The following is a 72,089-nucleotide window of genomic DNA, read 5'->3' as shown; positions in this document are numbered from 1 at the left end:
GCAACCAAAGAGCCAGCCCTGTGGCCGAGTGGTTAAGTTTGCACGCTCCGCTGCAGCAGCCCAGGGTTTCACTGGTTGGGATCCTGGGCGCCTACATGGCACCACTCATGGTGTCATGCTGAGGCGGCCTCCCACATGCCACAACTAGAAGGAGCGACAACTAAGAATATATACAACTATGTACCGGGGGCTTTGGGGAGAAAAAGGAAAAAATAAAATCTTTAAAAAAAAAGTACAATCAAAATTCTTGATATTGTTCATGTTGACTACAAAATGAACCTAATATTTAAATTTAAAATGACGAGTGATAGAAGACAGTGATTGATTTGTGCTGTTTCTTCTTGGCCATTGGTTTCTTCATCTTCCTTTGATGAGATTTGCGGTAGCATTCTTTGTCCCATTGGGTCTTGTGCTCTTATTTTCATTTAAAGAGCATCACTCCCCACAGTGGGTGAAGTGCTGGGACAGGCTCCTGTGCCAGGAGGAAGCAAATGAAAAATTCCTGAATTAAACACGACAGTGCATCAATTCGAGCCTTTTCCATTCCGAGTAATAAGAATGTGTTACCCTGTCCACCTGGTTCTGCTGCCTTCTGGACCCATGGTTTCTTGAACTTAAGTTTGGATTTGTCCTTCACAATTTTTTATTTTTGGTTCCCAATCTGGTATTTTACTTCTTGCCTGTCCTGACCTGCAAATTCTATATGTGCATTAAACTGTTTGCTTTCTTAATTACTTCTTTGACTTGATAAAAATCATAAGTACAGTAAAGGCCAACCTTACGGGGTACTTGCTGTCTGTCAGCTGCTATACACACATTATTGCATTCTTGAAATAATCCTTCAATGTGTGTATCATTATTCCTATTTTATAGATAAGGAAATGGAATCTCTAAAATGATAAATAACTTGTCAAGGTCACACAACTGGTAGATGGCAGAGATAGAGTTTATACTAGGTCTGTCTGATTCAACATCCATTTTCTTTCGCACGCTAACACTCAAAATCCTGCTATTTAACTCCTACACAACTAAGCCCTTCATTTCCTACCAGTTTGCTGACTCACAGCCTGGGCTACACCTATATTCTGCCTTTCTCCAACTGTCACTGATTTATGGAACTGGGAAAATAAAACAAGGGTGCATCTTTCACCTAGTTTGTTAGAAAACACTGACTATGGCATCAGATAATTGATTAGAATCTGAAGTCTCGCATTTCATATACACTGCAAGCCTTTGGGGAAACTATTTATCTATTCTGAACCCAGATGCCTCACCCATCAAATTAGAGGACTTCACTAGATGATATGTACCAAAACTCTCAGGCTTTCTCTCGGGGGCACGGCCTCAGCCCATCTGTGCCAGCACAGTGACAGGCTCTATCTATCCACTTCTGCCGCCATATTTGGAACAATGCCTCACATTTCCCTTGTGCTTTCTTGACCAGGCACTGTTTGTCACTCTTCTTTATAAGGATACACACTGTCTCGTTTATGAGAACCCACTGAAAAATCCTTTCAAAAGGAAGCTAAAGGTTTAGCTTCTCCTGAGTAATTTTTTGTATTTTACCCCATAGACACTATGAACTTAGAAATCATCAGATTCCTTTTTTGTTTTGCTTGCTAGAAAACTCAGAACTAACTACTGGCCTACCTCCAGGAACTGTTAAGAATCTTATGGCATGCTTTTTGTATACTAAATTTATATCCCATTTCCCCCTACTATTCATTATTACTTCTGTTCTAATTTTAACAACTATTCGTTTGTTCTCATTTCCTATGTATGATCCCGTATATGATTGAAGAATGGACGAGAAATGTTTACTACTGAATGTATACTAATGAATGGATAGGTGGATATATAGATTCATAAGTAAACCAATAAATAAATATAGAATGCTCTTCTACAGCTACTGACAAAACAGTGAATTTTAGTTTTAATATATTTGGGTCTTGATTATTCCACAAAAGCTTACACAAGTGTCCAAAAACAGCATCATCTTTAGCAAACTGAAAACATCATCTACAGTAGAATCATTAAAAATGATGCCACCAACAGAATAAAATCTGTCTGCTATTAAAACATTGTTTAGGACAAAAAGTGATATGTCAATTTTGTCTGCAAAGTGAGAAGTGCCCTGTGGTTTTTTTGATGCCAGCCAAACTAAAAGGAATCACGGCATTGTTAAATCAAGCAAATAATTGGCCTTATTAGGATTATGTTTCAAAAGTACATACACAGCCATATATAAAAGACCACTTTGTTAAGAATGGGGACACCATAGCTTTATAGGAATAATCCATTTGGATTTATAAAAGTCTTGATCCAGCTTAGAACTCTGAATCTCATAGAATCAGACTTCTTAAATGCTTTTTCTCACTCTTCTCTAAATTAAATTAAAACACCCCTATTTCCATTTGAATTAGAAAAAAAATAATGGTCTTTTTAATTTTTCAATTAGTATAAGAACAATGTGTGTGCCATTCCTGGAACTGTATTTGAAACCTGCAGAAATTCAACAAGACTTTTATTTTATTCAGAAAGTGTTTATTGAACAACTACCTTGTGCCAGGCACTGTGCTAGATGCTGAGAAAACAGCGATAAATAAGACAAAGTGTGTGTCTCTGTCCTCTTGGACCTTACATTGTACTAAAGTAAGACAGTAACAACACAGCGCAGTACAGACAGCACAGATAGGAACGAAAACAACTGCAGGTACTGACAAGCATTTTAAAAGAAAATAAAGCAAAGTAACAAGACTGTATTAGTCAGTATACAATCAAGGAAATACACTAAAACAAAAGTAATAAATTAGTGAAAGAACTGAAGAGTCAAATAGGTTAGTGAGACTTTCCAGAGATTAGCAAGAGCAGAACATCATTAGCACTCCTAGGTCATAGGGACAAAGGAGAGAGGTCATGTTCACCAGATTCTAAGGGCTAGGGTCATCTGGAAGAAGCTGGAACCACAGTGCACCTGAAGGAGGGAGCAGGAGCCACAGAGAAAAACAATAGGCACTGCTGGAGACATCGCTCCAGACAGAGAGGGGAGTATTCCTTTCATCTGCATCAGTGCCTCTCATTGGTCAAATGCAAGATGAATCCAGCTGACACGCCAGGCTGGAAAATACAGCCTGCAGTAGTTAGCTCCCACTGTCCAACAGTCCAGTGGGAGATGGGCAAGGATGGGATCTGAGGTCAAACAAGCCCAGGTTTGCACAAGAATAGATAGTGACCAGGGAGCAGAAGAGCTATTTTAAATAGTCAGGGATGGTTATGCTAGGAGGTGACGTTTGAGCAGGGACCTGAAGATAAGGAGAAAGCCCTGGGGAGATCTGAGGAGAGCATTCCAGGCAAAGAAACAGCAAGACCTGAGGGCGGAAAAGACTTTGTCAAGCTTGAGCAATGGCATGAAGGCTACCTGTAAAGGAGAGAGTGATAGAAGATGTGATCAGACAGTTGGCTGGAAACAAGCTCACTGTTGGCGCTTGAGGGTCATGATTAGGAATTTAGATTTTATTATTGTATCAAGTGATGAAATTTTGACTTGTCCTCTCTATTTGCAAAATAGGTACTGTGGAAATGAGCATGATACTGCTTAAAACTCGCCTGCCAATCTTAGGGAAAAATGGCTCAACTCTGGTCTTGTAAGGTCGGTAATACAGAGCTAGAGCAGACTTCTCCGAGTACGTCCCTTGGCTACACCTCCACATCCTTGCCTACGTGTCCCCAACCTCAGCAGTGTGCATACGCTCGCACCAACTTGGAGGAGGATTTGTGAGCAAGCACCCAAACAAACAGAACTCGTGCTTCCCTGTCACCTTTCCCCCAGTCTAAAGTTAGTGCAGAAAGTTCCACTAATTTCGAGTCACCAGCACAGCTGCTGATCCAAGCCCTGGCATCTCATTTTCTCCTGATACTTACTAAGCACCACAGATAAGAAATCTCTGTCCTTGGTTCCGTTACTTTATTGTTCTTTATAAGAAAATGGCTAGCAGTAAAAGAAATGGCAAGAAAAAAGTAAGTTATTAATGAGAAATTTGAACTGTCTGGAAAATGATCTTTTATGACTTATAATATTGCCATTAGGTTGTTAATGACTTTAGGAACTATAAATTTTATATGATATAGACTCATTTTCTTCTACTTATTTTCCAAAATTTATTTAAATCAATTAATAATTATGGAAAACATTTTTATAAAAAATTTATGGAGAGCACAATATAAGTGACAAGGAGCAGCAACAAAAGTTTTTTAAATAAAAACTTATGCGGAGCATTAAGTGACAAATCGGATTAAGTTATGTGAGGTACTTATTTGTTCAGGAAGTAGTTCATAAGTATCTACCACACACCAAGCATCATGATGAGCACTGAGGACACAACTGGGATGTGGTCCTAGACATGGTCCTTGGCCTTCTAGAGATTTATGATTAATGACTACATCTTGTATTTCCTGTGGCAGCTACCACAATGCCTTTGCACATAGTAGGTGCTAAATAATTACAGGTCAAGTGAATGAACAAGTGATTCCACTTCACCGACTAATTTCATGAAAATGAATCAATTTTTGTAACAGTTAACTTCCAATGGCCAGAAGAGTACATGTTAGAATATCAAGCAAGCAGGTCTAAACAGAACACTAACTTTATGCAGTTAAAATACAATTGTTAAAGTCAAGAGCTGAAATGGTACGTGAAAAATGGTATATCACTGAGAAAAAGATATAGAAACATTTAAAGAGTAAACCTTTGAGTAAAGTTTTGGAAAAGAAGAAAAAAATGAAAAGAAAAGCCTAAACTGACTTTCCCAGTAAGAGGAAAGTGTTACCAATGACTGGGGGTAAATAATGTAACTGCTCATCCAATAATCCAGTAGTTGCTAAAACCCCATATAAAATAGCACCCTTTTAAATTGTGTGATTTAATGTGGAAGCAAATTAGCATAGCATATAGAACAAAAAAGATAACGTCAGTTATTTCTAACATTTCTCTGGAAAATTATACCCAAATTTCACTTAATGGAAACATATAAGGTGTGCGAATATATCAAAGATCAAGTGTTTGCTATATAATACTATTTTTCCTCATTTACCCCAATCTTAATAGCCTTTCATACCTGTAAAAATTGTCTAGCATCATATATGGTCAGAGATAAAGTGAAAATCTCTTATTACTATCTACTGCATGATCAGTAAGCGAATTAACCTAACAGTAATGCTTACTATAAAAATCCCTGACTGTCTTTAAACCTGAAATTCTCTGTGTTTGGTGATATAAATATTAAAAAATTACATTTTTAAAGAACCAAACCAGGATCAATGAAAGAATAGTGAAATCAATGGGACTATACGTCAACCTTGTGTTAGACTCTAGAGAACATTATACAGAAATAATACCAAAAGAAAAAGTGATGAAGAATTCAATTTCCATCATTTCACATAATTAAAAGATAGGCTGAAATAATTTTGTTAACTCAAGAGGGAAACATTCCACCAAATCTGGCCAAAGATCTGCCTTTCTAAGGAAATAAAAGAAGTTCATTGTATCCAGATTTAGGATAAATCTGTTCCTGTGAGCAGAGGCATCTGTTGTTACTAGCATTTTTTGGGTGTGTGAATATGAATTTTACTTTCATAAGCTTCTTTTTTCATCTAATTTCCAAAGTCAAAAGTTCTGGAGAGATTTTAAAGGAAAGTAGTCCTCCCAAACTCTAAAGAATATGGGATATTTTTAACTAGAAGGAAGAATAAGTGTGAATGCTGAGAAACAATGTGCTTCCATGCTTGTGTAGCCCTGGAACTCAGAGTTTTAATAAGGTAATATCTTAGGCTTGTATTTGTGATAAACCAAAGACCACTACAGCTCTCTGACAGCAGGAGTGTACCAAGTACATCTGCAGGCCTAGCAGGATGGAATGGGGCCAGGAATCAGAAGAGCAGGGGATGTATTTCTTCTCTTAAAATTAAATGAATATATAGCCAAGGAAAATGGCTGCTGTGACGGTTGATTAACACAGCTGAAGTTTAAGCTTCTAACCCGGGAGTAGCTTCCCTTGTGTCAGTATGAGAATTTGCACACACACCACTAGGTTCCATCTCTACAGCTAAAGCTTTGGCAGAGTAGTTAGGAATGCTTATTCTGGAAGCCATAAGAACTGGGCTCCAGGCCCAGCTCCGCCCCTTTCCAGCTGTGTGACCCTGGGTAAGCGGTTTACCTTCGCAAATCTCATCAACTTCATGGGATGGCGAGGACTGTGCGAGATAAGGCTTATCTCCCCACTACTGAGTTTTTCCAGGTCCGGAGACCTGCACTGGTCTCTCTCCATGTTCTATTTGCTCTACTCTGCCTCTGGGGAAAGGCTTCTCTGGTTAGTAAATTTGGAATGAATAACTGTTCATACTCAGCTCCAAGGAGCAAGCGTGACCACCAAAATCATAGAGAACAAAGATATATTCTGCTTCTCCATGCCTTTCACTTACCTAGGAGGCCTGTCTCAGTTCAGCATAGTCATGATTGGTCAGTAAGGCCTTAGTGCCACGTCTCCCAACATGGTCTCTGTTACCAGTCAAGGTGATACTTACCCCTCCATTTCTCTCATTTGTCTTATTTCTCAAGGAGTTTAGGAGCCTGATGGGGAACAGGAATGCTATTTACTAGGTGTCCCCTTGGAGATCCCAATATTTACTGTTATTATTACTATTAATTATCATTGGTCATTGACTGATTTGTGAAAGGGGACAGGGTTGAAAATATTAAGTACTCTCCACTACAATTCCTCAGAAATTCATTAACATCTATTGAATAAATTATAAAATAGTGGAACTATAGGGACCCTTTAGGACCATCTAAACTAATGCCGTCTTTATACAAATAGGAACCTTAGTTCTTAAATTTCTCCCTTCCTATAGATAACCAGGAGCAGAATCAAGACACAGCCCAAGTTTCCAGACTCCTGTCTCTCCAGACTCCCAATCTAATATTCGTCTTACCACGCCCTCCTGCACCCTTGCAGCTACTCCACATCAGCAATTCATTCTCAGTTTTTCTCTCACACTTTTTTTTTAACTAATAAATTTCTCTTTCATTCTCAATTCAGAGTTGGGGTTTTGGAGAGCCCTTCAGAAATAAGGAGGGCAGCAGGGCGAACTAAGAAGTAGCTTAGATCACTCAATTTGACTCAGGACAGGAAGAGCCATATTCTTATTAAACAGTTTATTATAGTTTTTCAAGACAAGCCACAGATTTGCCAGCCCAGTGGTTCACAACGTGGTCTCCAGTTCAACAGCATCCAGAAACTTGTTAGAAAGGCAACTTCTTGAGCCCACCACCAATATCCTGTCTTAGTTTGCTCGGGCTGCCATAACAAAATACCCCAGACTGGGTGGCTTGAACGACGGGAATTTGTTGTCTCACAGTTCTGGAGGCCAGAAGTCTAAGATCAGGGTGTCTACAGATTTCATTTCTCCTGGGGTGTCTCTCCCTCTGCCTTGCAAATGGCTGCCTTCCTGCCATGTCTTCACATGGCCTTTCCTCTGTGTCTGAGCATCCTTGGAGCCTCTCCCTCTTCTTATAAGGAAAATCAGTCCTGTTGGATTGGGGTCCCACACTATGACCTCATGTAACCTTAATTACCTGTTTAAAGGTCCTATCTTCAAATACAACCACATTTTAAGGTACTAAGGTTATGGCTTCAACATACAAATTTTGGGAAGATACAGTTCAGTCCATAACACCCATTGAGTAAGAAACTCGGAGGTTGGAGTCCAGCGGTCTGTGCTTTAATAAATTCTCCAGGTGATTTTCATGCAAGTTAAAGTTTGAGAGCTACTGTGTTAACCGGTGAGGACACCCACTCACCATATGGAAAGGGTAGTTTGGGCTGAAGCAATAAGCTTATCATGAGGATCTTCGGATTTCTGAGAGAGGACTGATTCCGGCACACATGCCCACTCACGAAGATTAATCTAGTAGACGTCAGGACCAGTGGTGTTGTGGCAAAAAATGCGGGTGTGAAACAAAGGGAGCTCTAAGCAGGGAGCCTAACTGTGGAGCCCGGGCTCAGGCAAGGACCTAGGCAGCAAGGGCGTTAGGGCAGCCTCCATCAAACACCGTGTGTGCTGGAAGCACACGCAGTGGCGGCCACAACAGACTCTCCACTACGCTCCCCAGCTGGCCTTGGGAAGTGGACTGAACCAGGTGGACTGAGTTAAGCACCCCACTTGGATTCTTAGGTAATTCCTGAGGTGGTGGGATCTCAAACAAGAACTGAGGCTCTATTTTAACACATGGAAGCCTACCTCAAAATGCAAATATAAGGCAGAAGGGGCAATACATTAATTACGTCACTACTGAGATTAATTAATCTCAAAGGAAAGAATACTCTGCTTCCTGCATGAGGCAGGAAGGAGTGAAAGAGATGGAGACGTTTTAGGATTTTAAATCCTGGCTGGCTGTCAGAATCACTGGAGGAGATTGTCAGAAAATGGGTTTCACAGACTTGCCCCGTCTGACTGAAGGAGACTCTCCAAGATAGGGCTCAAGCCTTACCGCTATCTGGTCTTCCAGGGAGGTGGGAAGTAGGAATAACAAACAAGACTAACTGAAGTAGTGGTTCATCGTTATTAAGCAGCACAGGTATAAAAATAGGACTCATACTTTTTATCACATATTTTATAAGCAGTGGAAAAAGAAAAGAAGAGAGAAAAGCATTTCACAAAATAACTCCAGGTTGGAATTTAGATATTGCGAAATGACAACACTGATATGGGAAATGGAATCCAAATTTCTTCCCCTCTCTCTCTTCTCCCTTACCCTACCGCGGCTCTCTGCACGAAGTTATCTGACACTTTGACCCATTCGCCACATGTGGTGTGCCGCTCACCGATGTTGCATTAAGATTCCACCACTTCAGCACTGGTGGTATGACACCACGCCCATTTTTAAAACATGCTCATTCTCCCTTGCCATTTAATGTTAGAATAGCTGCTCAAGAATATAGATATCACTTTTGTCAAAATTCAGATTGAACTTTAAAAATACATCTCTTCATGGAGTAATGATCTAAACAATCAGCTATGATAGTTATAAAAGAGATTCTAAAAATTAACACAAGCCCTCACCCCCTAAAAAATCTGAAACAAATTTGGCTAGTTTCAAAACAAATTAGGTAAAATAATTTCCTTTGGAAATCTTGGGATGGTTATGCTGTCTTCTTGTGATGCATCTGTGTTTCTAAAAATTCCCTTTCCTCTCAGACCAAATTTAGTTTACTTTTATATAAATGTCATACGTCTGTTATTCATTTGGTAGAAGCTGCCCCCTTGTTTTTTAAAAATTAGCCTCTGAATGTATGCAAAATGGGATCGTGTGTATCATCTTCCTAACATCAACAGAGACAAATAGAAACTCTGTTACATGGCTCCTAATGCTACCTCTAATACACACCCGAAAAATCAATTTCCCACGAATCAGGACAGGTTTATACGATATAAGGAATAAGTCAACAAGATCTTTGCTGGGGTTTTCATTAAATCACGGAACTAAAAATTACATTGCTTTAATTTCAAGCAGCCTCTTCTATATCATCAAAGTTTTTTGTTTGTTTTTATTTTTTCTTTTTGCAGCCTTTTCTGCAATTTCTCACCATCTTTGACTATTGGAACTATAAATTATAAAAGGTCACCAGTAACAAGACATTGGTATAATTTTCACATTCATCTGTGGACTCAACTGTGTGGCGGTTGGCAATCTCAACCCACTTGATATAGTTCCCATAATATCACAAAAAGATGGCCTGTAAATAACTCTCTTCCATCTGCCTTGGATACCAATGGTGAAGAGGCTCAAATTAACTTTGATAGTTGTAGCTAAGAATGTTAATGAACTTGTTTGTATCATATTTGTCTCCCCAAAATGAATGTGAAAACAATCTAGAGACTAATTACTCTTTAGAATCTACCCCTGTGTCTCCATAGAAATTTTGCAGCTGTCCCAGATCTTGCTTTGGAGCTTTATGATCTGTGAGCAACATTATACAGCTACCTCTGTTGGAATTAGAGAACCAGTGGGACCATTGCATGTGATTCCTGTGGTTTGTCTGAACACAGTTCCTCTCTTCTTGAAAGCACTGAGACAAAACAGGTATATAAGACAAAATGTAGCATCTGCACACCACTCCCAGGGGGTTATGGAACAAGCATTTATTGAGCTCTTCTGCAGACTAAAGAACATATTGGCTTCTGGGGATTATGAATGAGATATTCTCTTCGGACCTCACAGGGCTTACAGCACAAAGTGAAAAAGTAGAGAGTTACGTCACGATTTGTTCCCTTGAGCACCAATTTTAAGCGAGACGTTATACAGGAAATGGGCGGAATGATCATGGAAACTGTCTTCTAGAAATTCACAGTCAAACAGGAGAGAGGAAGCAAAAAGGTGAAGAAAGCTGAAAATGACAAGTAGCATCAGTGAAGCGTGGACAAAGTGCACGAGGAATGGAGGGGAGGATAGCAACGGGACCAGGCATGCTCGGAGCGGGGCCTCTGCTATTTTAATAAGCTATAATTATAAAAGGTTATCAGTGAAACCTTTTTGTGAGAATGATTCATGTAGAAAAAAATCATGAAATGGATATTAAAATTATTTTCCAACATGTATCAAAATAACAGGATACAGTGTACTTGATGGCGTATGCTCAATAGAAACACATTTGCATAGCATCTGATCTGCAGTTTTTCACAGTGCTTTTGTTGGAAGTTGACAGAAGCCTTCCAGGTGTCAGTATTTTCCCCGGAAAGACATTTTCCATTCCCACATCTCCACACACAGTGAGCGTGACATTATATGCTAAAAGGACATTGTCAAATTTGGGTCTAAAAAGGATCCGTATGAATCTGCCAAACATTTTTTGACTCCAGATATAACTTCCGTCAGCAAATGTAACATGAAAAATAAATATGCAACTGGCTTTTAAGACCCATGTGTTGAACATTTGGGAAAATTAATCTTCTACAGGGTGCCATATTAATGCTCTTCTGTGGCCAAACCAGGGGCAGTGTATATTCAGTGTGTTACCTTTCTGAAGGACAGAGTTTAGCTAATAAGTAAATCACAATATTAAAAAGGGAGAGGTATTACCTGGTAAGACCAAATACTCTAATGCAATTCATGTTTCATACCTTGCATTTTTTGTCTTATACATTTATAGATTTTTTCCTCAGCGTTTTACTTTATCTAACAAGGCTTCAAATCCCTTAAAGTTTAGTGTAGGATTGTCTTTGCCTTCTCTCCTCAAAGAAGGTCTTCTTCCCGCTCTGTTCACCCATCCATCATTTGTGTTCATTGAACACAAATGAAACCCAAAGCAATACAGGCCCAATGCTAAATATTTTACAAGCAAAAGAAGGATGCAGACTATGGTCCAAAGAACAGGCTTGTATATGAAAAGCTGCCAATCATTCTCAAGATCCCAAAAGCCTGTCAAACAAGGAAGTTCAAAGGCTGTCATCCTGGGAGGTATCCAAAATTGGAAGCAGGAAATACACACAGGTATCCAGAGACAAGGACAAGGGTTCAGACCCAGGGCAGCTCAACACGATCTGCCAAACGCTTGCACCTCACCCAGCACCGTTTCCTGAGGGCCACCAGAAGGTTCAGCTGCTTGCACGCCACAGCGTCACAAACATGTCATTTCACTGTGGACGCACCTCATCCACTAAGGCCTTGCTCAGTACTCACCTCCACCCTGATTCCTTACCTTAAATTCCCAGTAATTTTTCTCTTGCAACTTCCTGTACCATCTTCAAGTCTATTCTGCACAATCGAAATGAGTGTCTGACCGCTTGTATTGTTAAATAAACTTGAAACAAAACAGTTTATGAAAAGAAGAGGAAAAACAGGCTCAGAAAACCTGAGGCAAGGCTGGGGCAGAAAATATAGTTTAGGCACATGAGTGGGTCAGCCCTGGTGGAAATTCAGATGCAGGTGATGACAAGGTGGAGGCTGGAACTAACGAAGAAGCATTCTACAAAGGAAACATTTTCTGAATACCTGTGCCAAAAGCTAGGGTCAAAGTGCCAGCTCAGAACCACATATTGGACAAGTCAGGAGGGAGGGAAAGTACTGAATATTAGAGCAGGCAACAGGCCTTGGAATCCAGAGAGATTCTAAGCTAATTTTTAGGTGTGTTGTGAAGGATAAATGACACAGTGTATTTAAAGAAGATCCCCATTCTTTTCCCAGCAGCCCTACTCCTTCCAATCTCTCCTGAGAATCTTGGTCATATGACCTCTCATGGAATCTTTCTTATCTGAATTCTGTTTAGAGCAAGACATATCTGATTCGAGGACATATATAGAAGGTCCCACAACCTTGCCATACCCGTAATGGGGAAGTATGCCCCCAAAAGCAAGGATCATAGGAGAGGACTTTGATTTTTTTGCTCTTTATTCCCAAACCCAATCCAGAAAAAATAAATAAATATGGAAAAACATATAATTTTGCACATATTCAAAGTCAGGTTATTTTTAACGTACTATTAAGGTATTATTTGACACCCTGTTTATAAAAGAATGAATAGCTCCAGTTTTTTTCAACTCTGGGTTCTTGTGTCCTTCCTATGCTTTGCCATGTCTATTGCCTTTACTGTGCTCGATGAGTGCCTGCCCTACCATGACCCCCTGCAGAGTTATCACACAACTATTTTTGCAGAATTAAATAAATTATAAAAGTATGTTCCCATATTCCACACTTATCCCCCACCTGCAGCCACTAGCTGGCATTTCTTTCTGCTTTGAAATAGCAATTTCTGATCCCCGGAGGCTTATCAGAGTGAAACACACTTTCCTTGCTGGTGTATCCAGAGGGCTCAATCAGAAATAACTGGCCTTTTTTTTTTCTTAGAAAGTTGTTGACACCCCTCCAATACCTAATAGAACTATTAATAGTCGTATACAAGTAAAATGACATTTAATTTTAATTTTTTATTGCTTTGTAAGGAATTAGAAATACAAAATGCTCAACCATAAAAACAACAAATAATGCACATAGCAAAATTAGTGAGTGAATTAAAATTGTAAACAAATAAATGAATAAAACCCAGAACTAAGTCGATACTGGGGGAGAGGAGACCCAAACCATGTTAACCCTTCAGGAGGTGGTGCTCACTACAAATTCTTCTAATGGGACCCTGAAACCACAAGGTAATTGCTCCTCCTCCGTTCTTTTCAGGATAGAATGCCAAAAGTTATTTAACTGGGGATGTGCTCTCAAAGCTAGAGAGTATATTAACCAGCCTCCCTTGCAGCTACATAGGGTCAAATAACTGCAATTTGGCCAATGGGATATGACTGTCAGTAGCATGTGACAAATTCAGCTTTTGGCCTTAAACCTTTGTTGCCCTTTTTCTGTTCCGACAGGTTGGAACATGGCCATAGTACTGGTCACCATGTAAACGAAGACAACTGAAACAACAGACCTTGGGTAGAACTCATCTATTACTGTGACTGTAAAAAAACAGATAAACTTTAATCTTATTTAAGTTATTGTATTTGAAACATCCCTTCAACAGTACAGCCTTTGCCCTAAACATCACATCCATAAATCTATATCCAGGCCTCACTAAAAACTGTATCCTTCTGCCTTACCTTAGCTCCAATCCAACTATATGAAGAGGGCCCAAAACTACCCCCTACTGAAAATGCAAAACTACTTCCATCTGTATTAACTGGGGTGAAGAAACAGATCTAGTTCTTGCTGTATCTATGACTAAGAGCTTATGTTCCTGGGACAACAAGAGAACATCAATTTTCAACAACAGATCAGATATTGTTCTAATCAGAACACTTTTCATTGCAAAAAAGCAGTGACTCGCTTGTAGGACATAAAGCAAGGGAGCTTTGAATCAGGCTGTAGAGTCACAGAATCCGTGGCAAAGTACCCACAGGATTTGTGGGAACCAAAGTTAAGGAACTGAGACAACTCACTTCATCTCTCAAGATTCACATGGCTTCTCATTTCTGCTTTTCTTTGCACAATTTCTCTGTCCTCTTCCTTCTCTTTGCAGACCAGCTTTCTGGGAGAGTGGTCACCAGTTACTTGGGGCTGTCTATTACCAGTACTACATAGGGAATAGGGTCTCAAAGAAAGAGATTATGGACAGACGTGCTCAAAAAAATGTCCACCAAAGATATTAAGTTCTTAAACCTCTTCTCTTTGTCCTTACCAGGACTCTCCCTTCATACCCTCCCTCCACCACTATGAAAATCCATTCTCCTATGGGGAGGCCTTCTTTCTAGGTCTTCTGATTCTTTGCGTCCGTGATTCTGTGAAATCCCAAAGCAGTCAAGCTCTGTGTACAAGCACCATTTCCCAAAACTATCTCAGCCTTCCCCAGAATTCTTCCCCTGTATCTTTTCATCCTCCTGTGATGTCCCTCATTTTTCATCCAACCAATGTTTTGGTTACTGATTTTATCTGCACCTGACACCACTGCACACACACAGGATGCATCGGGGGGGCCAAAGAGTCACTCATCTTGGGTCTCACTCAATAAGGCCTCAAAATAAACTTCTAATAATCTCTCTGAATTGTTTTATACGTGTAGTCTCCGGTATATCAAAAAACTTTAGTAGCCCATTAGTAGATACCTATAGAATACAGAATTAACTTTAAAATAAAATCCTTAATAATTTTTATAAATAGTATAATTAGTACCTTGTAATACATGTATTAAAACTATTATTTCTTACATGATAATATTAAAACCTTGTTTTAGCTTTGTAAAAATTCTTTTTTAAGGAGAGGAAGGAAGGGCCCTTCTTGACCTCTGAAAGGCCCTGACCTGGCTTCAACTCTCAGCTGCTCACTCAGATTTTGTCCCCCACATATTGACACATGTCCTAATGAAGTCTGTGGATGCAGAGAAGGGAGGAAGAAATAACAAGTAAGTGGAGAAGACTGGGAGGAAAGCTACAGAGGAGGGAGATTTCTTTCAACCGGGAAGGTCAGAGGAGGATATGGCATTTAAGTTGGCTTCTGGATATATTATACTTTGTGTAAAGTGAATGATATGAACATGAGAGAAAGGAGCTAAAGTGGAAAGGCAGGGGGAAGGCAGGGAAGACAAGAAGAAAGTCATTTTACAGCTTAGGTTCAGTAAACAAAACATGGCACTTTGTAAACAGAAACAATGGCTTCTCCACGGCCCTCCGTTGTCTCATACATTCCACAAATTACAACATTCGACTTGTAGAGACTCCTTTTGGGGAACTAAGCAAGCCTCAATAGGGTAATATCTTAGGTCTGTGTCAGTTGTGAGAAACTTTTTATCAGTTGCCTGTGTGACTGAGAAGGGAGGGAATAAGATGCAGAATGAGCAGGTGAAGGGCAGTGGGGCAAGGTGGGGAGCAGTGCACGGAAGGCCCATAGTAGGGGTTCTGCCCAGGAGGACTGCCTTGGTAGTGCAAGGATGGGCTTGAGATGGGACACACAGACACTGGCTGTGACACACACAAGGGAAAGAATATGAAGAAACGCTAATTTTTTGACTATATTATTATTGCCCAGAGCCATCCTGGAAAGAAAGAAAATGATTAGAAAGGAAATTGAGGTTATGGAGTACCAGAATAGAAGATCTATAAAGGCACGAACTTTGGCTAATAGGTCTCTGCTTTACCCCAGAGCCTAGAACAGTGACTGGCGCTCAAATATTTTGAGGGTGTATGAACAAATGCCTAACCTGTGACAGGCCCTGTGCTTGGTACTCTACCTACATGAGCTCATTTAAGTCTCACATATAAACAGAGAGGAGGAAATTGAGGTACAGAGACAATAAACATCTTGCCTAAGGTCTTCTAGCCAATGAATGGCAGTGCCAGAATTCAAATCCTGGTCTAATTGACTAAAGCCAATGCTATTAACCACCCTGAAACGCTTCTTCACCAGACAGGAAACCAGACTATGACTACAGCACACAGTAATCTCGGTTTGGCACAACTCACTCTGATGATAGCATCATTCAGATAGAAACTGGAGGAACCAGTTTTAAGGAAGAGTGAGGGGGCGCAGAATATTAAGTGAGGCTGAGCCATCAGGCTGACTGTACTTTACGGTCTCAAATGTGGATCGCCTGAAGTTTAATTAGGACCAGGATTAGCTTAAAGTACAAATGAAAAGTTATTTTTACCTCTGATTCTCTCTTTGGTTTAGAATTCTATAGAAGACGAACAGAAGCTATTTCTTCATTAAGCAGTGACATCAAAATCTATCACATCAGTATTGAAAAGCACCAGGTAATTTCTTAGTTCCAGAAACCTCAATTTGCTGCTAATGAAATTCCAAGAAGGCTGCAATGACCAATTACTCAGAAATATTTTGGTGATTCTTTGGCAGACTTGAACGGAATTATTTCTATATCTAACCATTTCTATTAATCATCACAAGCTCAAAGACATTTATTTTATTCTGGTACTCTGCAAAATAATAAATGATAGAAGAAGGAAAAGATAGAATGCATAAGTGGGAGGAAATATAGATTAAATAGTACCATTCATTTTGTCTTCATTACTAATGGACTTTGGCAGGTGACATTGTGCATTCAGGCTCCTAAGGCTGCTTCTGAATGTGTCTACTGAATACCAGAGAACTGTGATGCAGCAGAGACCAAGCTGACCGCCAGCCTTGTACCAGCTCGTAAAGACGGAAATGAGTCATCCATTTTTCACCCACACTCTTGAAACTAAACCTGAAAGGGAAAAAGTTTAATGCAACAGACAACTCCATCTTGTTTATTGCCCTGTCCACATCTGCTAGAGCAGTGCCTGGTATGAATGTTTAGGGCATAGATGCTTAATAAATATTTGCTGAATGAGTGAATAAGGGAATTTTTTCTATTGTTGCCTCAATCTAGGAACGTGCAGGACAGCAGGAACAAGAGAACAATGCTGATCACCCACAGAGTTCTTGAGTTTGCTAAGACTGCAGGTAGACTCATAGTCAAGATCCGCTTGGACACCTAATAGGCCTCTTAAATTTAACATATCTGAAATAGAATTTACCACTTCCTCCCTTGCAAGTTGGTCTCCCCCAATCTTCCCTCAGTAAATGTGCTTCCATCCAGCCAGCTGCTCAGGGAAAAACCCTAGAAGTGATATTTGATTCCTCTCTTCCCCTCACTCCCTATATCCAAACCCTCAGCAAGTAGACCCTGCTCCCAAAATCTATCCTGAATCTAATCACTTTACCATCTCCACAACTACCACCCCAATCCCATCACCACTGGCAAACCTCGGGACTACTACAACCACCTCTAACAGGTCTCCCCACTTCCAAGCTTACCTGTCTGCAACTTCATCTTCATCCAGTTCTGCACTAGGTAGTTTCCTAGTTTCAGAAAGTGTGATCATTTTAATCGTAAATATTATTTTATTCCTCTGCTTCTAACTCTCCAAAGGCTTCCTGTGATACTTAGAACAAAGTCTAATCTGCATGACTTCCAGGCCATGTGTAGTCGGGTCTCCTTGCTGTCTCTCTGACCTCATCTTCCCCTCCACTGCCCCTTCTGCCCTCGCCATGCTGGCCTGCTTTCTTCTGTTTGAACATTCCCATTGCAGGGATTTTGCAACTGCTGTTTCTCTGCATAGACTGCCCTTCCTCCAAATCTTCATTTGACCAGTTCCTTCTCATCATTCAAGCTTTAGCACAAATGTCTCCTTTCCTAGAATGCCTTCCCTGAGTAACGGTGACCCTCCCCACAACACCCACACACCAGGTGTATTCGATCACATCACTCTGTTTTAGATTCTCTGTAGAACTTGATACTATCTGAAATTACATTATGAACATATATGCTTACTTCATTATTGTATATCTCCCAACTAGGATATAATTTTGATAAAAGTAGGGATCTTATTAGTCTTCTTCTTCATCTTTTCTCCTAGACCTTAGAATACGTTTACTGAGTGCATGAATGTTTTCTGGAAGTCTTTGAGCAGTGCTTGTGCTCGTTTTTGGTACTTTGGTTGAGTGTTAATTGATCATTATTTTATGGGGTCTCTGCAAGCAGGACAGAAAATGTGATTGAGACCGAGTCCTTTTATATTGGCTTTAGAGCAGAATCTGATAGCCCTCTCTTCAGGAAACACTCTTAAATTGTCAGTGTATCACAGAGCCAATTCTGACACATCTGTAACAAAAATGAATTTCCTCAATTCTGTGTGTATAGCATTCAAGTTTTTTTCTACATATTACCCACATCTGGCATGGCCATTACAGCTAAATGATTCTTTTAACCACACATTTCCCACTGCTTCTCTGCCTCCCCCTCCCCCATTTTTACTTATATTGATAATTTCCTAAATTATCAAGTAAATTTCCCGAAGGTTTTAAATGCTGGCAGAAGAAAGCAATTACTCTGCAGCGGCAGAGAGAGTGCTTCTCAGGAGCTTCTTCAGTAGCTAAGTTCTCATTAGAAAGCTCACTTTGCAGAGGGGTTCAGAGAGAATGATTTCACTTTACTGTACCCGAGTGTCATATCATGACACCCTGAGGCTACTTGCCCTGGAGAGTCACAAAATGGTCTTCTGTCCCAATCACCACTAAATAACATGAACCCCTAAGTCTGATCTTCAAAGTGAAATACAGCCTGCATCTCCACAAGGCGAGGTCTGATTTTCTTTAAAGTCATTTTAAATGGTTTTTAGCTTATTGCCATAACCGAAACTTCATATTTAAATTAGTTACATTAGTTGTCATTGCAAATAAAGCTGCATTTATATTTTTAGGTTCATTTCACAATACCCATTGTTTGCCCATCTGTCCATCTACTTGTACTCAAATTACAACACAATTCGATTAGGAGATGTTTTTAAAATTTTTGTGTTGGAGAGAAGGATAGCAACACAACCTGAAAAGGCAAATAAATAAATAAATCCTAAGGAAAAAAATTAATCTATATCTGTAAGCAGTATAGATAACCAAAAATTAATAAAGTAAAAAGAACAAAAGCTATTCAAATAAGTCTTTTTTTACAGAAACTTTTTATTGAAAACTGCACTGAATGCTAAATTTCAACATTCACATTAAAAAAATACAATAATGGTAACTCACTCTAAAACAGAACACTAAAACCAAATATGTTTCTTTTTCTTTTTTTTTTTTTTTGGTGAGGAAGATTGGCCATGAGCTAACATCTGTTGCCTGTCTTCCACTTTTTTTTTTTTTTGCTTGAGGAAGATTGTCCCTGAGCTAACATCTGTGCCATTCTTCCTTATTTTGTATGGGGGACACCGCCACAGCATGGCTTGATAAGCAATGTGTAGGTCCCCACCTGGGTTCCGAACCAGTGAACCCAAGGCTGCCAAAGTGGAGTACACTAACTTAACCACCACACCACCGGGCCGGCCCCCAAACATATTTCTGACAGTCATTAAGTTTGTTTGTTTTTGGTCACAAAAATAGGAATGTACCTATACAAAGTTTCAAAATAGGCCATCTTTTTAAACAAAAAGGCAATGATTCACAAAAGACTGTGAATACACATCTAACTAGTTGATACAAATCTAATAGGATTTGTTAAACTGTCACATCTATAACACATCTGAAGTGTTCTTGTATAAAATGTCAGATGAAGAAAAGAAGACTTTATCAATGTCTGAAAAAGTGAGTCTGTTCATACACAATCTAAATTACCATAAGAAATGTTTCCGGAGACATAAGGAAATGCAACGTTATTCTTCTTGACCCTTTCAATTCAAGAATTTCCACTCAATAAAATAGCTGAGGATCTGAAACTGAGAAAATATATTTGAGTAGAAACAACTTGTAAAACTTAATACTTTTCTTTTTCTCTTCCTTTTTGCATCATCCAGTGGTATTACTGAACGTGCAACCAACTTGCCCGCTCAGTGTACAGTTCAGATGGGAGAGACACTTCTCTCTGCAGGAGCCTGTACTGTCCTCAGGGCTGTGCTTGCAGTTGTCGAACACAGGCAGACAGGTCTGTTGTAGTAATTTAATCTTCCTATCAGCAAAAGAGGCAACCAGCCCCCACGGACCACAGGATGGGGATTTCCTCTTAATATTTTTATTCTGAAGTTTGGAAATCCTAATGCAACATTCTAGAGCAAGGTGCTCAGGACCTGCTGTGCTCAAGAGATTAAAAAAGGAAAAATATCTATTTATTCTTTTTGATTTGATTCACAGATACAGTCTTCAAAAACAGAATTAATAAAGTAATACTAAAAAGCAACATTGAATGTAATATCATGTAAAACATGACTATTTGCACTATTTATTCATTTTCCAATTCTGTTTGAATACAGAGTTTTGCAATAACTTACTAATATGAGGAGTAAATGGACATTAAAACAACACTGAGGGGGCTGGACCTGTGGCTGAGTGGTTAAGTTCACACGGTCCACTTTGGCAGCAAAGGGTTTCCCCAGTTCAGATCCTGGGCACGGACATGGCACCACTCATCAAGCCATGCTGAGGCGGAGTCCAACATAGCACACCCAGAAGGACCCACAACAAGAATATACAACTATGTCCTGGGGGACTTTGGGAAGAAGGAAAAAAAAAAAAGAGTGGCAACAGATGTTAGCTCAGGTGCCGATCTTAAAAAAAAAAACAAACAGAGATTATACATTTAATTTGATAAATAAGTATCAAAGTCAAATATTTCAAGTTACTAGTTAGAGGATTTTTAAATGAGACTTGCTCCAAGGTATGCCTTATACCAAAACATGGAGGATGTTAGAGAAGCCTTCAAGGACTTTTAAGTCTATTTTGGAAAAACAAAATAAATAACTGTAAAGTCACCTAGGATAAGTGAAAAGTGACTAGCGTAGACACTAAGTTTTGAGAGAGCCAACATAATAAACTATAAATTACTTTTCCAATTTAAAATTTACTTGATTAAAAACTCTACACAAAGGGAATTTGATTGAAAACTATCAAACTTAATTAATATTTACAAAAATTAAAAACAGCCATACTGCATTTAGGAATTTATTCTATTGAAATACATCCACTGGATACAAAGATGTATGCAAAAAATATTGATTGCAGCCAATGTTTATTGCTGAAAAGCATGGAAACAAATGTCTTACAATAGGGTACTCAATACACAAAATAAATTATATCCAATAATGTAATACTATATAGTTATTCTAAAAAGTGAGTTAGAATTGTAATTTATTGTTATGAAATAATGTCTGAGTAATATTAAGTGAATAAGTAAGTCGCCAAACTGTGTGCTTAAGAAGCTAATCCAAGGATATATAAAGATAAATAGTTGTTTATACATAACAGATTATGAAATTTTGCTTATATTATTGTGAATGCATAGATATGTCTGGAAGACACATATGAAATCAATATCAGTTCCCTCTGGGGAGGAAGCTATGAAATGAAGAGACAGTTAATTTCATTGTATATATTTTTTTAATAATTTAAATTTTTGATCAGGTACATTCATTTGTTTATCAAAAAATACTTGTAAAATATAAAGAATAGAAAAACGTTAAATATTATCTACATTTTCCTCATTCAATTAGAACTCCAACTTCAAAATGACCCAAACTGGGTAATGTGACAACTTTGCATTAAAGAATGGAAATGTTTTTAATGGCTCCTTAAAATTTACTGAGCTTTAAAAAAGGTAATTATCATAAAACATCTCCCTAACCAATATCTCTATCTAAGCACGCTCAGTTTGTTTTATTGATTGTATACAAAGATATTATGATCTCATGGGTTTTCTTTTTTTTTTCTAAACAGTTAAGTTCTTTTATTATTTTTTTTTGCAGGGGAAGATTCACCCTGAGCTAACATCTGTTGCCAATCTTCCTCTTTTTTTTTTTCTCTCCCCAAAGCCCAGTGCATGGTTGTATATTCTAGTTGTAACTCGTTCTAGTTCTTCTATGTGAGCTGCCACCACAGCATGGCAACTGACAGACGGGCGGTATGGTTCCTTGACCATGAAGCAAACCCGGGCCACCGAAGCAGTGAGCAAATGAACTTTAACCACTAGACCGTCAGGGCTGGCTTTCACAGGATTTCTTTCACTTAGAAAGAAACAAATTTTGAGACAAGGTAATGGTTGACAATGTCTTAGCATTAATTGGGTTTTTTTCTTATAGTTTCTAACCACATCCTCTACCAAAGCATTTTACTGTACTTTCTATATCTTGTAAGTTTCTTTGTAAGTAGCAATGATTTTGAAACACTCAAATATTATTTTTAGCGATCTAATAGTTATAAGTTAAGTACAAGTATTAGAACGAAGTACAAGTACAAGAAGTACTAGTAATTATTATTACACATTGAAGAATATTCATGTTTCTATGGCTGAGTTCTGATTTTAAGAGCACAGACACAACTGCTTTTCTCAGATGCTCTGTATAAACACACTCCACAAATAATATCTATTGTTAATGAGTGTACTATCTCCTTTTGACATTAATATCACAAAGGTTTATGTGCTAATAAGAAATAGTCATTATAATAAACCTATAAAAAGATTGAAAACAATAATTTTTCATCAATTTAAGATTCAAGTTTTTAAAAATATGAGAAATTTAAATTTAAATATTTAAATATAAAATATTTAATGGAATTAAATCGAAAAATATTTTAAAAAAAGGTATCTACTAAAAATGTAGTGATTATATATTAGATTCAGAATTCAGTGAATGAAGTGGTTAAAAGGAAAAATAATTGAGAAATATTCTATTTTATTGACACTGACAAATAGTAAATACTATATTTATTTCCAAGGATAAAATAAAAGCTAAAGTGAAATAATATAAAATTTGAACTGCCCTAGGCAACTGATTTCCAGAAGAATATGTAAGAATATTTTTAATAACTTTTCCCAAGGCTATACCTAATTAAAATACATTCAAAAAATTAACCACGTGATTCAAGTATTTTTAAAATCTCATTTTTTTGAATAGTCAGTGAATAAAATGGTAGGTGTTTGAGCTTGATAACAAGATCTATTCCATATTTTACATGTCTAAACGGAGACAAAGAAAAAGCAGGCAGCAGTAAAATGCTCAGTTCCTATCTGTTAATTCTTTAAACTGCCTAATAACCCAAATTGGCACTTCTTGTGAGGGTACAGTCCTGTTTAAATATGACTACTCTTGAATTTTGGTGGAAAAGAGTGAGTGTGCATACTTAAAATTCACAATGTAGTAAATGAAATATACTTGATGATTAATCCCTCTGGATGAGTATATTGGGCCAAACCGACTTCTGTGCTTGCCTTGGGCTCCTATTGAGGTCAGACAAGTATAGCATTCAGTTGAATGTTCAAAATCTTAGAAACTTTTCTAAGTACTATAATTAGAGAGGGAGAAACTAAATTTTCTCTAAATTGGAATATTCTATTTTGTACCACTATCACTTAAAAAATCCTACAGGAAGAGGAGGGAAACGGTTTAATACTTTATATCTGTTGTGGAAGGGAGGGAGAGAATGAAGGAAGGGAGGGAGGGTGGAAAGAACGGAGGAAGAGTAAGGAAGGAGAGAAGGAAGGGAGGAAGGAGGGAGGGAGGGAAGGCAGGATGGAAGGAGGAAGTTTACAAGTTTCACAGTTTCTCCAGGATATAATTATATTTATCCTACCACATAAAATAATTATTAGCAGACTTTTCATATAAAGGCATTGTCCTAGGCAACATTACTGTCACAAATTTATCTTCAAGGACTCTTTACCTCCCATTCTGTGTATACTTCATCAAACACTTTCCCCTACCAGTGTCTCTTTTCCTGTAAAATATGTTTCTTAATAGAAGCTAACTAAGATGATAACTAAAGTGTTCATTAATATGGCTTGATGGTTACTCAGGCATTGGCATTTCACTGTTGGCCATTTGAAGACTGAAATGACCTACAGATCCAAAGGAAGGAAGTTGTAATTCACTCACTCACTCCCTGTAGCAGACACTATCAGTGCCCTGCTCGTAGTCCCTCAGTAATCGCCATTTTTACACAGTCTGTGGTTCCCTACTACAAACACCTTGGAGTCTCTGCCTGAGGGCTTTCTCTTCCAAAGGAGCATGCTCAGGAGGAAGGTAATATGGAGCCGATGCCCTCAGCCCTCAGCTACTAAAGAATGCGAGTTCTCCATCGTCTCTCGCAGGTCCTCAGTAGAAGTGAGCACAGTGGCCCACAGTGGCAACCTGCTCATACCCTTTTTTGGATTCTTTTCCCCTTTTTTGTCTCACTTCCCCCACTCTTCTGAAGGGGCTTTCTGGGATTACCTTCCAAATAAACTACTTGCACTTGAACCCTTATTTTAAAGTCAGCATGGGAGGCTGGGGCGGGGACCAACCTAAGACATTTATTCATTCTTTACCCAAGAACACTTATTTAGTATATTCTAGGGGCTAAGAAACATGACAGGCAGTGAGAGTCAAATATGAATCCTGAGGACAAGTGAATATTTGCAAGCAGAGAGCTGTGTCATGCACTCCCTCAAATTCACATCATAAAAGAGATCACATGCTCCATCTATTTCCATACTTTAGCCCTGCTTACTATTCTTTATCCTTTTCTTTAATCAAGATCAGATGGTGATTACTTGGTGTTTCAGGCAATTTTCTTCTTTATCAAGTCAAGGCTAGTTTTCTCATCTCTCTCAGCACTTTTAACACTTCAACCAACTCATTCATTTTGAGAGTCTTAATTCTTATTTTCTCTCCTACCTCTGCAACACTCTTGGCTGTTTTTCACGACAAAGCCGTATATCACATCTCAGTAGCAAATTTGGCTGTGACCCTGTTCTCATTTCCAAAACCTCCTTAATTGTTCATTTGGGTTCCTTCCGCAATGGGGTGAAAGCAATTTTCCAATGTTCAGCCATCTTTAAATGCCTCATTATAGTTTCAGCGTATCATTCCCCTGAGAAAGTACTTGTAAATATAATATTACATTTAATCCACAAATGGTCCCAAGATAGGGATTATTATCTCTGCTTCATAGATTAGAAAACTGTGGCTTTCTGCTTCTGCTTCCACATATTCTACTGCAGTCATCCCATCATCATATAGGAAAAAATGTAAATGCATTTTTTCCTGTTCTTCTTACATTTATGAAAACCTGTAAAATGGTCAACACCCAAATAATTCTCCTGGTTTTTCAAGAATCATATGCTTATATTCGATTCTCAACTGACCAGTTGTTAAGAATATCTTCAAATAATATCACTAGTGATGAGCCAAATTCCTTGTGAGTCAGACTTGTTGGACATGTGTCTTCCCTAAATTCAGGAAATATTTCTTGCAAACAAAACTTTTCTCTGGATAAAATACTTCCAGTCTCTATACCAGTTAACATCTCTGTTTCTGCCACTAGAATTTCTTCTAAAATGTTTGTACTCTTGGCATCCTGGCAAAATCCCTCACTCCATCCGTCAGTGCACGTGTCACACTGCTACCTGGGAAAACGCTTATGCAGTACTTTTTCTTGGAGAAAAACACTATGCTTTTAGATTGCACTTTTGCAGTTTGTTTATTTTTGGAGAGCCCAAAAATAGTACATATTTTAATCTTTCTACTTGGATGGGTGGTACCCACCAGCAGGCCAGTGACACCAAAAGAAAAAGACATGAGGGGAATGTGCTGAGCCTGTCAGGTGAGGGACATCCAACACATTCCGAGCAGGGCATGTTAATTGATGTCTTGTTTCAGTTCCAAATCTTCTCTCTCTAAGTGGTAGACATGATGCCAAAATGACGATTTGAAAATATTCCAATTGAAATCACAGTAAAAAAAAATGCCAGTAGTGCCACAGTCTTCACACTGAAGTACCTCTTTTGTTTCATCAGTAGGAGGACATGGCAACAGGTTTAAAAAAGCAAAAGACCAAAGTTAAAACAAAGGCAGAGAATGGATGGAACCAATGTTAGAGTATTTCTCTTCATCATTTTGTTTCTTTGTATCCAAAAGGTCCTCAGATAATAAAGTGTTTGAGTAATTTGCTCCCCAGGTTTGGTGACAAAATGACTGGAAACAGGGAAGCGCGTGATTGTGAGTCAGTGGTTCCGGACTAAAGGAAGATGATCATTCAAAATGATTCAGAGAAGAATGGGATATTTTTAGTCATTTACTCGAAACGCTTCAGTGAGACTGCTGGAAGAACAAATATCAATTTATTCTCAGGGAATACAGATATGCATTCTGAACTGAAATAAGGACTATGCCATTTGAAACTAAGTATGAAAACAAGAGCAAGGAGTTAAAATAAGAGTACATGTTTGTGCCTTACAAATAAACAGCACCCAGCGGAAGAGCAGGAATGAAGAGTAGAGTAAATATAAGAAATAGGGAAGAGCAGACAGCTGGCATATACTGTCACTGACCTACTCAAGGAAGCCTCACCACCATTGCTTTCCAGGGTGGAAACATGACCTTTAAATTTTCATTGCCAAACTCGGAAGAGAGCCTAATGTAGGAAATACACACTACAGCTCACCTCCAATTTTCCTATCTTCAAGTACCATTCCAGCAAGTTGCTAAGATGTTTTGAAGGTGCACTTTAAAGGTTTTCCTTGACGGCTTAGTGTTATTTAGGATAATGACCAGTGTCGTTTTCATGAAGTGGAGTACCCTCCGCAACCCAAGAGCTATCATCACAAGTAAATGCTATTATGACTTCAAATAAGCTGAGGAAACGGGAAAATAGTGGGAGCTTACTTCTGAAAAGCATTTTGCAGTGGGAGAAACATATCTATCAGCAACAATAACTCTCATGATGCCTCGAGACCAATGGAGTAACTTTGAAAGTTAATAAATTTGCATTTATAAAAATAGTGTGTATAAACTGGAAAAGATAAAAAAAAAGTTTAAAAAAATTCACATTTCAGCAATGGTCACTGTTTATATTTTGAAGAATTTTCTCCCTGTATTCTTCAACATATTTTTTTGGAATTTTTTAAAATTGAGATATAATTGACATGTAACATTGTATTAGTTTCAGGTGAACAACATAATGATTTTGATACTTGTATATATTGCAAAATGATCACCACCTTAAGTCTACTTAACATGCATCACCATACATAGTTACAAAAATTTTTTTTCTTGTGATGAGATCTTTTAAGATCTACTCTCTTAGCAACTTTCAAATATACAATACAGTACTAACTATAGTCACCATGCTGTATATTACATCTCCAGGACTTATTGACTTGACTTTATTTTTTTACAGGTTTATGTGTGTGTGTGTGTGTGTGTGTGAGGAAGATTGTCCCTGAACTAACATTTGTGCCAATCTTCCCCTATTTTGTATGTGGAACGTGGCCACAGCATGGCTTGATGAGCGCTGTGTAGGTCCGTACCTGGGATTTGAAACTACAAACCCTGGGCCACCAAAGTGGAGTGCGCAAACTTAACCACTTTGCCACTGGGCCGGCCCCTTACTTATTTTATAACTAAAAGTTTGTACCTCTTGACTACTTTCACCCATTTTTCCCAGCCCCCCTCCTCCCTTGGGGAACCACCAGTCTGTTCTCTGTATCTATGAGTTTGGTTTTTTTTTGTTGTTTTTAGATTCCATATATAAGGGCGATGATATCTGTCTTTCTCTGTGTAACTTATTTCACGTAGCATAATACCCTCGAGGTTGATCCATGTTGTCATAAATGGCAAATTTTCCTTTTTTTTTTTGCTGAGAAAGATTCACCATGAGCCAACATCTGTTTCAATCTTCCTCTATTTTTTAGCAGCACAGCACGGCCGTTAACAGAGTGGTGTAAGTCTGAGCCTGGGAGCCAAACCCAGGCTGCCAAAGTGGAATGTGTTGAACTTAACCACTACGCCACTGGGGCTGGCCCAAATTTTCCTTCTTTTTATGGCTGAATAATATTCCATTGTATATGTATATACACCATATTTTCTTTATCCATTCCCCCATCAATGAACACTTAGGTTGCTTCCATATCTTGGCTATTGTAAATAATGCCGCAATGAACATGGAGGTGCATATATCATTTTCTTTGGATAAATACCCAGAAGTGGACTAGCTGAATCATATAGTAGCTCTATTTTTAATTTTTTGAGAAACTTTCCTACTGATTTCTGTAGTAGCTGCACCAGTTTACATTCCCACCAACAGTGCACAAGGGTTCTCTTTTCTCCACATCCTCACCAACACTTCTCTCTTGTCTTTTTGATAATAGCCATTCTAACAGGTGTGAGGTGATATCTCATTGTGGTTTTGATTTGCATTCCTCTGATGATGAGCAATGTTGAGCACGTTTTCATGTACCTGTTGGCCCTCTGCATCTCTTCTTTGAAAAAATGTCTATTCAAATCCTTTGCCCATTTTTTAATGGATTGTGTTTTGTTTTGTTTTTGCTACTGAGTTGTAGGAGTTCTTTGTATATTTTGGATATTAACCCCTTATCAGATATATGATTTGCCAATATTTTCTCCCATTTCATAGGTTGCCTTTCCATTTTACTAACGGTTTCTTTTCCTGTGCAGGAACTTTTTAGTTTCATGTAGTCCTCTTTGTTTATGTTTGCTTTCGTTGCCTTTGCTTTTGGTGTCAAACTCAAAAAATCATCACCAAGATCAATGTCAAGAAAAGTTTCACCTATGTTTTATTCTAAGAATTTTATGGTTTCAGGTCTTACATTCAAGTCTTTAATCCACTTTTGAGTTATTTTTTGTGTATGGTATATGATAGTGGTCCAGTTTCATTCTTTTGCGTCTGGCTGTCCAGTTTTCCCAACACCATTGTTGAAGAGACTGCCCTTTCCCCATTGTATATTTTTGGTTCCTTTGTCACAAATTGATTGACAATATATGCTTGGGTTTATTTCTGGGCTCTTTATTCTGTTTTATTGATCTATATGTCTGTTTTTATGCCAATACTATACTGTTTTGATTATTTATAACTTTGTATAGTTTGAAATCGAGAAGTGTGATGCCTCCAGCTTTGTTCTTCTTTCTCCATATTGCTTTAACTATTTGGGGTTTGTTGTGGTTACATTCAAATTTTAGGATTATTTGTTGCAGTTCTGTGAAAAATGCCATTGGAATTTTGATAGGGATTGCATTGAATCTGTAGATTGCTTTGGGTGGTATGAACATTTTAACAATATTAATTCTTCCAATCCATAAGCATGGACTATCTTTCCATTTATTTGTGTCTTCTTCAATTTCTTTCATCAGTGCCTTACAGTTTTCAGTGTACAGATCTTTCATCTAACTTTATTCCTAGGTGTTTTATTCTTTTTGATGGAATTGTAAATGGGAATGTTTTCTTAATTTCTCTTTTTGATAGTTTGTTATTAGTGTATAGAAAGACAAAAGGTTTTTTTATATTGATTTTTGTATCTGCAACTTTACAGAATTTGTTTAATTAGTTCTAACAGGTTTTTGGTGGCATTTTTAGGGTTTTCTATATATAATATCACATCATCTGCAAATAGTGACAATTTTATCCCTTTCTTTCCAATTTGGATGCATTTTATTTCTTTTTCCTGCCCAGTTGCTCTAGCTGGGACTTCCAATACTATGTTGAATAAAAGTGGCAAGCGTGGGCATTTTTGCTTAGAGGAAAAACTGTCAGCTTTTCACCATTGAGTATGATGTTAGCTATGGACTTGTCATATAAGTGGTCTTTGTTATGTTGAAGTACATTCCCTCTATACCCACCTTGTTGAGAGTTTTTATCATAAATAGGTACTGAACTTTGTCAAAGGCTTTTTCTTCATCTATTGAGATAACAATATGATTTTTATCCTTCCTTTTGTTATGTGGTGTATCACATTGATTGATTTGTGAATGTTGAACCATCCTTACAACCCTGCAATAAATCTCACTTGATCATGATGTATGATCCTTTTAATGTATTATTGACTTTAGCTTGCTAATATTTTGTTGAGGATTTTTGCATCTATATTCATAAGGGATATTGGCCTGTAATTTTCTTTTATCGTTGTGTCCTTTTCTGGTTTTGATATCAGAGTAGTGCTCACCTCATAAAATGAGTTTAGAAGTAGTCCGTCCTCCCTTTCTATTTTTTGGAAGAGTTTGAGAAGGATTAGTGTTCATTCTTCTCTAAGTGTTTGGTAGAATTCACCAGTGAAGCCGTCTGGTCCTGAACTTTTGTTTCTTGGGAGGCTTTTGATTACTGATTCAGTCACCTTACAAGTTCTGTTCAAAACTGATCCACTTCTTCTATGTTGTCCAACTGGTTGGGGTGTAATTGTTCATAGCAGTCTCTTAGGGTTCTTTGTATCTCTGTGACATCAGTTGTAACAACTCCTCTTTTAATTCTAATTTTATTTATTTGAGTCCTCTGTCTTTTTTCCTTGGTGAGTCTAGCTAAAGGTTTGTCAGTTTTATCTGTTCAAAAACCCAGCTCTTAGTCTTATTGATCTTTTCTATTATTTTCTTGGTCTCTATTTCGCTTATTTCCACTCCTATCTTTGTAATTTCCTTCCTTCTCCTATCTTTGGGCTTCTTCTGTTCTTCAGCATATTTTAATACCATCGTTGTGATCTTGTTGTAAGCACAGTTTTGCAACCTGCTTTTCACTACTATAACAATAATGTTTCACCATGTTATTGGAAATTTTTAACAGCAGTCGAATATTACATTGAACAGACATACCATGTTTTCGTAACCAACCCTTTATTGATTTTCTGAATTTCAGATAGTGCTGCAATAAATATATTTGCTCATGAATATTTTTAAATGTCTGATTTGTTTCTTAAGATCAGCTTCCAGAATCACAAATACTCGGTCAAACACTATGAGAATTTGGAGAATTTAAATACATAAAGCTAAACGTCATGTTTTCTAATTTACGTCCCCACCAGCTGTGTGTGTGAATTCAGATACTTTTCAAAGAGATATAGGCCCACTCCACACTAATTCCAAAATAAATTATTTTAAAGAAGTAAAAATGACATTTAACATTAAATATTTTGTTAATGCTTGATATTGCTTTCAAACTTACTTCAAGTAGGTAATTGTAGAATTTTTATTTTAATGACACTGCTGTTATACCTGTTTTCAAAGAAGCCTTAAATCTATTTTAGAAGATTCAGAAAAATTAATTAATGTCAAATTTATTATTCAATAGTTATATTTACATTATATTACATTAAATACAACTATATCTAGAACGTTTATAGCCATCTTATAAAATTTAGCGCTTAATGTTTATTAATTATATCAGTTTATAATTGTCATATCTTTGCCTTGTCCATGTGGTCAAAACTGTGATTTACCTGGGACTATGTCCTTCTTCTGTAATACAACCCCAGTTACATTATTCCCAGGAAGGAAATTGACCCTGTCGGAGTGATACTCCTTTAAGGTCATTTTCATAGAGACTTTGTGGTGAGTGTAAGGCCTTTTGAATACTTTTGAGCAATTTTTTGAGGCCATACCCACTTCATCCTTGTATTCACTTAATAAGCAGTCATTAAGTCCCTTCACCATGAAGGCATGATACTAAGAACTGAGTAGACAAATGCAGAAATAGATTGATCTGCTGTGGAGATAGACAAGGAGCTATAAACTGCGTGTCATGGGAACACAGAAGGCACATTTGAACACTGAGACATAAGATGTTATTTGAGCTAAAACTTGAAGGATAAGAAGTTGGTCAGAGAATATTGGAAAACATTACAGGCAGTAAGAACAACATATGTGCAAAGACATATAGGCATAAAAAAAAAAAAAAGGAAAATCCCAATACAGTCCAGGAGCTATAGGTAATAAGTATTAGTGAGTAAAACAAGGGTTGAGGTTGAGGAGCGACACAAAGCAGAACAAGTATGCAGAGGCTACATCATGAAGCATATGCTATTGTACTGTGAAGGGAGTTTAGATTTTATTTTGTAGATAATGGGAAACTATTGAAGAATATTGCCACAAAAAGAATTTCATGTCATAATTATAACTAGTGTCTGTGTAATGAATTTTGGAGGTAGAGAGGGTCCATAGGTGAGGACATTTGGGAAATTATTAGATGAGCCCAGAAAAGACATTGGTGTCTTCACTAGGGTGGTGACAACTAGAAGGGAAAAATAAGGTAATGAAATGCAGTGTTTTATAAGAAAAGTAGTAAAAACAACAAGACTTAAGAGTTGATTGAATATGGAAGATGTTGTCCTAGAACCAGTTTTGTAAAAATTATCTGTGTGATGGACTATTCAATAAGATCTCCTTAATTCATTACAATTGAGGGCAAAGGTTGATTTGATTTGTCTCATGTCTGAGTTACAGAATATTCATCCATACAAATGGATAAAGAAGATGTGGTATATATACACAATGGAATATTACTCAGCCACAAGAAATGGTGAAATCTGGCCATTTGCGACAACATGGATGGACCTTGAGGGTATTATGCTAAGGGAAATAAGTCAGAGAGAGAAAGTCAAATACCATATGATGTCACTGATAAGTAGAAGATAAAAACAATGACAAACAAACACATAGCAATGGAGACTGGATAGGTAGTTACCAGAGGGGAAGGGGGAAGGGGGAAGTGGGAGGGCACAAGGAGTGATTAGGTTCACATGTGAAGTGATAGACCATAATTAGTTTTCGGGTGGTGAACATGATGTAATCTACACAGAATTCAAAATATATTACGATGTACATCTGAAAGCTATACAATGTTATAATCCACTGTTACTGCGATAAAAAAAAAGTAAAACAAAAAGAATATTCGTCCATACAGAAAAAAATATTTAATATACTTATGCACAGAAAGTTTGCCAGTCACATTTTGGTTTTATTTTAAAAAGAATTAAAGATAATTTTTGCAGAAGGAAAGACTCACACAGGAAATTCTTGCTCTGTCAGACAGTATTATTGCCAAATTTAAGACATTATATTAATTTGCTAGGGCTGCCATAACAAAGTACCACAGGCTGGGTGATTGAAACGACAGAAATTTATTTTTCTCACGACTTTGGAGGCTAGAAATCAGAGATCAAGGCGTCCACAGGGTTGATGTCCCCTGAGGCCTCTCTCTGACTTGCAGATGGCCGTCTTCTCCCCGTGTTGTCACACTGTCTTCCTTCTGTGTGCGTCTCTGTCCTAACCCTCTGTTCTTCGAAGGACACCAGTTTTTTTGGATAAGGGCCCACTTTCACGGCCTCATTTTACCTTAACACGTCTTATAGACCCAGTCTCCAAATACAGTCACATTCTGAGGTACTAGGGGTTAGAATTTCAGCATAGGAATTTTGGGGGGCACAACTGAGCCCATAACAGATATGGACTAGGGTAATGATCTCAAAAGGTATTTTCATTTTTATACCATTACAGTAAAAAATTACGAATGAGTGTCCTATGATAAAGGTTACATAAATTAAGAAAATTTTAGCAAAACAATTTTCTGAAATTAAAGCACCTAAGTTCAATTTACCTTTCCCAGTTAATGAACGAGAGAATGTCTTCTCAACACTGACTAATGCGGTTTATTTATTTACAAGAAAGCCCTAGTAACAACAGAAAAGAAAGAAAGCGTAAAGAGATCTCATTACACTTCAACGATGTTTGTCAAAGCACTGGTCAGGTTCATTGTACACTTTACATTTACTTGTCAGAGAAATCGGAATGTATCTGTTCAGCAATGGAAGCCAGTTGGAGGAGTTTTGGTAGTTGTTGTTCACGTGGGTTCATGTCCAAAATTTTAAAGGAACTGAGACTTTAAAATCAAGGTTTGTAGGGGCCGGTCCCGTGGCTGAGTGGTTGGGTCCACGCGCTCTGCTTCGGTGGCCCGGGGTTTCACCGGTTCGGATCCTGGGCGCGGACATGGTACCACTCATCAAGCCATGCTGAGGTGGCATCCCACATGCCGCAACTAGAAGGACCCACATCTAAAAGAAATACACAACTATGTACCGGGGGGCTTTGGGAGAAAAAGCAAAATAAAATCTTTAAAAAAAAAAAAATCAAGTTTCGTAAAGACTGAAAATGATCACTAGTCAGAGAACATCTCTATTGTGCTAAAGCACCAATACTCACTGACATGAAATGAGAGTTCACTTTGGAATTTAAGACGGAGAAGAGCTAGTGTCAGGTGTTATGTGTGAATAGATTTGGGGGCCTCTTTATTTAACTGTTTTTTAAAATTTCTATGTTGGAGCACAACATACCATGCACTAAAAAATTATAGCAGCCTAAAATTTTCTGTGAGATTTTTTTCTTAAGAAAACAAAATGTCAAACCATGTCTCTGGATATTTACACAAAATAGGTGATAAGACATTCCAAGGAGAGAACATGCTCTTATAACGCTTATCTTAACGCTGTGAAAAGCAAGAATTTCAGGTCCTACTCCCACCTCCTTCGTTTCCTCTCTGCAGCCTCAAATTTAACTACTTTTTAGTTCTAGCTCTCTCTTTGTAAGAAAACTATGCAAAAGAATAGCTATTTGTTTCACGTTTTGTTAACGTTGGGGGTGAGGGTAGAGGGTGTAGCAACCAGTAAGAATTCTAAGATTCTTGGAAGTGCATCTCACTGTAAAAAACTATTTTAGTCATGAAAATCAACAACTACCCGGCTGCCAGACTATAACAACAGCAGCAAACAGTAACAGCAAAAAGACCTAAGTGAGGGTGTGGGGCCAAGAAGTAATATTTATTGTATTCCTACTCCGAGTTAAATAGTGTGTTAGATTATTTGTATGTTCTGTTTAATTTAGTCTTTAAAAAAACTAGAAAACTAAGGCTCAGGGAGGTGAAATGATTTTGCCAGTTTACTATGACCAGCCAACAATGAAATTAGTATTTTAAAATAGGTCTGACTCCCCAGTTATGCTCGTGTCCCCACAGCGTACCCTAGAAGGCCGGGGGGGGGGGGGGGGGTCAGTTCTGCCAGCATAACTGTGGTCAGAACAATCAAGAAAGCCAAGGAAGTCATATTTGTCCGGATTAAACAACTCAACCTACAAACCGCTCAACTCTAATATAAGGCAGAAAACTGGATTTCAAAAGAAAAGAAAAAAGAGGAGAGCAAGGACACAAAACTGAGTTTCAGAAAAGAGAGCAAGTGAGAGATTAGAAATAAATCTTGCCTGATTTGCTCCCACGGGCAAGAAAAATAATATTTTTCAATCCTGCTTAACCCAAAGTAATCTGAGTTATTTAAAGTATTATAACCACTGGTGACCAACCAGAGAGTTTATTCTACCTTTTCATAAGCAAGGCCTCTCAGAAGCAGGAAGTGCATGCAAAAAGGGCCCAAGTGATCGAAATGACAGTGAGTAGCTTCCGTTATGTATGAAGAGGGTCCCATGTCTGCACCTCATGTGTGTCGAGAGTTCCACCCTACACAGCTAGACCAGGAAGTCTCTTCTCCATTCAGCCTGAGAAACCAGGATATTCTCTCTCCTAGGAGGCATTCAAACACAAGCAGAGTCATAAAGCCAGAGAGACATTTGCACACCATTTAGGCCAATACCTTACTTTTCAAAGGAGGGCCAGCATCTTTAGATCCACCAGTGGTTAATAACAGAATCCCAGATTAGAAAACTCAAGATTTCAGAAATCCAACTTTTTCTCCAAAATAAATGCATAGTTTCATTTGCAAAGTAGGGCATTATTACCTAAAGATAACAGCATCTGCAGAAATACTTACTTAGCAACTAAATCACAAGGTCTCCCTCAGAGCTTCCTTTAGGCTAGAAATAGTCCGCGCTTAGCCAGCTGGCCTGAAAAACTACCAACAAACACAAAAAACCAAAAGAACTGCAGAGCTCATCCCACGCCCCCATCTACTCGGAGGAGTATCTGTAGCACCTTTTTTTGAGACTGAGGGTTATAAAGCTAATGAAAGGAGAAGTGCCTGGCCTTGCTTCCTCTGTGGCATGCTTTTAATACCTGGAAATACTTACCTTTCTAGTTAACCAAATGCACAACTTTTTATTCAACTGTTTCTTAAATTGAAGGCCGGCACTATTTGCAAAGACCGTGATAGCTATGACCTGTTCAGTGGCCTCAGCTCTGCCAGCAATGAACACGGGCAGACCACAGACACCGGGGTGTGTCGGGACCACCTGTAACTACAGTGTCTGGGGTCCACAGGAGTACTGAGTAATGCTGGTTTCCTGGCAGCCTAAGAGGTCTTAAGGGAAGTCACCTTCACTGTCCTGGTTCTAAAAATGCATTTTGGAAGCTCCCATTTCTGCTATCCTAATTTCGTCATGTTGTTTTCCTAATTTATTTTATTTGCCACAGAAGCAAATATTTCCATATTAACGCTATACTGATTATAAATAAAAAAATATGTGTATGTCATACGTATTTCTCTAATTTACAAGAAGCTGCATTTTAAATTCACACATGAACACATACAAAGAAAGAGACGATAATTCTGCAACAAATTATCTGGTAAAAAAATGTTCTTATTTACTTTGACTTAAACACAGAGGCAGAAAGACTCATCTGACAGAGCTTGCTTGAATCACTCACAGCATCATAGTTTCATGGAGCACTAATTACATGAAAGCTGAGGAAACAGGAAAATTTATGAAATAAAGACCCTGCTTCCACGGATTCTGGTCCGAGTAAAGGTGATAAACATGAACTTAAATGCAGTGCGGGTCAGTATATAAAACGTCCCCTGCACACCAAGTGCCTGATTCAGACGATTTACCACGAGGAATTACATGAGAGAATCTTCTGCCAGAACAGGAGACTGCAAACTGCAGCCCACAGGCCAAGTCCACCTGCCACCTTTTTTATGTGGCCCATGAGCTAAATGGCTTTTTTATATTTTTAAACAGTTGGATGAAATTCTAAAGAAGAGTAATATATTATGACACTTGAAAATTGTTTGAAAGTAACATTTCAATGTCCACAGGGTTCTATTGGAACACAGCCCCACTCATTTCTTTACATTTTCTCTATGTCTCCATTCATGTTATAACAGTGTTTAACGGTTGCTACAGGGGTTGTATGGCCCAGAAGCCTGAAATATTTACTATCCAGGCCTTCACAGAAAAAATATGTCAATCCCTGGTCTTGTGGATCAAGGTTGAATCGAATCTTGAAGGATAAGGCAGAATTTGTATTGGTAGGATAGCTAGGGGGGTGATTTAGAAAAAGATGAGCCAGGCGTAGCACTAGGAAGGCACACAGCTTATTCAGAAGGGAGTGAACACGTCAGTGGTCCTGGGGTGGGGAGTTGATGAAGTCGGTGAAGAGGCCATCCACTGGAAAGACACAGCAGGCACGGCATGAGGAGAGTGAGGAGGAAAGAAGTGCTTCTCCCCACACCCACCCCCAGCCCCAAACCACTTCCATTCTCCTGCAGAAAATAAAAACCAATAAAGGCCTTTTTAAACACAGAGTGATGTATTCAAAGAAAAGTTTTTCAAAAGACTAATTTGGTGACAATGTGGATGGATAGGAAGTTGGTGGGAAAACAACGAGAAAAAGATAAGGGAAACTGAAAATAAAGATTTAGATAGAAGACCCTTAAATAGTTCTATCAGCAAAGAAGGAAGACAGAAAATCATGTGGTTGCCTCGTTGATGTCTGTATAGCTGCAGGGATCCACATAGAGGGTACTCTTAATATATACTGCTTGGATAAATGCACAGATGGATAAAAGGAAGGAAGGAGGGAGGGAGAGAGGAAGGGGGACAGAGAGGAAGGAAGCGAGGGAAAAAACATTTGAGAGATTTTGTCAATCGACTAAGTGAAGTAAAGAATAAACACATGAACAAATTTAGAGTTTAGCTTTAGCCATGTAGCGTTTTAGGCAACAAAGAGGCATTCACAAGAAAATGGCTACCAGCAGTGGGAAATGTGAGCTGCCAGCTCTGGATCAAGATCAGAATGGAGATAGAGATAGAAGCATCCATCTACTCCTTTAAAGATCGGTCCCATGAGTCTGAGAGTCCCAACAAGCTTCTCCTGAATAGTTGGTAGGAGCTTATTACGCTTATATTTACTTTAAGATGGGTAGGCAACTTTCTAAACCTGCAAGAGAAAGTTGTAAAGGCAGAATCTGTCACTGTGTCTAGCAATTTGCAGGGTATACTAGAGGTGATCTTATTAACATAACAAGCATTAGCCTCTGAGATTCCACACCCGTATCATTACTTCCATCAGCAACACAGAGAGAGAGGCATCAGGGCACCATTCTGTTATTTGCAAACAGACGCTTGCTTCTGGAAAATTATGATGCAGACTACGTGAATGGGAAAAAATACTGGTTTCATTTTTTCCCTCACCTGGATATCTCTTAAGTAGAGTCTGGGAAACTGGTTTTAAAAAGTGTGCTTATAAATGTTCTGTATTTATTCTCAAAGCTACCCTGGAACGCTTCCCTGACAATCCCATTTCTAGCAATTATCATTTTAAATTATGTTTTAACAACTAAATGACTCTAGGAGCACAGAAAGGGGCACGAACAGTTTCACGGTGTGACACACTTTCTGTGAACCGCACTGAAGCCAGAGGGTTGCAATAAATAAAGTGGCTTTTATCTCGATCAAACTTACTCAAAGATGTACGCATGTATCTCCAAAAACCCGTAGGCAGTTCCCCACTTCCTGATGAACACTGGCTTTTCTTGAAATATATGCTTAGCGGTGGAATCTAGGAAGGATCTGTCTGTGTTTTATAAGCATCATTATCAGAACAAAGGCATTCAGGGAATGAAAAATATCTCCACTAGGGATTTATGTTTGTTAAGAACTCAGAAAACACAGAATCTGCACCTGCTACAAGATAATATTGGGCTTACAAAGCAAAACAAAGATTTCAACACAAAGCTAAAGATATTTATACTCATCGGGATATTTACTGAACTGAGTCATGAGAAAATTAAAACCTAAATGACTTGTTATAAAGGCACTGAAAGTCCAGAATATTAAGACACTATGAGATACAAAGAATAGAGATTTGTGCTGGAAAACAATAGAAAAGATACTATAGATCAGATTACGAAGGAAGGAAGGGTGGAACAGGCCCTGCCAGTTCTTACTATTCATTCTGCCCACACACACATCTTACACTAAGTTTCCTATTTTTAATTGAGGTAGAAAAGGCCTCACATTCTACACTCTGGTAGTCCTGTTATGAATAACGCTGAGACCTCAAAGATGGCAACAAGAACTTAAACTGGTTTTCTAAATCTTTATCTACAGCATATTCCACATGACATTGTCCATGCTGTCCCCATGTAATAGCATAACCTTTTCCACCTCCATCATGTAACTGAGGGCTCTCCTGTCAGCTTTACGACTGTGACAATGAAATGTACAGGAACCCTCAAAGCTGCCTACCGAAGCTCATAGAAGGTCAAGGGATAAACTAAGCAGTCTGCATATTCCTGCTGTTCTTATCATTGCCAGTAATAATACCTCGAATTTAAATAATAGCTTTCCTCCAAGGAGTCAGAATGCTTTCATATGTATAGTACTTTATTCAGCTTTACTACTTTCCTATAAACAAAAGATAGTGAGGGTTTGTTGATTCCATTTTAGATGGAAGAACTGAGAGACAAGTTAATAGTTAACCAAAAATGATGCCAGAATATGCATGATCCTTTAACCTAGGTTTCTAATTCAAAATCCCATCTTCTCTATGCTAAATTATAATTATGCAAAACTTATCTTTGGCAAGTGGTAGCTTTTTCTTGGATATTTGGAAAAAGCCTAAAGAATTAAAGGTAATTCCTGATTGCAAGTTTGAATGCAAATAATCTTTATTGAGATATAACAAGCCAAGTATTTCCAATCTTATCATTCTAATGTCAAATTTTCTAGTGTCAGAAATAATATTTGGGGGCCAGCCCCATGGTGTAGTGGTGAAGTTCTGCACAATCTGCTTCAGTGGCCCAGGTTCTCAGGTTTGGATCCCAGGTGCAGACCTACACCACTCGTTAAGCCATGCTGTGGAGGTGACCCACATACAAAATAGAGGAAGATTGGCACAGATATTAGCTCAGGGCTAATCTTCCTCAGCAAAAAAAAATAATAATAATTGGCTGTATGATGGTTAAGTATTTAAGCCTAGTCGCTACCCTGTATCTAGAGACTTTGTTTTCAGTTTTCTAATGTTCGTGACTCAGGAGTCAACTTAAAAAGAATGAAAGAAGATCTCAGTTCTTAGGAGGAAACACAAAATATAGAGTCATATTAATTATTACCGTGTTATTTCACAGGTCAAAAAATACTGCTTAGACATGATTATTGATGAACCAGAACTGTCTAGAGGCAGGCACGAAGGTGTCAAAATGGAAACAAAAAGTGGGACAGAGGAGCTGCCCAGAAAGGGGAACAGAGTCTCGTGGTTCCTTACAGCAACCATTAGAAGAGAGAGGAGGGCCAAAGGTTGATGATGTCACATATGAACAGGACATATTACACATGGAAACAGGCAAGAAAAAGTTTATTTACAAAGCAAAGCTGGTACCATCAGATCCAAAAAGATGCTTGATAGGAAATCTCTCACAAAGACTAATGGAGTCCACGATTACCACGTGATGGGTATTATGCTAAGTACTTTCCACTCATTTCTTCATTTGATTCTTACTACTCTGCACATAGGTGTTATTTTGCCCAGTTTACAGGTGAGAAATTAGGTTAAGAGATGCTGCCTGACTTGCCACAGGTCCCACAGCTGTTAATTGATAGAGTCAGAATAAGAGCCTAAAATAATCTCCTTCCAAAGTTTGCTCTTAACCACTCTGCCATGCTGACTAATTTCGAGAAAAAAGATTAAACCTTTGAGAAAAACTAACAAGGACTTTTTTTCAAGGATTTTATCTCTCACACCAGTTCCTCTGTGTTTCCCTTTTTCTCTTGGACTAAAATACTCCCCCATTTACTGAGGGAGGGGGAGGTCAGAGAAACGTTCACATATTACACCTATTACTCATGTCTCGAGGGAACCTGAAGGGCAACTCTGTTGGCATAGTCGTGAGCGCAAGCGTAATTAAGAATTTCTAGTACCTGAGTGAGCTCCAGGATTTATCCTCCACCCCAGCCCATTATAGACCCAAATATCATCATGCACACACACATGCCAAATCCAAGTCAGTCAAGAGCATTCCTGGATACCATCATGTGCGGATCTATATAGTAGAAACCAGCCAGCTCTGCACCCTATCTAGTTTTTCTCCTGCTGGGTTCAGCTGTCCCCACCCTGGCACTAGCATCATTTGGCCATCAGAGAAGAGAAATAGCATATTCACAAGAGTGCCCAAGTAGCCAACAGAATAACTAGCTTCCATCAAAAACTAACCCTATCAGTAAAATCTGTAAAAATCTCTCAATGGTTAAGTACAGCATACAGAGCCGATCACAGCCTTGCTTTCTTCCCTGCTTCATCTCCCACTCTTCTCTTCCCACACTCCACCCTAATACATGGCATCACTTCCCAATCCGTAAATACACAATGCTCTTTCATGATACTAGGTTTTTGAAAATGCTGTTCTTTTTCCCAAGGTGGCTTTTTCTCCCTGAGCCAGTTGACAAACTCATTATCCTCCTCCAGATCCAGCTCAAACGTCCTCCCCTCTTTTCTGTATTACCTTCCCCCTTCTGTGCTCTTGGACCTGTAGAAGGCCTGTGTTCTAGCGCCCGTGATATTGCACAGAGAATTTATTCACATGTCTGTCTTCCCAGCGAATCTGCGAATCCAGCGCCTAGAGCAGAGCCCAACATATAGTAAACAATAGATGAAGACTGGATGGTCTGTGAGTGAACGAAGGAATGAGCCTGAGAACTGTGCTTTTCCTCAAATGCTTTACAGTTTTAGTTCAGACTTGTAAGTTTAGGCAGGTACTTTGGGTTACTGACATAATCGTTCTCCATGAATTCAAATAAAAGCTGTAAACATTGGTAGTTATCCAATAGAAAAAAATTCTACTTGAGATGAATGGGACTACAGAATTGGAGAGCTCACAGGACCCAAGCTCAGGAACCAGAAAGAGGTGGAGGAAGAGGAAGGAAGTGACTAAGAAGGGCAGCGTGCTAACTGGGTCGCTGTATCATCACACACACCGACAACAGCTCTGATTTACGTTACATTGCTTCAATGCTAGGAGGAGTCTTGATTCTTTGGCTAATTTTCCTCTCAGGTGACAGTGATTGGATTTCTGGCCCTTGACAGTGGTAAGGCCTTCTCCTGCTGAGCCCGTTTGTTGCCGTTCTCTCCGGCATCATTCCTCTACCGAGAATGGATTTCCTCTTTCTGGTCATCACCATTGTTTTCTTGATAAATTCTGCAGTGATTGTCATTACAGTCTGTTAGCACCCTTTGCTCTTAGAAATTACATAGTGTGATTAATGAACATTTTGCCAAAAATGTCTTCATGTTACATTCTCTGATGTATTCTCAAAAGATTGTCTTAAGGATAAAGAAAGAGGTAAAAAAAAAAAAAAAAAAAAAGGCAGGGGAAATATACCTCTAAGAGCAAGGACATTTGAGATATAAGTTATTTGTGTTAACTGACTTTATATTCACAATAAAGACTTCAACATTTTAAGTGAACAGAATTTGCTGGGGGAAAAATAGAGTAATAGACAAATCTTATTATTTCAATAATCCATTCAATCAGCATAAGCCTGGCACTCTGCTACGTATAGATGACAAAGTCAAACAACAGAAATTTCCTAACTTATAGTTGTTCATAATCTACACGAAATAATCTAATTATAATGCAGTGATAAGAGTGAAAATAGAGACAATCTGTGTAATGGATATAAATCTCCCTTTACAAATTTGTATGCACAAGAAATATATTTGCTATTTTCTGTAATTATGCTGAATTACATTTTATACCAAGTCCACATCTTCCAGGCCAGTAGAAAATTTGCCCTTGGTAACTCTTAGTTCCTTCTCCGCTATCCTCTCACCTGGGTCATTGGAATTGGGGAGGAAAGAAGAGTGGAGAGCTTGCCCTCTGATCTTTGTTTATTGTTTGTCCTGTCTGCAGGACTCCTCAGGCCCACCTCTGTGACCTGCAGGAGAAACGAGAAGCTCTTACCTGGCTGCAGATAGCTTTCTCTGCCTGAGTTCCCCAGGCAGCTGGTCTTGGAGGCCTCACTGAAGAGGGGCAGAATTGTGAATGTTTAAGAAGGCTGACTTCAGCATCACTTGGATTCACATCATGAACGTGCCATGTCTGTGTGACCTCCGGCAGATGTTCTTCCATTTCCTAAGCTTCAGATTTTCATCTGTAAAGTGGAGATATGTATATTACCTACCTCCCAGAGTTGTTGTGAGGACAAAATTGAGGTAATGTAACATAAAGTACTTAGCACAATTCCTGGTACATAGTCAGTGTTCAGTAGCAGTCAGCTGCTCTCATTATCATTGCTGTTGCTATTGTCATTGTTGTTACTATTACTGATCATATTCAGGGCATTGCCGAAAGGAGCATAGAGGTCCTCTCTGCTCCCAGGACCTACAGATCTCTTTCTCTTCCTTCTTTCCCCAGGCCAGGAAATTCTTTTCACCTGGGAGAGAGGCTCCCATGTTCTTCACCACTTTCACCTGGATTCTCCCCTGCTGGTTGCACATCACTTTATCTTGATATTTCTCCTACAGTCACCTAGGAAAATGGTCCCGATGGCTTTATGTGGTTTTTTGGAGAGGCAAGGAGGCTTCTTTCCCCAAAACATCCTTAGACAAAGAATAGGGAGGAGGGGAAAGGGGGAAATACAGAAAGAAAAAAAAGCATTAATTTGTATCTCAAAATATTATTTAGCTGCACTGATGCAAAGTGGTATGAGAACATTAAAAAGGAAAAACTTAACTCCCTCTGGGGAAAGCAGAGAAAGGCATAGGTGATCACATCTGCATCCTAAAAGATGACTCATGTTCACTGTGGCAAAAAGGCTGGGCAGGTGCATTTCCTCACTCTCCCGTAAGCTCTCCGAGGGAAGGACCAAATTCTAATTTGTTCTCCATCGTACCTCTAATCTTTCCAGGTGCCTGGCACATCACGGACATTTAATAAACTTTTGTTTGATAAATAAAGTAAATTTCTGGAGAAGAAATAACACGCATAAAACCACAAGCCTTAAAAACGTTTAGATGTTCAGAGAAGTAACAGGTAGATGGAAGCAAAGCTTTAGAGGGTGAGGGGAGAGAGAGAGAGAGAGAGTGACTAATGGAAATAAAACATGTTATAGAACTAACCGGGATGAACTCATTGGTCTTACTAAAAAGTTTCAATTCTTCATGTAATGGAAGTATTGATTTAAGCAGAGGAGTGACCAAATCAGGTATAAATGATGAGCATGTGGGGCAAGGCTGGACACAAGAGAGAGTAGTTAGAGAACTAGGCAAAGTCTGCGGTGGTCCAGGAAAGGAAATTGAACTACTAGACATAATTACCGCTCCTCTGTAATAGAATTCTGTAATAGAAGTGTAACAGCTTTGTGGAGGGGAGGGCTAAGTGAGCTTCCCCACCTCTTGACACTAGGCTTAGCCATATGTCTTCCTTTGACAGATAGGATGTTAGCGGGCGTGGCTCAAGTATAAGCTTGAAATGTGCTTGTGCACTTGAGGTAAGCTTTTGAGCTGAGGGGATCTGCCATGAGAAGAATATGCTTCAGTAGCCACTGAACCTCAGCCTAGGCCTCAGAATGAGACACACGTGGCAGGCCTGAACACAACATGCAGCCTGCAGCTCACAACCCAGACTCTGGAGCCCAGCCTCACCCAACTGAGACTCATGAGAATAAATCATGTTGTTTTAAGGCAGCCATTGAATTTTAGAGTAGTTTCTTAAAGGATCCTCTGGATTCTAAAACTTGAGATTTTTTAAAACTTCGTGGCCCCCTCTTCACACTGGTGTCTCTGCTATTTACAGTCTCCACAAGACTTTTAAAATTAAGAGAAAGTCCTACATTCTGGCTGGAGTCCTTGAGGAAGCCTGTTACTTTGTTCCTAGGGAAAAATGAGAAGAGTACCAAATCATTGTTTGGAAGAAAAACCTGAACTCGATGAAAAACTTCCAAAGAAAATGCTTCAGAATGGAAAGTTAAGGTTTAATAATGTAAATTGGGAAATTTTTTAGAAGAGCTTTCACAGATGTGTTTTAAGAAAATGTTTCTGTTCACAAACTGGATGTGAGCCATACTATAAGTATCAAGGACTGCATATTTGCAGAGTCGTCTGTCTCGCTCTATGAGTATTTGAAATGGAAAACAAGGATAGAGAAGATGGTATGAAGGTCTTACAGGCCCAATTCTTCCTCCACTTCATGTTACTACTAAAAAGAAGCTAGACTGGCTAAGGCTGGCACACACTTACCTGAATGACTGCATTCACATGAGGTATTACTTAAGGCAGAAAAACTCTGTTGGGTTATGGTGTTATAGGGTTATGAGTTTCAATGGTTCCTAAAGCAAAATCACAGCTTCTTGGCTAGGTGTGGAGTTTTCCTTGAAGAGAGTTTATCTTCTCATTGTCAACCATCTTGGATGAGCTCCAATGGGAGGCGAGAAATGAGGACCTAGGGCCTTAGATCGAGGTGAACAGCATCTTCTCTTTGGTCCTAGGAATTTGGAAGGGGCTCTGAGTCATGGCTATGCTGAGACATTCCTGGCAAGATGTCAGCCAGCCTGAAGCTGGACCAATGAGAGATCTGAGGTCCTGTCTACTTGAAGAATAACCACTTTTATAGCAATAGTAAGTTACTGCCTTTGTTGTACTTTCCTTCCATGGTGCCCAAACCTTTAATAAAGTCTAGTTAACATGTTAACCTGGTCTTAGTTGTGCTGTGGGAAGTTAGGGAGGGGTCTATCTCATTTTTTGGATGGAGGAGAGCAAGGGTCAGGCTTACGTGAGATCAGAAAGGCAGCAGTGGTGGTTGTCTTTCTTGGAGGACCATATGTTTAGTGGCTTCATGAGCAGGGCCAACAGCAGAGGCAGCAGTGTGATGAGGAGGCCACCTGCCCTGGTCAGATGCGAGGCAGGACCCAGGAAAACGCTCGGAAGTAAAGAAGTCTTATTTCCAGGGATTAGGCTGGCAGAGGCACAAGCTATAATAGTCGGGGAATTAAAAGAAAGCATGATCTTACTTTCTAGTGACTAACTGGTAAACTCTGGAACATTTGGATTACAGAAATTACTCAATTTATCACCAAATAATATTTTTCCAATTTATGAAAGACTTTTTACTTAAAATGTAAAATTAATGCAATCCGATAAGAAAAATTAAGAGCACAATCCAAAATGTAAATTCTCAAAGATAAATATATTTTTCACCTTAAAAAATGTCTAGCTTTGTAAAGACTAACTTACATGGCAAATAACCATTGCCATGGACATATAAACAAAATATAGATGGCTAGGAGTGAAGGCCATTAGTAAGAACTTATCTAAAATTAGATGCTTTTTTTCAATGCCAAGAACATATTAATGAGAAAGAGGAAATCGTAGTCTTGGCTTTTTAAAGATGCATTTGGCTTCTCTCTTTAAAGACTACTCTTCTGGAGTGAAAGCATTAATATTTGGAGAAAATGTATACTTTCAAAAAATGCAGAACATTGTCTTTTGATTAATTATTTATAACAGCTTAAAACAGTTTGATTTCTGTAGCCAAGTTAATTCAGAAACAGATTGAGAAAAAAACAAGCTTGGTCTCCTTGTCCTAAAAAAGAAGATATGTCTGGTGCTTTTGCCTGAAGTTTAGGTTTTAACTGATAATATTTAATATTATTTAAAATTCTTAAATTTAAAAACAGCTTTTTAACAAATGCATGACATTCTACTTATTCACTTCTAACATTAATAAAATAGAAAACCCAACTACACTGATTTTTGCAAGTGTGTGATCCTTTTATTTTGCTTAAATTCTTACCCAAGTAAGGATCTGTTTGAGCGTAATGAATGACAAGGAGAGGGATCCACTTCTGTGAAATCTTTGAGAGGAAAAGCGTTCATTTAGCTCTCACGCCATGGCACCTTATTGTAGCTCCCTTGTGTGCATATTGTACATTCAGGACCACCATAAACATTTTAAATAAGAAAATGATTTGGTGGTATAGAAAATAAAATAAGAAAACAATTTCAGTAGAGTAATTAATTTAATGCACATCCTTGTTCTTCACAGAAAAGATAATACAGACTTCATAAAAAGCCATTGAATCTTTTCAATGTTCTCTGAAATCATTCTGTAAATAATGTAAGCTCTCAACATGCCAAAAATAAGACTGTCTTATATGAAGGGGCAAATGGAGATACGTTTGCTTCTCACAAAAACGGACAAACAACTGTTCATTGGAATTTTAAATCTTTAAGATCTTAGTACATTTTCTCTTGAGAATTGGCATTACTTTCTTGCTTTCATTTACAATCACAGTCCAGGGCTGCTTCTTATTAATATTTATTTACTTATTTATTTGTCGAACATCTGAACTCATGCCTGATTAGCCCCAGACATTTGTAGGGCCTTGTCAGAACTATAAGCTACAGGACACAGGGGACATAGTTCCCCAACAGTGCCAACACTCTTCTCTCTAAAGAGGAAAATAAGCAACCTATATGCACTGCTTAAAAAGTTTATTATTTAAAATCTATTCTTTCATCTTCAAAAACTGCATAAAAACTAAATATTCCTCCTAATGTAGAATGTATTAAAGTGCTCCTTTATCGCTGCTTAAAAATGTATCTATTCAACGCACAATGGTATCATCCTAAATAGAAACACCTGGGGTGGAATATCGGCAGATGCCAGCCAAAAAAACTTTCGTGCATAAAAAGGAAGCGTGTTAAGACTAGAGATCTATCTATTATTGATGAAATGGAGTGTCAGGAGGAAATGCAAGGAGACGAGCAATAGCAAAGTCATGAATTAAATGGTGACTTAAAAGCAAGAGTTCCTAGTTGCCTGGCACATGACACTTCCCTACTAAAGTTTATTCAGTGGGGAACGATAACACAGTGCTGTTGCTTCAAAGAGCTAAGTTCAATATACAGAAAAACTACTTCAATAACAAGATGTTAGGGAGAGTGACATCAGGACCTAATGCAGTTATTTTAACAGCTTGTCCACCAAAAAAGTCTCATGCCTTCCTTGGCTCCACACACATCAGGGCTTTCTGTGATGTGTATCTTTCCCACACAGAAACAAAAGTCAAACCTGCAGTTTATCTTGTCTGAACCTGCTACACCAGAGATGAGTTTTGCAACTGTGATAACATTATAAAAATATTAATACTGAGGGGCTGGCCCCGTGGCCGAGTGGTTAAGTCTGTGCGCTCCGCTGTAGGCGGCCCAGTGTTTCGTTGGTTCGAATCCTGGGCACGGACATGGCACTGCTCATCAAACCACGCTGAGGCAGCGTCCCACATGCCACAACTAGAAGGACCCACAACAAAGAATATAAAACTATGTACCGGGGGGCTTTGGGGAGAAAAAGGAAAAAATAAAATCTTTAAAAAAAAAAAAAAAAAATATTAATACTGAAAGAGAAGTCTCAGAATGTGGAGGAGGTTAATTCCTGAGTAGCACTCCCCAGCAAAAACACCAATAACCAAGCACAGGTTTGGATCCGGTCTCTGTGATGTCCTTGGAACTACTCCCGTAACAGTCACTTTGAAAAGCTCACAATGAAGGGAAAGTAGTCCTTCCGATATCTTTGTAACAGAAGGGGAAAGGGACTTGACCTTTAATGAAATTCCTTTTCACAGCCCTTTACTCTTCCCTTAAGTACCTTGAGAAAAAGGGTATGTGTCTTATTCATTCATGATTACTCAGTGCCTATCATGACATTTATTATTTAATTATTTCTCACGAAAGCTTATTGAATAGAAGAATAAATGAAATAAGTAAAAATGTCTAGGAGACTTTCATCTACATATTTCTTTATCTATAATGTAAGAGTAAGCACGGTAGCAAGCACTCAGTGAATGATCCACCAGCATCATGAGTCAAGTGACCAAAAGCAACAAGGCGTAATTTACTTTATTCCCTTGGAGTCTATGCTTTTGAATAAAGCAAACACAACTCAATGCACCTTAAGAATCAAGGAAAATAAAAGTTAGATCAGTGATTATATCATCTTGAAGTCCTTTAATAATTACTCCTGAAAGTTTTAGATTATGTTTCTAACAAGTTTGACAGCATTTTTTGTAACTCAGCTAGTATGTGTAGAATTGAATTCTTTATTTGGGATGGACAATATCACCTTGAGATAATAATGGCAAATAGCTTTTCTGGACAACCTGTCCAGAAACAAAAAACCATCGAGAGTTCCAGGATAGGTGTAGTTAGTGTTGGGGTAAAATTAAAAAATAAATAAATTACATGACTCACCAACTGATCACTGTACCTTCTGAGCACATTTATTTTTAGAGGTATTCAAGTGTTACCTCTTATTTTCACTGACGCGTCTGCCAAAGTATTCTTCAGTCTTTGGAACTACTTCTCAGACTATTGGATACTTTCAAACATCAAATTGCTCTCCTGCACATGCACAACTATACTTCACCCCTACACATCTTCCGCTCCTACCCCAACATGCCCATGCCCTCCAGGAAAGCAGTAAGAATAATAAAAATAAAATATTGAAAGCAAATAAATAGATGGCACACTTAATATTGTATAGTATGAAGAGGTTTTATTTACAAAGAGATTATTCAAAAAGGAGTTCGTGGCACATATATTAGAACCACAAAGGACTATCGAGAATCCATGGCTATTAGCCGCCATTCGCCCACCACTGTAGACTTGGAGGGATGAAAGAAAGGAGAAGTTACTGGAAGCCGAAAGAAGAGGAGAGTGTATCACAGCAGGCTGCCTTGAGAGGACTGAAGGCTTTCTGTGGGGGAACCGAGTCAGCCTGAGGAAACCTCACAGGAAGAAGGCTGGGAAGCTGGAGAGCGCTGATGGTATGAAAACATGTCAGCCCTGCAAGGAGAGGCAGGGTGGACTAGGGGAGAGAGTGGATTTGTGGGAGAAAAAGAAAGTTATCTGGTATGGCAACATTGGAAGAAGCCTGAGCAGGGGAGAAAAAGCCACTCATTTGCAACAATGAACGCTTATCTTATTTCCCCTTGGCAGATGCGTTTGGGTATGAATGACCCTGGAAATAATGGGATTCTGCTCCCAGAGAATTCAACAAATATTCGTTGATCAGCAGTTACTATGTGTCAAGAATTACTCCAAACACTAGGGATTAGGATATGAATAAAGCACGGACACTGTCTTGCAGAAGGTCATAGTCGGGGAAAGATTTAGGCCCATAAACAGATCATTGCAACATAATATAAAAAGCACAGTCAGTCAAAGCATGAAGTCCTTAAGGGCATGGACTAAATCGTGTTCTTTTTTGTATAACCAGCACCTAGCAAAATGCCTGGCACATACTAGGGCTAAATAAACGTTGAATAAGTGAAAAGTATCATAGGGAGTATACACGGAGGCAAGCTTGGAAGAGCCAGCTCTGCCCTCTGACAAGTCTTCAGCAAACCTGTGAGATGGCGAAAATGTGCAGTTCACAGGTGTGTTGTTTTACTCCTTCATTTACACAATTTTTCATTGTTTATTCCTTAAAAATATTTAGGGTTTCCTTTTAGTTCGTCTATGTCAGTGAAATGCTCCATCAACCCCACGTAGACTGCCGCTTGTCCCCTCTGTTACGACTTATCCCATTTCCTAGCTCCCTGCTCTGCTTTTTGTGTATGTGTGTATATACATTTACATACACACACACACACATTTTTAAACATATAATGTATGTTTTGAAATTATTCAATATATAAAATATTGTAGGTGATAAAGAAGGCATACTGAATCATTGGGAAAAAATGGTCTACTCAATTGCAGTGGGACAGTTAGCTGGCAATTTGGGATGAAAGTAAATCTATAGTCTATTTCATGCTTCATATTACATTAATTTCAGATTGAGTTAAGGTTTTAAAATGGAAAAATGAAGTGATAAAAATACAGGGAGAAAATTAGTACTATGTATGTTCATCTTGAGATAGGAAAATTTTAGTTTGAAAGAAATTACTGTAAATAAAGGTGAAAAATAAATGACGATGAGAAAAATATTTGCAATATGTATGACATAGGGTTGATATCCATCGTTAAACAGAGAAGAGGGCTCTGTGACCAGGCTTGGAAGCACCTGTGAAAGCAGCATTTCCCCACAATATAAATAAAGCCAGTGTGTATACTGTTTCTCTCCTACACTGTAGCTTAGTAAATGAATAGAAAACACAAGGTAAAATTATAGCAATATTGGCCAGAGCGTGAGCAAGTTGAGGACATACACAGGTTTGTGAAGAACTCTTACAAATCAAAAAGAAAAAGCAAACATGTCAATAGTAACTAGGTAAAAGGCATGAATAAGCAATTACAAAGTATAAGCGGACATTAAACATATGAAAAAATATTTATTTTTTTTAATCTAACAAGTTGACAATGCTTTAAAAGAGGATAAAATCCAATTTGGGATAAAATTTAGGAAAATTAGCACTAGCATACTTTCTTGTCAATATAAGTTGCTTCAGCTTTTCTATGCAATAGACTCTTGTACTGAATATAAAAGACCGCCATGGGGCCAGCCTGGTAGCACATTGGTTAAGTTCATGTGTTCCGCTTTGGCAGCCTGGGGTTTGCTGGTTTGGATCCTGGGTATGAACCTGTGCACCACTGCTGTGGCAGGCATCCCACATATAAAGTAGGGGAAGATGGGCATGGATGTTAGCTCAGGGCCAGTCTTCCTTAGCAAAAAGAGGATTGGTGGCGAATGTTAGCTCAGGGCTAATCTTCCTCAAAAAAATAAATAAATAAAAAATAAGTAAATAAAAGACAACCATGATATTGTCTCAGAGAAGCCAGATTTAAAAAAAATGAATAGATAAAAACATAATGTGGCTCTTTGACAATATGAAGAAATTATTGATAATTTGTTAATGATTGATATTGATACTGTGGTTTGTTTTGTGAAAGACTTCTTCTATTTTAGAGGTAAATATTGAAGTGTTTATGGATGAAATGAAAGGTCATCTGGATTTGCTTTAACATCATTCTAGACTGGAGGGATAGGAGAAGGTAGAGATAAAACAAGATGGCCATGTCTTGATAGCTGTCGATGGCACAGGGAGAGTCATTACACAGTTTTTCTACTCTTTGATATATCAAAAAAAATCCATAGTAAAAAATTTTTAAGCTGTTCGTATCCTAACATTCACATTTTGTAAGAAATACGATCATATATGCATTATGGGTAGAAAAAAGAACAGATGGAAAGATACTGAAAGTTAACAGTAGTTATCTTGGGTAGTTTATTTTTCTCCCCTTTGCTTCCCCATGTATTCTGAAATTTTTACAATGAACATAAATTACTTTTATTGCCAGTAAAATAAGTTTCTTAAAAACGCATTCAGTGCAGTCACCTTAATCTTAGAAAACAGGAGCCATGAAAAACCAATTAATATATTTTTTTTTAGGAGACATTTTTATCTTCAAGTATTTCACCATTTTTATATTCCTTTCCTTCCCTCCACCTGTTTTCAGTTCACAACTATTAGGCATACTGTTCACTGGCTTAGATTCACTTTTCTTTCATAATTTATTTTCTATTCCATCTCTTTTCTTCTTCCTACTTGGTACATCTCAATATTAGGTCTTCATTTTAACTAACCACAATTAAACATTACTAACTAAATCCAACATTTACCTCATCACACTTTCATCTGAAACCTATGGGAACTCATTTATAATATAAGCTACAAGAAACATAGAGCAAAATGAAAAAAATGCCTTAAGATATTTCAATTATTCAGGCGGACATCATTGTAATGGACTTGTAAGCAGTAACGTTAGAGGCCACCAAAGTAGAAGTGTGCTTTAAACGAATTTTTTAAATAACAGTGAACTATATTTGTCCCTTGCACTTGGGCAGAGCGGAGTAATTCAAGAGCAAAGAGAAAAGTGAGTTTACAATAAAATGTTTAAGGGCACAAAGTTGGGTCTTCTGCCTCCTCCTACCCCCGCCCCCATCAAGTTTGCAAAATACTTGTTTTGCAATGATAATAAGAACCTTATCATTATCTTTATTATCATCCCAACATTGTACTGAGCATATTCCATCTATGGTCACTGATCTTCATAACTACCTCCACAGTTTTATACTAGTATCCCTCTATTACAGTGGAAGAAACTGAAACTCAAAGAAAGATTAAGTATATAGTTCAAAGTTGCACAGCCTGGATTCAAATACTATTTCTATCTTATGTCAAAGCCTGCGCTCTTTCAATTCCACCACACTGCGTTTATGAACAGAGTGCATTACATGGATTGATGGGGAATAAGATGGGAAAATAGTGAGGGCAAGAAAGCATGAGATGTAGCAACATTAAAGGGAGAATAAATACTCATTTCAGATGTGATGGTTATTCTTATTCTGTTTTCAGCAGTAAGCGTGCACTAAAGGAGTTTATAACAACATTTTAAATTTAAAAAGACATCCCTCTTGCCATTTGCTGCATCCCAATGTGTACTGGGATGGTTCATGGATTCAGAGGATATTAAAGCTGGAAGGAACAAAAGAAATCATCTAATAGAATCTTTCCCTTCTATGAAAAAAAAAAAGCAGCTATAAGAGAATATTGTGAAGTGCTTCTTTATAAGCTCAATTGCTATTGCTACTTATGATACTAAAAAACAATTGGGTGTGAATTTGATTTTGTCTGAAAATTCCTCTGGTAGCATACACATCTATACTCTAAGTGCGGTAAACATGACGTATATTCGAGTAAATCGGCTACAGTAGAAGGGGCAAGACACTGAACTGGAACTAGAAGCCTGAGGCTTTGGTTTCCCTTGGGTTTCTAACAAGTCGTGTGACCTTGATGACTTAGACTGTCAGATTACTGATGAGTAAATAGAAGCATTTGGACTGAGCTCCCTTCTCTTGGACTCTGCAAAGGGGAACAACTTTAGAGTCCTGGCAGCGAGGATGCAGCTCCTTTGTTGACACGCAAGAGGGTGTTGTGATTAGACTTGAAGTCACCTGGACAAATCACGTTTTCTCAAGATATAAGTAAATCCACAGGTACACACTCTATCTCCCAATGTTTGGATTAGTAAATGAATAGAAAATGTAAAGGAAAATTACAGCAATACAAGGCAGACTGTGAACAGTGTAAGGTTATCCACAGTCTTTTTATATAAACAGACATTTGTAACTCAGTTAAGATAGTGTAACCTTAACCAACTAGAAAAAAAATCAGGGTGAGCAAGAAACTGAGACTTTGAGATCTCAGGCAACTGACTCATGAGAGAGCCACAGGAAGAGTCAAACATTGATTTGTTTAAGAAATTGGTTAAAGTAAAAGAAAATATAGCTATATAACATTTTCTATATGTCTCCACTCAGGTTTTTAAAAATTAACCTTGTTTATTGCTTTACCTCTATATTGGGATCTATTGATTTGTAAATAAGTGATATAACTTTCATTATTAATATTCTGCATCTACTTTTTATTTTTTAAAGATTTTTTATTTTTCCTTTTTTCTCCCAAAGCCCCCTGGTACAAAGTTATATATTTTTTAGTTGTGGGTCCTTCTAGTTGTGGCATGTGGGCCGCCGCCTCAGCATGGCTTGATGAGCGGTACCATGTCCACGCCCAGGATGTGAACCGGTGAAACCCTGGGCCGCCAAAGCAGAGCGCACAAACTTAACTACTTGGCCACTGGGCCGGCTCCTGCATCTACTTTTTAAAAATCTAATTCAAATAAATCTGCAAATGATTCAGTAAATAGCTATTCAGACACCTCACTCACTAGTATGTGGGGTATTATGGCATTAGTTACACTTTCAAAGTGTCTGAGAGAAATGGCCTCAACATAAAAACGTGATGCTATTTTTGTGGTGGCATCACCAGGGGCAGGCACCGCTAGAATCTGGAGACTGGAATCTGCAAATTTATGGCCTTCATACATTTTGTTACTCCCACTCACCAATTTTGTTCATACATGCCTCGTTCTTTGACTCAAATGACATGGATAGTAACACAGCAGACAAGAAAAAAATTAACCGTGGCTATGTCTGCTAAGTAGTGACACAGATTATTTTGAGGAAAAATAATAAGCACTATTTGAAGACCCATTTACTCTAGAACACTGCATTTTTCCTTTATTTTGCAATCCTATTCTACTTTAAATACTGCTTTACAGTGTTTTCATTTGTTTATGTATTTACCAAACCAAATTCTCTAGTATGTTGTAGATAAACATAACTAGAAGTCGTGTGAACTGCTCGATCTACCTTTTCCGCTTTATTAGTAATTACTCATTTGTCTTGCTAAGAAATATCAGAAGGGCTTATTTTTCAAAATTTGAAATCAGTGTTCAGATTGATCCTCTGAAAGTAAAGTCAAGCTCTGAGAAATTTCTTTGAGGGCAAATAAATACAAGGAAGTCAAAATATGGATGCAGTTTCCTGTTTCATAGAGAAAGCCCTCCCAGTAAGGCTCTCAATGTACCCACTGACTGGATAGCCTGGCAGTTCCATAGGCCATCTTGCTATACTCTGATCTACCTATTATACCAATTTACTCACACCCAAATATAACAATATACTAACAGAGAACAACGCAATGTTGGAAATGTCACTGGGTACCATTGCAGACATAAGGCACACGCAGCAAGGAATGAAAGAAGAGGAAGAAATAAGATAGAAGACAAAGAGACAGATATAGTGGGGACCGAAAAAAAGGAGGGGTAAGGCTAGCAAAAAGTACAGAAAAATAATTTAAAATGAAACAGAATGGTAGTGAGAAGTATAATGTCCAATACCGTGTAATACTTGGCCGTGTGGCTTATTCTCTTATACTTAAAATTGACCTGCAGTCTTTCATCAGAAAAGTGGCTTATCTGAATGATTTATATGGCATATTTGGAAAAACAGTCCTTTTGACAGGCTTTTTTTTTTTTCCTGCTATTATCACCCCCACTGAAAGGAAAGAAATAGACACATGTAGGATCAAAGTATTTCTGAGTGTCATTCAAGAATTTTTTTTTCTTTTGAGGAAGATTAGCGCTGAGCTACTGCCAGTCCTCCTCTTTTTGCTGAGGAAGCCTGGCCCTGAGCTAACGTCTGTATCCATCTTCCTCCACTTTATATGTGGGACAGCCACCACAGCATGGCGTGCCAAGTGGTGCCATGTCCACACCCGGGATCCAAACCAGGGAACCCCGGGCGGCTGAGAAGCGGAGCGTGTGAACTTAACCGCTGTGCCACAGGGCCACCCCCTCAAGAACTTTTTATATGTCTGTATCCTGGCTCAACACAAGACTAGCTCACTTTGATCAACTCCTAGCATCCTTTAGAGGTAGGAATACATAAAATATTCGTAAATCAAGTCATATATTAAATATATAAGTGAAATTCTTCCTGTAAAAACATTTTCTTAAAATAAAAACTTCTTTTGTAAAATAATCCCTGGCTTATATATTATATATTTTTTGTATTTCTTATGCTCATTTATTGTATTTGCTCAGAGTGTGGCAAACCTGAGTTTTTGCTGAAAGACTAAATTTTGCATTTGTTTTATTAATGGATACATTCCAAAGCTTGTTGGTTTTTAAATTAGTTTATGCCATAGGTAGGCTCCACTTACATGTTGAATTTTCCTACGTATTGATTAATGTGTTTAGTCTTCTTACGTGTCTTTACCCCAGTGAATAGTATTCAGGGTAATATGAAAAGAAACCCTAATTAAATGTAAAAATATTCTAAAGAACTACTCAAAATAGTACTGACAGATGTTCAATGAAATGTTCTATTTTCCTAATAATTAAAAAGCAATTGATTGAAGAGAAAAGTGTGCTTCTTATCCCTTTTGTGCTGTAACTGGTAGCATTTTAATTGCCCAAAGCTTTGCTCATCTTCTTTCATGGTTCATGTTCATGAATGTTCACTACATAGTTGAAAACTGGGGATACATGCGTCCTTTCTTCCTAGAAGATCCGTTTATGTCACTAGCTCTTCAGATTATTTCTTCTTAAAATTTAGGATGAATAAAATACAAAAGCTTTGAATTGTGTTGTTTATTATAACGAAGATGGTACAACAGCATCTCTGCTGAGATTTCTGTATGTTCTTGAGATTCTAAAGAAAATATTCTTTGGATTTTTATGGCTTGAACTTTTTGGTCAATTGCAGAAATTGCTTCGCCCTATGAGAAACTTTTTGGGTTGAAATTTGGATAACATAAGGGGTCAATATCCAAAATACACAAGGAACTCATACATCTCAACAACAAAAAAACAAACAAGCCAATTAAAAAATGGACAAAAGATCTGAACAGACATTTTTCCAAAGAAGATATACAGATGGCCAAAGGTACATGAAAAGATGTTCAACATCACTAATTATTAGGGAAATGCAAATCAAAACTGCAATGAGATATCATCTCACACCCATCAGAATGGCTATAAATAACAAGACAGGAAATAATAAGTATTGGAGAGGATGTGGAGAAAAGGGAACTCTCATACACTGCTGGTGGGAGTGCAAACTTGTGCAGCCACTATGGAAAACAGTATGAAGATTCCTCAAAAAATTAAGAATAGAACTACCATAAGATTCAGCTATCCCACTACTAGGTATTTATCCAAAGAACATGAAAACATGAATGTGTAAAGATATATCCACCCCTATGTTCATTGCTGCATTATTCACAATAGCCAAGACTTGGAAGCAACCTAAGTGCCCATCAAGGGACGAATGGATAAAGAAGATGTGGGATATATACACAATGGAATACTCAGCTATAAAAAAAATGAAATCTTGCCGTTTGTGACAACACGGATGTGCCCTGAGGGTGTTATGCTAAGTGAAATAAGTCAGATGGGGAAAATCAAATACTGTATGATTTGATTCACAAATAGAAGATAAAAACAACAACAACAAAGAAACACATAGATACAGAGACTAGATTGGTAGTTATCAGAGGGGAAGGGAGAAGGGCGAAAGGGGTGACTAGGCACATGTGTGTGGTGATGATGGTAACTACTCTTTGGGTGGTGAACATGGTGTAATCTACACAGAAATCAAAATATAATCTGTATACCTGAAATTTATATAGTATTATAAACCCATGTTACCTCAGTAAAATAAAGTTTAAAATTTTTCTTAAGAAAGAATAACTTTGGGTAAGATCATCTGTCCGCAAATCCCAGAATTAATTATTTAAAAGAAGAAAATAGAATAGCTACAGTTTCCAAAGAGTAGGAAACTGGAAGGAAGCATACCTATCCACTTTTCTTCATTCCAAAGACATCCGATGTCTTTGTGCTAGCACACTGCTCCCCAGGGCTGTCACTGTACTTAGATCTGCTCTGTTGAGCAGGTCTTCACCATTAAGGATTTAACTATGTTGTGCCCCTAAATGGATCTTAAGAGTTTTTTTGGAGTTTTTGGCAGAGAAACCCAGGTCTTCCCATTGCTAGGGAACTCTCTTCAATCTAGGAAGTCTGTCTTTCCTGACTGGGTGTGCAGCTCGAAAAGGAAAGCATAGGAAGCAGGGAGAAAAGAAGGGCATCGTGGACAAGTTAATTGTCAGTTTCTAGACAGATCACTTGATATTTTTATTTATACTCAATTAGAGCCTCTCTTAGTATTAAACATGTAGAATTTGCAAGCATAAAAGCATAGAAAAGAGTGGAAATAATTTGGGGCAGAGAATCTTTAAGAATTTCTCGTATAACACCATGTAAACAGCTGCTTCTAGCCTTCCACCTCCACAGTCAATAACACACATCCAGATAAGCAACAGGAAGAGAATAGAGTTGCCATTGCTATCGTGGAGAGAATGGTTCATGAGATTGATTTTCCTGTCACCATGAAATTCCACAATGGCCGTATACACATTGAGACTTTGTGGCCAACTTCATATCTGCAAGCTTGTGAAGTGGGGGTTAACTGCCACTTTTTGTAAATAGTCAGGTAACCTGACTTCTTTTAAGATTGGGATGTGTGAGTCCAAGTGAATTTTCTTATCTTTGAGCAGAATAATTCTTTCTTTCCTTCACCAAATAGAGATTGACAAACTTGAATAAGACTTGGTCCCTGACCTTGAGCACTTAACAATTTCATGACAAAGACAAACATATAAATCAAATCAGGCAGATAATCTATCTTGAACCTGAATCAAATAAGTGGAGGCAAAACAAATGCACTGCGGTATGACCAGTGTGTACTAGGGGCTCTCTTGGATCATTCCGAGGACAATATAGTCAACCTGCTGACGAATGTGTCTATACCGAGGCTGAATATACAGGTCTCAGCACAGTTTCTGAACTAACTCATGGTCCAGAAGGCTGGAATACTATTAGTTTACCCTCCTTCTGTATAATGACAGCTCAGACAATGTCCCCAGGTAGCATTTCATTTTTACTCATAAGTGCCAAACACAACTGTTATGTTGACCCCCAATCACAGACCTCTTTTTTTAATTTATTAAGACTTTATGTTTTTAGTGCAGTTTTAGGTTCACAGCAAAATTGAGAGGAAGGAACAGATTTTCCATATATCCCTGCCCCCACACATGCATAGCCTCCCACAATATCAATATCCTCCACCAGAGTGGTGCATTTGTTACAATGGATGAACCTACATTGACACACCGATATCACTCAAAGTCCGTAGTTTACAATGTGGTTTGCTGTGGGTGTTGTACATTCTATGGGTTTGGACAAACATATAATGGCATGTATCAATCATTATAGTATAATACGGAATTGTTTCACTGCCCTAAAAATCCTCTTTGCTCTGCTTATTTATCCCTCCTTATCTTCCACTCCCCTACAACCAGTGATTTTTTATTGTCTCTATGTCTTATCTGGAATGTCATCTAGTTGGAATAACATAGCATGGAGCCCTTTCCGATCGGCTTCTTTCACTCAGTAAGATGCATTTAAGGTTTATCCATGTCTTTTGATAGAGTGATAGCTTATTTCTTTTTAACACTGAATAATGTTCCATTGTCTGGATGTACCACTGTTTATATATCCATTCACCTACTGAAGGACATCTTCTTTGCTTCCAAGTTTGGGAAATTTTGAATAAAACTGCTATAAACATCTGTGTGCAGGTTTTCATGTGGACTTAAGTTTTCAACTCCTTTGGGTAAATACCAAGGAGCCTGATTGCTGGATTGTACGGCAAGAGTTATGTTTAGTTTTGTGAGAAACCGCCAAACTGTCTTTCAAAGTGGCTGTACCATTTTCCATTCCCACTAGCAACAAATGAGCATTCCTGTTGCTCCACATCCTTCCCAGCATTTGGTGTTGTCAGTGTTCCAGATTTTGGCCACTCTAATAGATGTGTAGTGGTATCTTGTTGTTTTAATTTGCATTTCCCTGATGACATGACGTGGAGCATCTTTTCATATGCTTATTTGCCATCTGTACATCTTCTTTGGTGAGGCGTCTATTAAACTCTTTGGTCCATTTCTCAATCTGGTTGCTTTCTTATTGTTGAGTTTTAAATGTTCTTTGTATATATTTTTTTTAAACATATGTTTTACCCTTTTTAACAAGGCCACGTTTCTTTCTTTTTTTTTTCCTTTTTCTCCCCAAAGCCCCCAGTACATAGTTGTATATTCTTCGTTGTGGGTCCTTCTAGTTGTGGCATGTGGGACACTGCCTCAGCGTGGTTTGATGAGCAGTGCCATGTCCGCGCCCAGGATTCGAACCAACGAAACACTGGGCCGCCTGCAGCGGAGCGCAGGAACTTAACCACTCAGCCACGGGACCAGGCCCCGTTCTTTGTATATTTTAGATAACAGTCTCTTATCAAATGTGTCTTTTGCAAATATTTTCTCCCAGTCTGTGGCTTGTCTTATTCTCTCTCTCTTTTTTTATAATACCTAATTTAGAGGGCTGTTATCCTTTTTCTTTTTTTAAGATTGGCCTGAGCTAACATCTGTTGCCAATCATCTTTTTTTCTTCTTCTTCTTTTTCTTCTCCCCAAAGCTCCCCAGTACATAGTTGTATATTCTAGCTGTAGGTCCTTCTAGCTCTGCTATGTGGGATGCCACCTCAACATGCTTGATGAGCGGCGCTAGGTCTGTGCCCAGGATCCAAATCAGCAAAACCCTGGGCCACTGAAGAAGAGAGCGTGAACTTAACCACTCAGCCATGGGGCCAGCCCCTGTCTTATTCTCTTGACATTATGTTTCACAGAGCAGAAGTTTTTGATTTTGGTGAAGTCCAGCTTATCCATTATTTCCTTCATAGCTCATGCCATTTCTGTTGTAACTAAAAAGTTATCACCATACCCAACGTCATCTAGGTTTTCTCCTACATTATCTTCTAGGAGTTTTATAGTTTTGCATTTTATATTTAGGTATGTGGTCCATTGTGAGTTAAATTTTGTGAAGGATGTAGGGTCTGTGTCTAGATTCATTTTTTTCATGTGGAAGTCCAGTTGCTCCAGCACCATATGTCAAAAAGACTATCTTTTCGCCATTATATTGCCTTTGCTCCATTGTCCAAGATCAGTTGATTATATTTTTTGGGATCAGTTTCTCAACTCTCTATTCTGTTCTATTGATCTATTTGTCTATTCTTTTGCCAATACCACACTGTCTTGATTACTGTGACTTTATAGTAAGTTTTGAAGTCGAGCAGTGTCAGTCTTCCAATATATTGTGTGGGCTGTTCTGGGTCTTTTGCCTCTCTGCATAAGCTTTAGATTTAGAAGAGTAACTTCCCTGACCTTCAGTTCCCTCAACTGTAAAATGAGGATAATAATAATATACCCACTTCCTGAAACTGTGTTTCAGCATTTAGCAAAGTAACAAGCAAGTAGTATGCACTTAATGTCTTTGATATTTTTCCTGAATTGTTTCAATAAGGCCAAAATTAATTAAGTGTGTATATATGCATTCCAAATGTGTGTGTGTGTTTACAGGGCGTATACATGTCAGCTTCTTGGAGGACAGGGCTTAGGTTCTTATGATTTCACAATCCTTTTTTTACATATAACCTTTTTATTTTGCACTTCCTGTTTTAACTTTAAACATAGAAGGGACAATTTCTAGACAATCAATAGAACAGCTGCTAGGGGAAAAAAATAGAAATGAAGTGGCTAAATGATTGAAGGTTGACACTTAAAAGAGTAGTCTTGCAGTTAACAGCTGTGTATTCCAGAAATAAATATCTGATAAATACACCATAACAAAGAGCAAAAATTGCTATCTAATGTTACGAATTCATAGCTAGAGAGCTGAGAACTATTGAAAAACAATGGCAAATTTTCAGCATTGACCTTATTTTCTAAACGAGTTATAGTTGCATGATAAGAAACAGGAAAAATAAGAATAAATCCCCTGACAAAGTCTAAATTGTGTGGCATTTAAGGCGTACATGAACACTGTGAAATATACTTTAGATATCATCTGAAGCTTTTAAAACATGTTTTGAATATTGAATAATAAATGTAGGTCATTGTAAATGGCCATGTTCTCCTTCAGCTCTAACAATCTGTCTGTTCTTGTCATCTGATCTTGGTCTACACGGAGACATTACACTCTGCATCCCCCACCCCCCACATCCCCCCCCCCACACACACACATACCCACCATTCTTTTGTCTTTTGTCCTTTCAGTGGTGTAGATCTGCCGTCTTCTCTGTGTGATGAGAGGGCTTACGAAATTAGAAAGCCTGGGTACCCTTCTGTGAGGTCCCATTTCCTGAATGTGATACATTGGGCAAGCTTTTGCCTCTCTGAGCTTTAGTTTCCTTATTGTAAAATAGAGAGTCAAGTGAGCTAATCTCTGACACAGACCTTTAAGAAAACATTTTGAAGCATCACCCAAATGCAAGATATCATTATTAATCTCAGGAAATACTGTGAACTGGGTAGTAAAAAGGACCAGTTTCTAGGTAGTTTTTCTCCCAGGAAACAAAACAAACCCTGAATCTATTTGGCTTCCTGTTTCTGTATCTCCTAGCTACAGCAAATTCAGAGGTATGTGAAAATCACTCTAGTGCCTTCCTTAGCTGAGATGTACTTCCCAGTTCATGTGGATTACATAAGCCTTCACTTATTCACTTAACAAATACTGATTGAGTACCTTTTGTACCTTTTTAATGTCAAGCACCACACTTGATGTTTCTGGACAGATCTGTGAAAAAAACATAGATCCTGGCTCTCATGGAGCTTAGCATTCTATCTGAAGGTGGAAGGAGGGAAGGTGGGTGGAGGAGGGAACAGACAATAAATAATAAACATGGAAAATCACTAATATTCACTGTATGTTAGAGGATGATAGTGCTGTGGGAAAAAGGAGCAGAGCACATAAAGGGACGGGGAAGCCTGTCGAGAAAGGGTTGTCAGCCGGGTGGAAGGAGGGGTCTAGTTGCATCATCTAATAGAGTAGGCCTCCAGGAGAAAGTGACTTCTGAGCAAAGACTTGAAGGCTGAGAGGATTACTCAGGAGACTATCTGGAGAAGAATGTTCCATGAAAGGGACACCCAGTGCCAAAGCCCCATGGTGGAGCTTTCTTGGCATGTTTAAGGACAGCTTTGTGTCTGGAGAAGAGTGAGTCAGGGGAGAGCAGCAGGAAAGGAAGTTAGAAAATAACATCGTACCTAAAATGTGTGACTCCTATCAAAACTTTCAAAGATACGCTTCTTTGTTCTGTACATTCTAAAAGCAAGAAGACTTCAGCTTTTGCTCTGATGCCTAGAATTGTTTCAACAATACTTGACTACTTCTTATCCCTTACTGGTGGAAAAACACTGGTGGTGTAGTACCCATTGACTGTTTTCCTTCAGCCCTTTTCCTCTTTTCTGACTATAACCAGCTTTGAAAAGCCTGAACTCCTCTCACACACACCCTAAATTTGCTTTAACAGCTGCTTCCAGTAGGCTGTAGCTTTCTTTCCAGGTTTTCTCCCTGCTCTCCATTAAAGTCCTTCTACCCCAGGGTAGGTGGTCCACAGGGACAATCTTCTCTTTCCCTTTATGCCCTTCATCCAGCTGCCCAAAGAAAACAACTGTCAACAAGAGAGAAAACTTAGGGGGTCTCCATTCCTATTTGATTACAAGGAAGGGGAGAACAGGATGAACCCAAGAGCATGTAATTTAAAAATCAAGCCCATCTCCCCCATGTTGAAGTCAGAGAAATGGAGGCACAAAGATATTCATTGCTTTCCTTTCATCACAAGAAACCATAAGATACTGTGAGTATTATGATACTGTTTACCCCAGGCAGGACGGGAAACCTTACAACATTACTCTACGACAGAAGTGGAATTATGCTCTCCTCTATCAAATTTTCTTCCTTGGTTCAGACTCTGTTTCATTGAATTAAATTTATATTTATCAGATAAAGCCGTTTAGTATTTTTGCCGGGTTTGCACTGGGAAGGGTTTAGATTTTTTCTGAGAAGTTTTAATAAAACATAAACTGGTTCCACTAAGATTCTTTTTAAAAATTCAGACAATCTGATCTTTAGGGCAGGATTTTTTGAACAGTTGTAATAATTTCCTAACACCTTCTGTAATACATCATTATGCTGTTTTATAGCACATTTGGGTGATAACTTTTATATTCGTTTTATCCAGATCCTGACATCATGTAGATCTGGCATTAAATTATTTTGTTTGGGATTCTACTTTTAAGTAGCTGAATGTCAAAATAACTTAAAAGGATGTTTTAAGAAGAACGAACAAAGAGAAAACATCTGCCCTCCAGTTTGGCCGGTTTCTATGGATGCAATCCTGTCTATAAGAGAAAATTAGGTCACTGTGGAATTTAGTATAAGGAGAGCATTTGAAAGAGCTTGCATTCTTTGCTAAGCAGGGGGCTGTTAAGGAAAACCGTTCAGAGAAAGAACCCTGAAACTTTAGAGTTGTCTAGTCTTACCTAACCTCTTCCACCAGTTTGCTTCATTCTGATTTCTGCACTTCCCTCCCCCTTATAGACGCACTTTCTTTTCTAGGAAGTCTATATTCTCTAATGGCAGTGGGGAGACTCGCCGTGACTTTCCAAACCTCTCAGCGGTAGATAGACATTGTTTCCGATGCCCTTCCCTCTGAGGAAATCAAGCTGATTGTTTCTACTTTGTTTGGAAATCCCAAGGCTTCCATTATGCATGGGTCATCCCTCAGGCTCTCCTGAGGAGAGTGAAAGGGATTGGGCAAATGCAAACACTCTCAAAGTTTTCTTCTGCCAATCTTCAAGGTCAATGTGGTTCTTCTTTGGCCAAAATGATGCCATTAGCCAGTCAATCAATGATAAAGGACAGAGGAAAAGAAAAACTGGGATATCTTGAAAGCCACAAGAAAAAAAATCATGAAAAATATTGGTAGATTTGACTATATATGAGTTTGTCTTTATAAAACTAAATATATTTCCATAAGTCAAAAAATATCATAAATACATATAGTGTATCTCTGGAAAGAAGTACAAGAAATGTGTTTCAGTGGTCGTCTCCACTGAAAGGAAACAAGAGATTAATTTTAAAGAGAATAGTCTACTACCCTGATGGTAGTATAGCAAAATGGGCACTCTCAGAATTGCTAGGGAAAGTCGAAATTGAACATCCTGTCAAAAAAGCAATTTGCCATCTCAATCAAGGAACTTAAAAAGTTTCATGCCTTTTATCTTAGTAATTCCATTTTCAGGAATGTATTTTAAAGAAATAAGCTGAAATGTAGAGGAGGGTTTTTATAGCAAATATGTTACTGAAGTATTTTTTATAAAAGTGAAAACATAGGAAAATTTAAAAGCCCTGAATGAGGTAAGATTAGGTAACCCTTTTCCTATTTCTCATTATTTCGTACATACGTTTGTTCTAGCAGCCATCATATTGGGTTCTCTTTATTTGCATGCATGTCTCTTTAAGAGAGTGAGTGTTCAGAGCGGGACAAAGAAATTTCATTTGTTTAATCCCAGAGCCTACTATAATAACTGGGACCCATTTGGCTCTCAGTTAACACTTGTAAAATTAAGGCAACTGTATTTTATTTGTGTCAACCACGCAATCCATAATAATCACTGAGATCATTATTTCTCCCCACCTCCTAAGGCCTACACACCCATAAACATTAGAATAATTCAATCCATTTTGCAGTTTAGCTAAATTAGACTGTTTAAAATAAACTGAATTTAGGTGTGTCCATTTGTATATATAGAAAGCTATTGGCACAGTCACAAACAAACTGAATTATATCTCTGTATTTTACCATGGTTAGTATTGATGTAAAGATAATCAGTAAGACAAGAGAAAATATTTCACGTCAGATTTAAGATTTTACATGAAATTATCAATGCTTCAAAAATCAACAGCTTCTTTGTCAGCTGGATCCCAGGAGATATGTGAAACTGATACAGCATGGAATAATAATTACAGAATTTAGAAAATCAAATATGTATTTGTGTATACCAAGCTTCAGGCTATTTTCTGTACCTTAAAAATAGTTTTAACTAAGGTGTTTTAAAAGGCAGTCTTTTGGGTTTAAGCCTCCTACCTCCACTGAATTACATCGAGGGCAATGAGAAAAATTGCAGGCGAGATCACAGAGCACTGTTGGAAAACTATTTTTGACTGTTATTTGGAAGTTGCCTGTACGTGGAAGTGTAACAGCTGCACTTCACTTCTGTCCAATTCTGATCTTTGTGATTTTCTCTAAGATGTGCCAAGCCTCAGTAAATTATATGAGAAAGGAACAATGCAATCATTATTTACCCAAATTGTAATGCCTTCCTATTTCACTTCAGGAGTAGAATTAAATGAATCGATAAGTGGAAGTGTTCATGTGTGGAGGATTGAGGTGCCCACACACGCAACTTTTACCCAGGGTTTGGGGGTGAGTGGAGGTGAAAAATTATTTTGGTATTAAAGAATTGGAATACTAGTAGTGTTTTTAAAAAGCCTGAAGAATTAAATCCACTTAATTCCTAAGTATCTCTTAATATCATGTAACTCTGGCTTACATATAAAAAAATACAGGAAAAAATAAACAGCTAAATGATGGGCAAGAGGGAGAAAACTCACCTTAAACAACTCAAGCAATTCCTCCAGGAAGGAGAAGGGAAGAAGAAAGGAAGAAAGGGAGGGAGGAAGGAGGGAAGGAAAGAAGGGAGGGAGGGAAGGCAGGGAGGGAGGGAAGAGAGGGGAGAAGGAAGGAAGGGATAGAGAAATCTAGAGCTTGTACAGCACCTAAGACATCTTCTTACTGGGTGTTGACTACCTCCTGGCCAGGTGGGCAGCAACCCTGAAGGCAGAGACAATATGGCACACCAGAAGCACACAGAGAGCGGAAAAATCCACTCTTCCTAAGGTGTGGAGAACCCATGGGGGACAGGGAAGGGAGGGCAAAGCTAGATGACTTAGGAGGCTATTGCAGTAAATGGTGCCAATCTAAGTCCATTGTAAAGATTTTTTTTTTTAAAGATTTTATTTTTTTCCTTTTTCTCCCCAAAGCCCCCCGGTACATAGTCGTATATTCTTCGTTGTGGGTCCTTCTAGTTGTGGCATGTGGGACGCTGCCTCAGCGTGGCTTGATGAGCAGTGCCATGTCCATGCCCAGGATTCAAACCAACGAAACACTGGGCCTCCTGCAATGGAGCCCACGAACTTAACCACTCGGCCACGGGGCCAGCCCCACCATGGTAAAGATTTTTAACCAGTCTTCCCTCTCTGAGAGGCTGGGAAATATACCTTATTTCCCAGAGAAAATTTGTTCTCTGTAGTGAAGATGGAGGAAAGTAGATTAATTGAATATTTAGAAGATAAAATTAACAAAACATAGTAACGGATTGGCTACGGGTACAAGGCACAAGGAATAGTCAAAGATTTGTATAACTGGGCAGATGAGAATGCCATCCATTTAAGGAAAGCTGAAAATATAAACAAAATGGGTAAAATTTATTGAGAATTCATTGTGCAATTGGCATTGTTCTAAATGCTTTCCACATCTTATAAAATTTGTTCTTTACAACTCTGTGATACAGGTACTGCTACTGTTTTCTCCATCATATAGATGAGGAACTGAGGCAAAGAAAGATACAACAACATGTCCATTTTCGCATAGATAACAAGTAGTAGATCTAGGTATTGAGTCCAGAGTCATCCTTTTAGCCACTTGTCTATACTGGCCCCTGTTCAGAAATGTCCCTCACTGCCCCACCCCCAGACTATCTCCCTTGGGTTGTACAGTCTAAAGGACCTCTTTCTCCTTCTCACCTCATGGCTTTCATTCTCTTACCGTGGTCACTTGCGATGCTCACAATAATAGCTTCCTAGTAGTTAAGTTGCTATCAAATCTCCAGGCCAAAAAATATTTCTATCCCTGTGTTGATATCACCTCTCCGGGCCGCAAGTTATCACTGTAATTTGAGGTTGAGGGAAGCAAAGAAGATTATTCCAGTTTGCACACCTAATGGTCAAACGTAGGTTTATGGAAAGAATGGATTATCTCAGTCAGCGCAGGCTACATAACAAAACACCACAGACCGGGTGGCTTAACCAGCAGAAGTTTATTTTCTCACGGTTCTGGAGTCACTGGCGTGGTTGGGTTCTGGTGATGACTCTCTTCCTGGCTTGCAGATGGCTGCCTTCTTGCTGTATCCTCATGTGGCCTTTTCTTGGTGTGTGCACATGGGGAATGAGAGAGCCCCCTCTTCTTATTAGGCCACCAATCCTGTCAGACTAAGATCCCAGCCTTATAAACCGATTTTAGGAGGTACCCTTAGTTACATCCTAAAAGCCCTATCTCTAAATATAGTCATGGCAGAGCTTAGGGCTTCAGCATATGAATTTGGTGGGACACAATTCAGTCTGCACAGACCCAAGGGTCTTCTTTAAGAAAAATCATGCAGAATTAGTACAGAGCCCCTCAAAGGTCCATCAGTCTTTCATTCAGATCTGAGTTGGGGAGGTAGAGGGAAAGGTGCAGGGAACTCATTGAAAAGAAGAGAGACTTGGGAAGCAAATCTTAGTTCAGTGAGCACGACAGAGTAAAGCAGGAGGCCACCCCTGCAGGAAGTGTTGACAATGGCTGCTTCTGGCTGCTTCCAAACCCCCAAACCCTCCATCACAGTGATGGTCACCAATGTCTATGCCAAACAATGAAGGCTAAGAGGACTTGCTCAATATCACAGTTCCTCCTGGGGCCTCCAGAAATAGAACAGGTTTTGAAGTGAGTTAGAGGGCCAAATAGAGTAGGTGGGGATATCTGCCAGAGAAATCACTGAAACTGTGATCCAGTAATGTAGGCTGGTATAGCCTGGGACGCACAGATTACATTACCTGTGACCTCAGCCATGTTAGCATGACTCTGATTTTAATAGTCAAATTTAGGTCAAATATCCTTCTTCCACCTATGTTAAGCTCTGAGAGTCAGCCCCAAGCAGATTATCTATGTATTCTCTTTTTTTAAGAGAACAACTCTAAGTACATCCCCTCTATCAGGATGACCAATCATCGTGGTTTTTCCCAGGACTGAAGGGTTTTCAGAGATGCAGTCCTTCCACTAACACCTAGATAGTCTGGGCAAACCAGGACAGTCGGTCACCCTAAGCCTAGCTCCTACCCTAAGAAGGTAGAAGATTCCTTCTGGGTGGGACCAGAGAAAATGTTATCCCGATAACCTCCCGAACAGGGTGCTGGCCCCATCAGGGAATCCCTAGTTCTGATTTCACTCAGAGTCGAATCTTTCTCCTTCCTTAGACTCGAGAGCGATAAAGAAAGGCCACTGTTTGAAACAGTTTGGAACTCAGAGCCCTTGTGTTATTTACAAGGCTGGGTAGCTGGCCCATAGCTGTAATTTGCTGATTTGGTTTTTTTAGAAATTGTATTAAAATACTATTTATCTTGATTACCGAGTTTTGGGTGCCCCTTAAATTTTACTCCAGAGGCAAATGCCTCATTTGCTTCACCCTAGCCGGGACTTGTCAATAAGTAATAGGATTGGAACTCAGTTTCCAAGTGGCTCCTGGTGACCAGTCAGGGGCCCCCAACGGTCCAGCCCTCAGTCTACATCAAACCCTCAGTCAGACTAAATGAGGTCCTAGCAGCTTGCCAGGTGTCCCTGTGATACTCAAGTATGCAGTAAGTTAAAAATGTTGGGCGGGGCAGGCCTGGTGACACAGCGGTTAAGTTCACACATCCCGCTTTGGCGGCCAGGGTTCGCAGTTCGGATCCCAGGCGCGGACATGGCACTGCTTGGCACGCCATGCTGTGGTAGGCATCCCACGTATAAAGTAGAGGAAGATGGGCATGGATGTTAGCTCAGGGCCAGTCTTCCTTAGCAAAAAGAGGAGGATTGGCAGCAGTTAGCTCAGGGCTAATCTTCCTCAAAAAAACCCCACAAAATGTTGGGCTTATGTTCTAGAAATTTTACCATGCTTGTGTTAAAAGCAAATGATGGTGATTTGATTCTTGGAAAATAAATGTACAGTACAGTACACACTTTTAATTCCAGCAGAGGGGTATAATTTGATGCAGAAAACAGCATGGTGTTAGAAAGAGCACAACTCTCGAAATCAAATGGGATCTCTGATACTAAAAACTACAGGATCTTGGGCAAGTTAATTCACTTTACTGAACCTCAGTTCTATCAACTGTAAAATAAAAACAGTCCTCACCTCACAGAGCTGTGTGTGAGGATTACATGAATGAGCACGTGTGACCCGTACATCGGGCACCTGGCACAGAGGGAGCACACTCTGAATGCTAATTCTCTTTCTCTCCTAGCTTTTCCTGCCAGGACTACTCACCGCTTCTCACCGAAACCATTTTTTGTGACTTTAGTGTTTGTGGATCTAGAATTTTATCTTAAGAAGTACACTGGACGTATTTTCAAATATTTGAGAAGGAAAATACTTATGTTGTCATTGCACTATTAGGTTCAAAGTATAGTTTGTTTTGTATTCCCCTGAACTGTTGGATGTCTGAAAAGTAAACGATCAGGCTAAAGGTTTCTAAAATCCAATATGATTTTTTAAAAAAAATATTTATTGAGCACAGCAGTTTTTTCTCTCTAGGTTCCCTTAATAATACTAGTACTCTACTTCAGATTTCTAAATAAAAAATGTTAACATTCAAACGCTGCTGTGTTCAGTGCTCTCAGACAAGAGCTACCCTTGATCAAAAGGACTTCCTCCCTCGTGCTCTGGCCTCTCCCTGAGCTCACAGCTTCCCCAGCGACTGCTTCCATCCTCATTTCTCTGTAAGTCCAGACCCTTCCGTCAGTATCACATGGGAAAAAGCCACTCATAGAACAATCTCAAACATTTTCCAGTAAAAAAAACAACCAACCACTTGATTTAGAAAGTGCATGATAAATGAAGGCGGTAGTGAAATGATGATGACGGCTTCTCTGGCTCTGTTTTATGCAGTGCATAGGGATAGAGGAGCAACCGATTTTTTTTAACCTCTTATTTTGTGCTACAATAATGTCTTCAAGAACACTAGATCTCAAAACAGATTATCATCTGTTAATAATGTCAACATTTCATCAGGGAATACAGTATGTTCAGAATCTGGTTCTTTGCTTGTGACACATTTCTTAATGAAATTCTATTATCTTACAGCAACTAACGGAATCTACCCCATGGCCTGGTGCCATCAGTTGCATTTTAGAGAATTACTGTTTTATAGGAGCACTATTATGCTTATTTTATTTGATGGGGTTTACATTAAATCATCAGAAAATAGATCTCTTAAAGGAACTAGTGGCAATGATGTCTGCATATATACTTTTTCAGAAAGTTATAATGTCATCAACTTTCAAATAACTTTGTGTGTGTAGGTTTGACATGCATAAAAGAATTGGTTTTATCCTCCAATCTTGACTGAATCACAAGAGGTTAGGGCTAGAAGGTATTTTAGAGCTCTTCTAGTCCAACACCTCATTTTGCAGACATTTTAACGTGAACATTTTGATGACTTGCCCAAGGCCAAAAAGCTGGGGTGTGGCAGATCCAGAACTAGAGCCCAGGTTTCCTAGTTTCCAGACCAATGATCGTCCTACTTAACCATACTCCATGATTGTTGCATTGGCTCCCGGCATCTTCCTGTCCACAAATGTACTTCTGTGATAAGGAGAATGAGCCACTCATATCATAGCCTCTCAGGAGAGTGGGGCTGCA

At 38.6% G+C, this 72,089-nt stretch overlaps 1 long non-coding RNA gene across 4 annotated transcripts; it reads right to left on the bottom strand.

Moving 5' to 3' along the window:
* Window positions 1-32,711: 32,711 nt before the first annotated feature.
* Window positions 32,712-62,934, bottom strand: LOC103562731 (uncharacterized). Of its 4 annotated transcripts, XR_011525297.1 has the most exons (7): window positions 62,566-62,931; window positions 45,801-45,999; window positions 45,269-45,512; window positions 43,263-43,630; window positions 42,993-43,182; window positions 35,178-35,377; window positions 32,712-33,863 (listed from the first exon to the last, which is right to left on the bottom strand). It is a non-coding gene; the product is annotated as an uncharacterized lncRNA (long non-coding RNA). The 4 variants fall into 4 exon arrangements; XR_011525295.1 differs by lacking the exon at window positions 35,178-35,377 and having other exon boundaries at window positions 62,566-62,934; XR_011525298.1 differs by lacking the exon at window positions 45,269-45,512 and having other exon boundaries at window positions 62,566-62,890.
* Between the last annotated feature and the right edge of the window lie 9,155 nt (window positions 62,935-72,089).

The sequence above is a fragment of the Equus przewalskii genome, chromosome 13, assembly GCF_037783145.1.
Source record: "Equus przewalskii isolate Varuska chromosome 13, EquPr2, whole genome shotgun sequence".
Taxonomy (NCBI): domain Eukaryota; kingdom Metazoa; phylum Chordata; class Mammalia; order Perissodactyla; family Equidae; genus Equus; species Equus przewalskii.
Note: the sequence above shows the minus strand (reverse complement) of the source record. Positions and strands in the feature narration are given on the sequence as shown.